Source organism: Cupressus sempervirens, chromosome 7 (assembly GCF_028749045.1).
Source record: "Cupressus sempervirens isolate cs-2001-9-10 chromosome 7, ASM2874904v1, whole genome shotgun sequence".
In the NCBI taxonomy this organism is placed as follows: Eukaryota; Viridiplantae; Streptophyta; class Pinopsida; order Cupressales; family Cupressaceae; genus Cupressus; species Cupressus sempervirens.
Genome location: NC_143124.1, coordinates 656,840,885 through 656,912,973, shown reverse-complemented (window position 1 = coordinate 656,912,973; position 72,089 = coordinate 656,840,885). Strand labels below are relative to the sequence as shown.

The 72,089-nt window shown below is 33.4% G+C and overlaps 1 protein-coding gene and 1 pseudogene across 1 annotated transcript; both read right to left on the bottom strand.

Moving 5' to 3' along the window:
- Positions 1–10,283: 10,283 nt before the first annotated feature.
- LOC149548378 (laccase-3 pseudogene) lies at positions 10,284–11,708 on the bottom strand (annotated as a pseudogene).
- A 4,861-nt stretch (positions 11,709–16,569) lies between these two features.
- LOC149548377 (laccase-3-like) lies at positions 16,570–22,187 on the bottom strand. Its single transcript, XM_089794851.1, has 6 exons — positions 22,059–22,187; positions 21,746–21,897; positions 21,009–21,253; positions 19,482–19,610; positions 17,033–17,974; positions 16,570–16,700 (listed from the first exon to the last, which is right to left on the bottom strand). Exons 1-6 carry the CDS (start codon positions 22,170–22,172, stop codon positions 16,570–16,572), a joined length of 1,713 nt encoding a protein of 570 aa, XP_089650977.1. The 5' UTR covers positions 22,173–22,187.
- Positions 22,188–72,089: the final 49,902 nt, after the last annotated feature.

Genomic DNA, 72,089 nt, shown 5'->3' with positions numbered 1-72,089 from the left:
CAAGACAATGAGACAACCAAATTTTGGCAATGGACTTCTCTTCCTTGATATTCTTATACTACACAAAGGTGGTGGTCACAATAATGCATGGTAAATTTGATCTCCTAAATAACTTGAATTGCAATAAATCAACCATAGCCATTATTTTCTTTCCTCAATCATAATTTTCATTTTGAACATAAAAAGAACTGGAAAAAATTTTCTTACTAAACTATCATCATTTCATCCTAATTTTTGATGTGCATCCATCCAAAATAATGTGTTACAAAATTTAATCACATACCCAACAATTATGCTCAAAACACCAATTTTATTGGCAAACCTGATTCAAGGCTCGGCTGGGAAAGAATCAGGAAGAAAACCCGGCTTCGTTGCCATATACAACAAGGTTTAAAATACAAATTTACAATAGGATCTCAATCCCAAATTTCAACGATTTTATCAAATTTTCTTCATGATCAAATCAAGGAGTTTGTAATATTTTTTGAATCTCATTTCAAGAACCATGGAGGAAACCAATAACTGATCGGGTGACAACCAAGCAGAACCAAAAGAACATCAAGCATGAATAATCATACATGGTTTACACAATAAGATTCACAGTGAATCAAGACTAGGGAGAGGTGGATTCTTCCAACTGGAGAAGTCAAACACAACACCAATTCAGATGCCCAATTGGGGCCAATAACCAAGAACTTCTGTTCTTCCATTTAAACTTGCCATACTCATACCAGGTTTGTGTTGACGGGTAGGGGCCCATAACACCCTACCCTTTATCCCTCTTCTCATCCTGAGAAGAGACTCTACACAGGTTGGAGTCCAACTAAACAGACCTCTCCCAAAATTGGTCACTTCTGCCCTCTCCTAGGGTGAGTAATAGCAAAACACCCATGCAAGGAAAACTCAAAATTTCAAACATAAACAAGAAAGGAAAACAACCAAAAAGACATGGTTTACAAATCTTCCCAACATACCCACAACCATACAACAGTGAAACAACAACAAAGTAACAAGAACATCAAAACAAAACATAAGAACTGAATAAGGGAGATGGGAGTTTCCTACCTTCACAAAGAGGTAATGGCAATGAACCAGTTTGAGTAGAGTATCCCTCCTTCCTTCAAGCTTCAAGAAATCTTCTCTAAATGTAGAGATTGGGTAACCAAACAACTAGTCCAAGGAAGGCCTCTAAATAAGCCTCCAACTCAACCACCCAAAAGGAGCAATAACTATTTCCACCCACTAGCCACTCTAGAAACTCCTAACTCAACCTACACCATGGTTAAACCCCAAATGGAGATGAGGTGAGATAACTCAAGATAACCATGGTCAATTTTCGCACAAAGGCAAAAAGGGACTTTTTGAGTGACCTCAAAAGTCAAAAAAAGGGGCTTAGGGGTTGGAAAAGACCCCTAACCCATACCCATACCCTTTAGTTAGAATAAAAAAATGTTTAAAAGCCTTAGGAAAGAGGTTTAGAGTCAAATAAAATCTAGAGATAAAATAAGTCTATCTAACAACTCTAACTTGCAAATTAAGCACTAATCCGGATTAGGGATGACTAACCCTAATTAAGAACCTAAAAGAAAATTGACACTAACTTGAACCAACTTGAATCCCAAGGTTAAACACTTAACCCTAACTAACATACTGAAGCACATAAACATTTTACGAGTGTCAAGCGACACTGAAAGAACAAAATTACGAACATTAACATTTACTGAACAAAGAAGATACATACATATATCTCACAATACAATACGTGAATTACGAACAACAAGGCTTCCAAAAATTAGTACAAAGAGATTAGTTCTGTTCCTCCGTAGGGTTTCTCGGCTAAAATACCTGCACACTCATTGCACACATCAGTAGTCCCATAAAATCACATGTATATAAGCGTATATGTATCAGAAATTTTCATAATTTAAAACATACATCAATAAAGATTTCTTCATCCTACATAATTCTTAACCATTTAAAATATCTTAAATCAAATCTCAATCCTACATTTACTGATTCGTCAACATACATATACATGAACATTAAATGACAATTATCAAATATATCTGCAAATGACATCACACAACATGAAATAATAAAATATGTTCTAAGCATCAGATACTGTCTCGACATCTCGAGTCGTGAATAACAAAATAAGAGTAATGTATCACTATGCTACGATGGGTTAGGGCGAGGCCTCACAATATATATATATATATATATATATATATATATATATATATATATATATATATATATATAACATTTGTTTGAGATGTATCAATGCATATAATGTATTTGAACTATTCAAAAAATAATTAAATATTTATGTTAACATACTTTTACTATAATTATTCTCAACACTCAACTCTTTTATGCATATAAAAATCTATTTAGGAATACAAAATATATATGTTAAAATGAGAGATGATATAAATAATAATAAAAGATCTTAAGAAAATAAAGGGATATTGAAGTACTATTTTTACATTTTTTCATCAGAATCTATATTGAAGTTATTAATTAGTAACATCATTTTTTGATGAATTCATGATGTATAGAAAGACTTTCCACTCATCAACATGCAATTACCTTCTTATAATTAGGAATTTTGAAAAAACAAAAAATAAATAGAATAACCATTTACATATAAAGTATATTTGGTATTTTATTTTTTATCGATAAATGATCAAGGCCTTGATTATATTTATTAATCCAAATTAATAATTTACAACAATGTTTCTCCATTCAAATGGACAATGGTAGGAAAGAATAGAGAAGAAAACCTCTAGTCTAGCCCGGGACTAACATCCTTTATTATTACATCATAAAAGGGGCATACCCCAGTTAGATTACATCACATTTTATTACATCATTAAGTATATTTGGTATTGTTACCAAAAACTTCTTTTCATTTATCATACTATATTTTGGTAGGTAACAAAATAATAATAGATCTTTGATATCTCAACTATTTAATTTTTCTTATTAAATAAATTATAAAATTTAAAACTACATTGAAATAAAATATCATCAACTCATTTTTCCTGCTACAAAAATATCACACCATCTTGATTATATGGAATAAAAACAAAGAAAATAAAACTTACATGGAGTTTGTCTATGACTTTTATGTCAAAAAATATAATGGGTAGGTTTGAGCAATTTTAAATTGAAACTTCTTATTTCTTAGACAATTTTTTTTTTTTGAAAGAAAATACGAATTAGATGCATCTAAATAAAAGGTCCTTTAAGAGGATGAGACATAATAAAGAAGGATATTTTCAAAAAAATAATTAATATTTTTTGGGGGTTTTTTTGGGTAGATGAGGAAAAGAGAGAAGTGGGTGGGGGGAGAGAGATGATATGACATAGAGATTAAGGTTAAATATAGAGTAAGAGATGGAAATAGGAGGGAGGGAAGATAGTCAAAGAGGAAATAAGGGCAATGTGTGTGTGTGTGTGCATGCGCGCGCACGTGTGCACACGAGAGAGAGAGGGAGGGGGGAATGGTAAAACTTTGTAGTGAGGGGGGATAGCTATATAAGAGAAAGTGAAAGTGAGAAAAGGAGAAGAGGGTGAAATATGACATAGAAATAAATGATAAATAGAGAAAGAGAGACTAATAATAAGTGAGACATCATGATGTAGAGATAAAGGGTAAATAAGAAAGATATGGTGAGACGATAGTAAGAGGAGTAGAGATAAGAGAGAGAGTAAGAATGAGTGAAGGGGAGAGAATAAAAGGAATGACACAGTGATAGATGATAAATAGAGAGAGTAATAATTAGAGGGACATTTGAGAGAGTGGGAGAGATGTTCAGAGAGAGGGAGAGATGGTCAAAGTGAGTGAGTGTGCATGTGTGTGTGTGCATGCACACATGTACACATGGGGAGAGAGAAAGAGAGAGAGAATTGACAACATGACAACTGATAATGTGGGAGAGATGGTGAGAGAGAGGGAAAGAAGGTGAGTGTGTGTGTGTGTGTGTGTGTTTTTGTGTGTGTGTGCATGCACATGCGTGCGTGCAGGCGTGTGCATGTGCATGTGTGCGCACATACACATAGAGTAAAAATTAGAGGGATACTTGAGAGAGAGGGGGAGATGGTGAGAAGTAGAAAGAGAGTGAGTAAGCAAGTGTGTGTGGACATACACATAGACAAAGAGAGATAGAGAGATATTGATAATGGTAGATGGAGAGATAGTGTGAGAGGTGGGGAAGAGAGAGGGTGAGAAGGTAAGAGTGAATGTACAAGTGTGTGTGATAGAGGGGGATGGAGGCATGTGAGAGTAAGTGAGAAGAGATAGTGAAAGAGTTAAATTAGAGTAGAGAGATGTGTGTGTGTGTGTGTGTGTGTGTGTGTGTGAGAGAGAGAGAGAGAGAGAGAGTAATTAAGGAGGACATGTGAGAGAGAGTGAGGGAAAGATATAGAGATTAGGGAGATGTATAAAGAGATAAAGATATTGAGGTAGGGAAATATATGTATAAAAAGAGACAAAGTCAGAAATGACAAGGAGACAAGAAGAGATAAACAGAGATAGAAATATAGACTAGGAGAGATTGATGGAGATATACAAGGGATGGGATATAGATAGAGAGGGAGAAACATAATAAATAAATAGAGAATAGAGAGCGAGAGGGAGGTGGGATTGAAATGATAGGTAATTAGAGAGATATACAAAAAGTGAGTAATAGAGAGAGAGGGAGATAAATACGATAAAAAGTGGTACGAAATATGAAAGAATGATGGAGGATGAAGAGAGAGTGAGAGAGATGTGAATACAAGTAAGGAGATCTATTTTTTTTTGCATTATGATATTTATTAGTTGAATTATTAAATATATTTCTTAAATTAAACTTTTTCAATTTATATTTCATAAAATAGTATAGAAAAATGAACTTTAATTTTTTTTTGAATAATATTGTAAGTAATGTTAAGAATGGAACAATCAAGATGATATAAAATATTTTAATTTAAAAATTGGCATTTATTATAAAATGGTATTGACTAGACCACACATGACTCTCAATGATAACAATGGTCCAACTAGGGTTTAAACAAGTGGTGGGAACAATAATACAACTACCACTTCACTAGCACACTATATGGTAAACCTTGAAATAAATAATTTGGCTTGTAAATTAGTAACAAATAATTATATATAATGTTGGCATGCCATTCCTACAACAATATATATATATATATATATATATATATATATATAGGGGTATGTGAGGATCGTAGTGTGCCAGAAAGTGGCAATCTAAAAATTATGTAGTTATCAAATGTCTCAAAGCATTCCAAAATCTATTCCAACTTTTGTCCCACCCATCATGATACCAAACCAAAAAATTAATACCTTTATAAGGCCTATTATATCTTTGGATACCAACCCTACATGGTCAACTTTAAAATGTCTCGAAAACATTGTTTTTGGAATGTTCTTGTATGTTTTTTACTTCAAACATGTAGTTGATGACTTTTTTTCACCCGAATTTGATGAAATGAAAAGGGTTTCTTAAGAATATTCTTAGCTTTCCATAAATGTAATGTCTATAAAATTACAAGTTCATTAAGTAATTATTAATTATTTTCTAAAGGAGTTATGTATTAAGTGTTAATTGACACATTGATTGAAAAATAACTATAACTTTCAAATGGTACAACATTTTTAAAATCCAAAATATGCATCACATTCTATGCTTCTTCTACTATAAGGAAAAAAAACTTAAATCTTGTAGAGTTTTGAATTAGTCAAGGTGGTCATACACGAGAGTTTTTTTATTCCAAAAATACTCTAGTAGAAAATTAATTATCATTTATTTATTATAAATAAAAATACTCAAAAATATGCATCACATCCATGAATGAGTCTACCTCTTATAATAGTACTTCTTATTTTTGTCATGAAATTTTTGTACTATTGCATTAAAGTTAAAAACTTTGACCAATCAATTCTATTTTTTTTCAAATAAGGCCTAGTAGTTTAAAGACCAAATCCAATTTCCTAGAGATTTTTTTCTTTCAACTTTTTGATAGAAAGTTCATAACAAGTTCATAATTTCACGTCAAGTTGATATAACCTTGATTTGTTGATTTTTCATTGCCACTTAAAAACATCGTTTGGTTGACCATGATCTTACACATACCCATAGAGAATTCAAGTGTTTGAAGCTTTAATAATAATAATAAAAGTATATTCTATAAAAATTAAAGCCCGCGTAATTCTTGGCTTCCCTATATATATATCATACCATACGTAATTGAATTAATATAAATTTTAAATTCTATTTTAATTAATTAGGAGACTAAAATTAACTCAACAATGGTCTAAAATAATATATTAAAATTTTAACAAAAGTAAAATCTATTAAGACTCAATAAGAAGAGAACAAAAAACAAATTTAAACAAATTTAAATGAATCTAATGTCTATTTTACTTTTGAATGATTCAAATTCATGTTTATTCTTTACCTCTATTGATATATAAAAATTCAATATTTAACAAGTGCCACGTAGTGGATTTATTTGCTCTATGTTAAAATAATGTAAAGCTTATAAAATTATTAAATAAATTTAATAAAAGTGATAGAACAAACATAATTTTTATAAAAGAACAAGAAATAGTTGCAATACATGTATTGATTATAAACATATTCTAAAGATTAGATATCTACCTTAATTATTTAAGATCTCTAAGAATTAATATTATAAGTGTGCTTAATGCATTAATACTAATATTAATGTATGCAGAATATCCAAGAGAAAAGAAAATCTTAAAATAAAACATTTTTTCTACACTATTAACCAAAAAAATTGAAATTTAATATATATTTTTACATATGCATTTTAGAACATTGCCTCCGTGTTTCTTACAAATCTGCTCCTATAACATCTAAATATCTTTAGCCAATCAAATTACACAATTTTTAAAAAAAATAATTCAAAATTTTTAAAAACTCATGCTTTAGAAAATTTGAAAAGTGACAATAAAAGATAAGAATAATTAGATTAAAATAAAAAATATTATTTACTTATTAAATACAAAGTAATTCCAATAGTATAATCTAGAAAAAAACAATAAGCATTTATAATATAATAAATTAAAATATTCAAAAATCAAAGAAGACTAATTTAGAAAACTACTTACTGATAGTTTCTTCTTCTAAAACTTAAACTAGAACCATCTTATAACATATATTTCATTAAATACTTTAAAGGGATTTTCAATAATTGTCAAAAGATGTGGACAGATTAACTCTTTGATAACAACATAAGTAGAGAGAAATAGAACAGTAACATATTATTTTATCGTTATGGCCGAAAGGTTTTGAAAGAATTGGAGAATTTACCAAGCTTTGTGATAAGATGTGCTGAAATAAAAGCTAACAAGAAATTAACAGACGTAAAACATTAACGTGACTGATTTAAACCACTGCCGGGCAATACTTTGATTACCCTTTGTCATTGTCATAAATCATTCTTCAGATTCCCTGCAGACCCAGTAATTGTGAAAACAGGCTACTGTTATAAAATCTTCTTAAATGTCGGATGTTATATCAAAAGTTTATATTGTCTAGGTTTACATTTAAACTTGGAAGATCATTATTAATTATAGATTGGATATTATATAGTATAGATTTACATTTAGACTTCGAAGATGATTATTATTAATTATAGGTTTGATTTAAGATCTAATAGAGCACCATTTTTATATGGGATTTAAAACGTTATATTCTTGAAGGTAAAAAATAATCTACAACAATAATCTGTATTCTTTATTAAATAAATTTGAATTATTTTTAGTACTTTCTAATATATATTTATTTTTCTTAACTTAAAATTCGATATTAGAAAACTCTATCTTCAAATATCATTGACTAGTATTAATTAATTAAGATTAATTTATGTTGAGTTATAATCATTTTTGTTAGATTAATCTAGATTAACTTTTAGAATTAGTATAATTTTTAATTGAAAACAAGTCTCTTTTACGACATTGAAGTCAGCGTCCAAATACTTCCATTCTTTGGCACCATATTGTGTGTTGTAGTCAATCCCTGATTTTGAGCCATATATGGTTTCCTCTTTGCTTCTTTTTTATGTCTGGATTTGATTTTGGTTTTTCTTTTAGTAGTGCTTTGAATTTTGCTTCTTGCTATGCTTACATGTTACATGTTGGTTTAATGAGAATGTACTTCCTTGCTTTTGTTTTGGCTTCTCATTTTTCCTCTAATTTTTGCTTCTATTTTGCTTTGCTTTGACTTCCTATTTTGTTTCTAGTTTTCTTTGGACTTCCTTTTATACTTCTAGTTTTGCAACCTTTGCTTCCCATTGTTTTTCTAGTTTTGTTTCTACTTTGGCTTCTAATATTGTTTCTAGTTTTTTTCCATTATAATATCATTTGTTTCTTCTAGTTTATCTTCAAGGCTTACTTCTATTTTTCCTTCTTTTGTTGCTTCTGATTTTGCTTCCATCGTAATATTGTTTGTTACTTCCATTTTTTCTTCCTCCTTTACAACTATTTTAATGTCACTTGATGCTTTTGATTTTTCTCCTATTTAGACCAATTTTAATGCCACTTGTTGCTTCAAATTTTTGTCTAGGTGGTATTGCTTCTAGTTTTGCTCCTATTTTGGTTTCAAATTTTTCTTCTTGTGTTCTTTGCATATTTTCTTCTATTAGCTTCTATTATTAGTAGTACTTATCATAGTACTATTGCATTATTCAATGACTTATTCATACTAACTAGTGATTAAATCTATTTGACTCTACAGAATTAATTATTGTTAAATTTCATTATAACATTGTATAGTATAGATGGAAATGTATTATGTTTATAAATGAATAAAACTAATTTACTACTATTTCATTGGCTAAAAGACTTAGCCTATTATACAAAGATTTATGGAAAACACTATTAAATTACAATTTCATAGGCACTTTTATTTATATGTTTTTCGACCATTATAAAATTGTCTACTATTTTAGCATATTTCCTTGTATAGTTTTGCAAAGCTTTTCCTCTTTATACACAAAACTTTATGTACCTAGCTATTTGAAATTAGTAATATAGGTCTCTTTTCAACATCATCTATGTCATCTTTATTTAAATGTTTGATCTATTCCACTTAAATGATATTTACCATTACTCGTGTATAGTTAGGAGAGCTTAAGCTTAGGAAACCACTTAATGCATTTGTTTTATTTTTATTTTTTAAACTTGTGATGTAATTGCATTTTGTTTTTGAATAATTATTTCTAATTAAAATACATAAATAAATTTATATTTTAAAAAATTAAATTAAATATTAACATGATATTTATTAAGTATATTATAATAGAATACAATTTAAGGCACATACTGGCTACTAAGTAGCACTTGTATCTTTTGTGGCTTCTAAATTTAACTTCCATTAAATTAATTCTTGTTTGCTATTGGAATTGCTTCTATTTTGCTTCCTAAATAATATCAAATTTCTCTTTTGACCATATTATAATATTGCATTTAGTTTGTACATTAGTACAATAATTATACTTTTGCACCAATCACAATTAATAATTTTTCATAAATTCAATATTTCAAAAGTTTTATATTTATTCTTAAATTTCTTTTTGATATGATACAATTTATTTATCTTTAATACTATTGACTTAATTGATTATGTGTTATAGGAGCTTGGGAGGCTCTACCATATTGCACTTTTTATGACTAAATTTTTGCAAACATTTATATATACATTATTAGTACTAATATATTTTTAATATGAAACTATAAATATATTCAATAAAACTATATAATATATAAATGAATCTATAATAATCTAATTTAACTTTTTAATTATACATTATAATAAACCTTACATTATCTAATACAATCTTATCGGATAAATACAAGCCACTATGTGACAGTTGTTCTAATAATGAAATCCATGTCCACACCAAAAAGGTGTGCATCAAAATGTCTATTATTTAATTGAATCTTACAATATCCATTGTAAACAGAAAATTAAAATCGCAATATATAATTACAAAACCAAGCACAAATAAATTAAACATTCATATTAAAAAACATAATAAACATATTTATAAAACATATATGTACACAATTCTAAAAACTAAACTAAAATACAAAAGTACTCTGCTGTCACTGACTCAAAAAAAAAAACAAGCACATTGCTACTGCTAATTCTCTCCCACCAGATAATTTACATACGCCCTTGACACCATCTCCAAATGAAATCTTAAAAAGATAAGTAGATTTTATTATCCAACTTTTTCTAACACTTGGGGAGATCAGGAGGAGGCGGCTCCAAACTTGCCCAAAGACCAGGACCATTCTTCACTATGAATACCGTTTCCAATCCCCATGTTCCATGATCATCAAAGTGGCAATGTACAAACCAAACACCTGCACATATGCTACAATCCTTCAGTCCTCTACAAACTTTCACTTTGATGTCATGTAATCATATATAATTCATCTAAAATCATATTAACTTTTTAAAAACAAAATCTGTTTATTACAGAGATTTAAGATGTTTCAAACAACTTCTCTGAAATCACTCAATTTTCTCGTAGAATCTATGAATTATGGGTGTGATTCAAGATGAATCACCAAAAAAATTAATCTGAAATCATAACCTCTACAATAGATCCCACTTATTTATATGATCTAAAGAAACAACATCTATAATATATTGTTTAAACCAGAATATATAGAATATGAAAGAGAAGCCACATTGTTTAGTACCTGGATTATCAGTTCTGAATCTGATAGCAGCCCATCCTTTGACAGGAGCACCCACTGTATTTCTTTTCGGAGGATCAACCAGATTGAATGTGAGTGGATCTGTTTCATTATCAAAGTTACCAAAACCCTCTCCCACAACATAAAAGTCATAGCCATGGATATGCATTGGATGGTTATCCGCTACGAAGATATTTGTTCCCTGGAACACCACCTGAACGGTGGCATTATAATCAAAAACTCTGACTTTTGTGCCTGCAATAGGTGTCCAAAGATACCTGGGTACATTACCAGTATAATCAAACACAACCGGTGGATAAGAAGGAAAATCAGTGGTAAAGACTCCATTAATGCCGAAGTAATAAGATTGCAGAATGGAAATGTCTGGTAGAACAAAAGATATGTTGTTCATACTGGCAGTCACTCTGGTATTGTTAGGACCAGCACAGGTAGAGCCGGTGGGACAAGGAGCTAAACCGAGTCCAACGGTTGTCATGATACTATCATCTATGGTCTTCGGAACGTCCACCTGATGGTCCGGTGAATTGAGGCTTCTTAAGGCTCCGGTAAATTTAGTAACCGTTGCAGTGTCATTGTATGGTGGAAGGTTCGGAAGGATTGGTTTTGTTGATTGAGGAGAACCCACATACTCTAAAATGGCCGTTGTGGTGGTGTTATCAAAGTTGCCTTGTGATTGGCTGGTGTATATCCTGGCTGCCATATAATATTTGCCTGGTTTTTGATTTGTTGTAAGAAGAACATCTGCTGTCTGACCAGGAGCTATGAACATTACATCTGTTGTGTATGGCTTTGTGTAGGAGGAGTCCACTGCAACCACTGTGATGTTATGTGATGCTATCTTGAAAAAGAGTTCACTGTTCATTGCAGCATTCACTATTCTTAGGAGGTAGCTTTTCCCGGGCTCTACTGAGAATTTTGTTGTCTCTGCATGCATAGAATTTTAGCTCTCTCTCGGTTAGATTTTTCTGGTGATTCTTTTCTAAATTGGGTCAATATAAGTTTCTGTTTTTGATATTAATAGCAGCTAAAACAAGGGGTTGGCCCTCAGTACATAACTAAGGTTAGATCATTAACAACACGTCAACAACAAAACATTATCAACATCTCATCCTGTTTATAACATCAAAAAACATAACAACCCAACCAGTAAACCTGACCCACATACAAGCATACATATTCATATAACCACTAGTAACCACACCAAAACTACCAGTGAAAAGCATCCCAAGCTATAACTAAAATAGTATCTACTAAAGTGCATAAAGTTATTCGAAAATATAAAAACAACTCTTTCTATGCATCTACCAAACATATCTACTCCATAGTTTAAACCAAAAAAAAAAATATAGTCTTCAAAGCTGAATGACCTGATAAAAAAAGAAAATCTTAAAATAAAACATTTTTTCTACACTATTAACCAAAAAAATTGAAATTTAATATATATTTTTACATATGCATTTTAGAACATTGCCTCCGTGTTTCTTACAAATCTGCTCCTATAACATCTAAATATCTTAGCCAATCAAATTGCACAATTTAAAAAAAAAAAAAATTCAAAATTTTTAAAAACTCATGCTTTAGAAAATTTGAAAAGTGACAATAAAAGATAAGAATAATTAGATTAAAATAAAAAATATTATTTACTTATTAAATACAAAGTAATTCCAATAGTATAATCTAGAAAAAAAAACAATAAGCATTTATAATATAATAAATTAAAATATTCAAAAATCAAAGAAGACTAATTTAGAAAACTACTTACATAGTTTCTTCTTCTAAAACTTAAACTAGAACCATCTTATAACACTTATTTCATTAAATACTTTAAAGGGATTTTCAATAATTGTCAAAAGATGTGGACAGATTAACTCTTTGATAACAACATAAGTAGAGAGAAATAGAACAGTAACATATTATTTTATCGTTATGGCCGAAAGGTTTTGAAAGAATTGGAGAATTTACCAAGCTTTGTGATAAGATGTGCTGAAATAAAAGCTACCAAGAAATTGACAGACGTAAAACATTAACGTGACTGATTTAAACCACTGCCGGGCAATACTTTGATTACCCTTTGTCATTGTCATAAATCATTCTTCAGATTCCCTGCAGACCCAGTAATTGTGAAAACAAGCTACTGTTATAAAATCTTCTTAAATGTCGGATGTTATATCAAAAGTTTATATTGTCTAGGTTTACATTTAAACTTGGAAGATCATTATTAATTATAGATTGGATATTATATAGTATAGGTTTACATTTAGACTTCAAAGATAATTATTATTAATTATAGGTTTGATTTAAGATCTAATAGAGCACCATTTTTATATGGGATTTAAAGCGTTATATTCTTGAAGGTAAAAAATAATCTACAACAATAATCTTTATTCTTTATTAAATAATTTTGAATTATTTTTAGTACTTTCTAATATATTTATTTTTCCTAACTTAAAATTTGATATTAGAAAACTCTATTTTCAAATATCATTGACTAGTATTAATTAATTAAGATTAATTTATGTTGAGTTATAATCATTTTTGTTAGATTAATCTAGATTAACTTTTAGAATTAGTATAATTTTTTATTGAAAACAATTCTCTTTTACGACATTGAAGTCATCGTCCAAATACTTCCATTCTTTGGCACCATATTGTGTGTTGTAGTCAATCCCTGGTTTTGAGCCATATATGGTTTCCTCTTTGCTTCTTTTTTATGTTTGGATTTGATTTTGGTTTTTCTTTTAGTAGTGCTTTGAATTTTGCTTCTTGCTATGCTTACATGTTACATGTTGGTTTAATGAGAATGTACTTCCTTGCTTTTGTTTTGGCTTCTCATTTTTCTTCTAATTTTTGCTTCTATTTTGCTTTGCTTTGACTTCCTATTTTGTTTCTAGTTTTCTTTGGACTTCCTTTTATACTTCTAGTTTTGCAACCTTTGCTTCCCATTGTTTTTCTAGTTTTGTTTCTACTTTGGCTTCTAATATTGTTTCTAGTTTTTTTCCATTATAATATCATTTGTTTCTTCTAGTTTATCTTCAAGGCTTGCTTCTATTTTTCCTTCTTTTGTTGCTTCCATCGTAACATTGTTTGTTACTTCCATTTTTTCTTCCTCCTTTACAATTATTTTAATGTCACTTGATGCTTTTGATTTTTCTCCTATTTAGACCAATTTTAATGCCACTTGTTGCTTCAAATTTTTGTCTAGGTGGTATTGCTTCTAGTTTTGCTCCTATTTTGGTTTCAATTTTTTCTTCTTGTGTTCCTTGCATATTTTCTTCTATTAGCTTCTATTATTAGTAGTACTTATCATAGTACTATTGCATTATTCAATGACTTATTCATACTAACTAGTGATTAAATCTATTTGACTCTATAGAATTAACTATTGTTAAATTTCATTATAACATTGTATAGTATAGATGAAAATGTATTATGTTTATAAATGAATAAAACTAATTTACTACTATTTCATTGGCTAAAAGACTTAGCCTATTATACAAAGATTTACGGGAAACACTATTAAATTACAATTTTATAGGCACTTTTATAGGATATGTTGTTCGACCATTATAAAATTGTCTACTATTTTAGCATATTTCCTTGTATAGTTCTACAAAGCTTTTCCTCTTTATACACAAAACTTTATGTACCTAGCTATTTGAAATTAGTAATATAGGTCTCTTCTCAACATCATCTATGTCATCTTTATTTAAATGTTTGATCTATTCCACTTAAATGATATTTACCATTACTCATGTATAGTTAGGAGAGCTTAAGCTTAGGAAACCACTTAATGCATTTGTTTTATTTTTATTTTTTAAACTTGTGATGTAATTGCATTTTGTTTTTAAATGATTATTTCTAATTAAAATACATAACTAAATTTATATTTAAAAAAATTAAATTAAATATTAACATGATAGTTATTAAGTATATTATAATAGAATACAATTTAAGGCACATATTGGCTACTAAGTAGCACTTGTATCTTTTGTGGCTTCTAAATTTAACTTCCATTAAATGAATTCTTGTTTGCTATTGGAATTGCTTCTATTTTGCTTCCTAAATAATACCAAATTTCTCTTTTGGCCATATTATACTATTGCATTTAGTTTGTACAATTAGTACAATAATTATACTTTTGCACCAATCACAATTAATAATTTTTCATAAATTCAATATTTCAGAAGTTTTATATTTATTCTTAAAATTTTTTTGATCTGATACAATTTATTTATCTCTAATACTATTGACTTAATTGATAATGTGTTATAGGAGCTTGGGAGGCTCTATGATATTGCACTTTTTATGACTAAATTTTTGCAAACAATTATATATACATTATTAGTACTAATATATTTTTAATATGAAACTATAAATATGTCATGTCCCATTTTCAAATAATTAAAAAATAATAATCTTTGCTAAGGCAGGCAGGCCCAAGAAAGTGAAGTTTCGGAAAAAGGGGGTTAATCTTTGGAAACCGTTGGATTAATAAATGAAAATTTTTATTAAAATATGTTTCATTAACCTCTCTTGGACGTGAGTTACAGTTATGCCCTCTTTTAAAGGGTTTTGGAGGCATTTTTGGGCACATTCCAGAACTTGATTTTTGCTGATTCTTTGTTATTCTTCAGAGGCTGCCAAACCTGTGGAGAAGGAGACCCAAGAACGGGAGTTTGCAGGTTTCCAGGGAGACCCAAGAACGGGAGTTTGCAGGTTTCCAGGAAGGCTAAGAACGGGAGTTTGAAGCCATTCCATGTGCATACTCATACAGAGTTTGCCTTTGTGCTGAACAGTGCAGATTTGTGAGTTTCCGGGTGTATTTTTGTAAGAGTTTGGTGTTTCCGGTTGAGTATTTCATATCAGTTTTGGTTGCTGCTGTATTTTATACTTTAAGATGTTAAAATAGAGCTGAATATATATATTGGGACGTGATTAAACTTCTGAGATAGATTATTAGTGTTCTTGTGGTGTTTCCGGGCATATTTTGTGCTATTTCGGGAGCCCGATGAGCATAGTTTTGGTCCTACATTTTCGAGCTCTTGTGTAAAGGCTATACGGATCTGGAAATGTCAATTTGTAGGCTGTTATGCTGCTGAAAGTTCTGTAAAAATTTCCATTTTCAGATTCATTAATAATTTGTGAAGTTGTAAAGCTTTTAGCACTATTTTCAACATACCCGATTTGGGGTTTCTTGAGGAATTTGGTGGATCTTTGGGATATTAGCTGTTTGATTTTAAAGATCTGATTAGAGGTTGGAAATATCATGAAAAATCAGAAAAGGGACATTTCAAAATATATTCAATAATACTATATAATATATAAATAAATCTATAATAATCTAATTTAACTTTTTAATTGTACATTATAATAAACCTTACGTTATCTAATACAATCTTATCGGATAAATACAAGCCACTATGTGACAGTTGTTCTAATAATGAGACCCATGTCCACACCAAGGAGGTGTGCATCAAAATGTCTATTATTTAATTGAATCTTACAATATCCATTGTGAACAGAAAATTAAAATCACAATATATAATTACAAAACCAAGCACAAATAAATTAAACATTCATATTAAAAAACATAATAAACATATTTATAAAACATATATGTACACAATTCTAAAAACTAAACTAAAATACAAAAGTACTCTGCTGCCACTGACTCAAAAAAAAACAAGCACATTGCTACTGCTAATTCTCTCCCACCAGATAATTTACATACGCCCTTGACACCATCTCCAAATGAAATCTTAAACAGATAAGTAGATTTTATTATCCAACTTTTTCTAACACTTGGGGAGATCAGGAGGAGGCGGCTCCAAACTTGCCCAAAGACCAGGACCATTCTTCACTATGAAGACCGTTTCCAATCCCCATGTTCCATGATCATCAAAGTGGCAATGTACAAACCAAACACCTGCACATATGCTACAATCCTTCACTCCTCTACAAACTTTCACTTTGATGTCATATAATTCATCTAAAATCATATTAACTTTTTAAAAACAAAATCTGTTTATTACAGAGATTTAAGATGTTTCAAACAACTTCTCTGAAATCACTCAATTTTCTCGTAGAATCTATGAATTATGGGTATGATTCAAGATGAATCACCAAAAGAATTAATCTGAAATCATAACCTCTACAATAGATCCCACTTATTTATATGATCTAAAGAAACAACATCTATAATATATTGTTTAAACCAGAATATATAGAATATGAAAGAGAAGCCACATTGTTTAGTACCTGGATTATCAGTTCTGAATCTGATAGCAGCCCATCCTTTGACAGGAACACCCACTGTATTTCTTTTCGGAGGATCAACCAGATTGAATGTGAGTGGATCTGTTTCATTATCAAAGTTACCAAAACCCTCTCCCACAACATAAAAGTCATAGCCATGGATATGCATTGGATGGTTATCCGCTACGAAGATATTTGTTCCCTGGAACACCACCTGAACGGTGGCATTATAATCAAAAACTCTGACTTTTGTGCCTGCAATAGGTGTCCAAAGATACCTGGGTACATTACCAGTATAATCAAACACAACCGGTGGATAAGAAGGAAAATCAGTGGTAAAGACTCCATTAATGCCGAAGTAATAAGCTTGCAGAATGGAAATGTCTGGCAGAACAAAAGATATGTTGTTCATACTGGCAGTCACTCTGGTATTGTTAGGGCCAGCACAGGTAGAGCCGGTGGGACAAGGAGCTAAACCGAGTCCAACGGTTGTCATGATACTATCATCTATGCTCTTCGGAACGTCCACCTGATGGTCCGGTGAATTGAGGCTTCTTAAGGCTCCGGTAAATTTAGTAACCGTTGCAGTGTCATTGTATGGTGGAAGGTTCGGAAGGATTGGTTTTGCTGATTGAGGAGAACCCACATACTCTAAAATGGCCGTTGTGGTGGTGTTATCAAAGTTGCCTTGTGATTGGCTGGTGTATATCCTGGCTGCCATATAATATTTGACTGGTTTTTGATTTGTTGTAAGAAGAACATCTGCTGTCTGACCAGGAGCTATGAACATTACATCTGTTGTGTATGGCTTTGTGTAGGAGGAGTCCACTGCAGCCACTGTGATGTTATGTGATGCTATCTTGAAAAAGAGTTCACTGTTCATTGCAGCATTCACTATTCTTAGGAGGTAGCTTTTCCCGGGCTCTACTGAGAATTTTGTTGTCTCTGCATGCATAGAATTTTAGCTCTCTCTCGGTTAGATTTTTCTGGTGATTCTTTTCTAAATTGGATCAATATAAGTTTCTGTTTTTGATATTAATAGCAGCTAAAACAAGGGGTTGGCCCTCAGTACATAACTAATGTTAGATCATTAACAACACATCAACAACAAAACATTATCAACATCTCATCCTGTTCATAACATCAAAAAACATAACAACCCAACCAGTAAACCTGATCCACATACAAGCATACATATTCATATAACCACTAGTAACCACACCAAAACTACCAGTGAAAAGCATCCCAAGCTATAACTAAAATAGTATCTACTGAACTGCATAAAGTTATTCGAAAATATAAAAACAACTCTTTCTATGCATCTACCAAATATATCTACTCCATAGTTTAAACCAGAAAAATAAATATAGTCTTCAAAGCTGAATGGCCTGATAATAAAAGTATAAGCTGGAGGTAACCAGTAGAAGAGAGCCATCAAAAATATATATATATATATATATAGGTCTAAACATTGGCCTTCTCCTTCCCTTTTTGGACCAACAAGACTTTAACCCAATTGTTTGCCACCAAGTCATGAAGTTTAAATAGTATATTTTATGGCCAGTATAAGCAACTCTTATTGTTAGGTTTAAAAGTATATTTTATGTCTTATTTGATTTGATATTCTATTAGCTTCTTTAGGGACCCCTCTATTATTATTATTTTTGTAAAAAGAAATTAGGTCTACATAAAATTAGATTTAAATAGAATATTCTAAATCTTGCCTTATTTGGATGGTTTATCTGAAATTATATTAGTTTTCAATAATACCCATTTGTTAATATGATTTTAGATGAATTCTAATATTATCTATATCTGTCTAAACAAGTCGAAGAAGAAATCAGCAAATCTGAAATTCCACTACCTTTCAATAGATTCTATTTTCTAATATGATTTGAGATAGATTCTTATGCTCTTTATCTTAGTGTGATTTAAGATGAACCACCTGAAAAAGTCAAAGAATGAATCAGCAAATCTAAAATTTCACTAACTTTTTAAAAAGGACCTATTTATTCTTGTAATTTCATATGAACAGAATATTTTGTTTATACACAACCTGTTTTGAAAATATATATATATATATATATATATATATATATATATATATATATATATATATATATATATATATATATATATCCCATTGTAATCATCACAAAACTAAACTCACTTTAAACTTTTGGAAATGAACTCTTGTACCCAATGAAGCAAAACCCTACATCATAACCCTATATTTCTTCCATTTGAAAAGAGTCCCGTTCAACCCAAATTCTATATTCTAAATATAGATGTTTAGAGGACTTTTAGATTGGAAGACTTTACTTAACCTTTAATAGTGGACTGATCATTATCATGGAACTCGACTAATTGATCATGCTCAAACATTGATTTAAATAAATAGTTCTACCAACCTGAAGTCAGAAAAAAAATTTGTAAGGAAACAAATTCTTACCTGATTTTGAGCAGGGATAAAGGTCTCCCGGCTGTCCATTTATAGTGAAAGCGTCTGAAACGTTTGGTGCGCCTCCAGTCAGAATTGTTTCATATTCGACCATGATGGGATCAGCGTTCCACCACTCCCCTATTAAATATGTTACATTATTCAGTAATTGGAATCATTACGAAATACAATTACAGAAGAACAAATTCTACCTCTGGTATCAAAGCACATGATTTATAGCACAACATTTCATGTGTCAAGTCTCATACCATCATTATGAAATCAAATTCAGTCTATCAATCACTCTTTACAAATAGGCAATCCTAAAAGTTACAATTAAAAGTATTGTTTGAGAAAATATAAACAATTTGTTAAGATTTCTGGCAAAAAAATTGCTAAGCTAATTCTGTAAAGCAAAACAAAAAGAAATAATACACAAGGTAGCAGTCATGATGGAGTCAAACTCATTTTTCATTTAGCAGGGATTAGGTTAGGTCAACTTTTTTTTTACAGAAAAAGATAGACCATCAGCCCAAGAAGACAACATCAACAGTACAGAACAACAATTACAAAACAACAAATTAAACAAATATAGTGGAAGCATTTATTCGTTCTTTTATGAAAAGTTATGAGATTTAGATTATTTAAATAAAAATATTTTTAAGAAAATGTCTTTAACTTAAATTTAAAATTTTGAATATAATTCTGTAGGCCCTCATGCCAAATTTAAGATTTTGAATATAATCTGTTCTAACAATTATGAGTTATAATTTAAAGTATTATTCATCTTATTTTGCTCTTGAATCATTGTAAGGACTGTCTGATATTAGCTTGTTGAATCTTTAGTACTCATACCTGCATATTCTGAACTTCCTATTTGACTAAGATCTTACATTAATATCCTTAATACTTATAAAGATTATAAAGACCATGAACATTATTTAAACTATTATTCATCTAAAAGAACTGGAAATAAACATTTAAAGACCAATTTCATATAAAGAATGACAAACATATTATTTTCTTTCCTTTTAAAAGAATCACTTCATAAGAAACATATACATAATATAAGGAAGGCTCCATTAAAAAATACAACCCTCAACACGATTACTGATACACCATAAATTGTTGTATATAGACATTACTTTTCCTTTTTTTAACCATTTAACTTGTATTCCCTCTTGTTTTATAGTAAAACCAAAGAACTCAAACTATGTATCATCATATATATCCAAAAAATAACTATTTAAAAAAAATGTACAACCTTTAATAACTTTTACACACAATAAAAATTTAAAAAGAAAAAAACAAAGAATCTAAATTTTAAATGGTCTAGCATTTAATGAATACCATTATTTTCATTTCCATTTTGTAAGGAGTTCTTATCTATTCAAATATTCGGAAGGTTTCTTCCTTCTTTCTTTTTCAAACATCTAATCTTGGGGTTTCTACACCCAGTATATGTATTCAATGAACTATTATAAAATTGCACATTATAATCAAAAGAACATATGTTAAAACTATCCTCCATTTCATTACCTAGCACTATAGGAATCTCGGCATAGGGCCGAGGAAATGGATACAAGTGGTCCTTGTTAGGGTAGATGAGCAATAATCCATGGACTGTTGCACGGAGCCATGAGACATGGGCGTGCCACCACAATGTCCCTTCCTGTTCAACAATGGTGAATCTGTATGTAAACTGTCCCCCTGGTTGAATGGGGCATTGGGTAATGTACCCTGGTCCATCAGCCCACGCTGTACGAATCTGTCTCACTCCATGCCTGAAAATAGTAATGTTTTGCAATTCACAGTCTACAACAATTATACTTGCATTTGCATTTAAATCTAATAATATGCTGTTTAACCCAAAATAGTATGCATCACTTTACTTGCATTAAAATCATAATGTAATTAGCAATTCACAACAATTGTAATTGCATCCAGATCTAGAATATACTGTTAAAATCATTATAGTATGTACTACTATCTTTGGATTCAGATCTACCACTGTTTTTAAATTCAAATCTTAAGCTAAAGTTTTATGCAAGCATTATATTATATTTCTGAATTGGAATGTGTAAGTCTTTTTAACATCAAGGTTAATTTAGATCACATTTCATGATTCATAATTCTTATTATTGCATTCTTATATTCTGATGATAGATCATGAAATGTGATCCAAAATGTTGATGTTAAAAAAACTTACACAATCCAATCCAAAAATGAATCATTCAAAAATCAAAATGTGTTGTTTAAACCAAAATAGTATGTACCAGTGGATCGTGGCATTATATTTGCCTCTGTTATAGACTTTAACCCAAAGTGTGTCCCCTTTTGAAACATACAGAGTTGGACCCGGAAATTGTCCATTTACTGTGGTTATGGTTTGTGTATGACACAACCGAGTAACAGTCTTTGGTTTAATCTGTACAAACCAAAACAAAAAATTCAACCACCTCAACACTTCTTAACAAAAATCTAGCTTCACCATACATTTCTATCCAATATTCTCTATATAATCAACGAATCAGAAACCATTGATCTATACCTTTTCTGGTGGATAATATTTAATATAAATCTACTTACAACGAATTTGTAGTTATGGACGGATGCCCTTGCTAGAGAATCGAACACGACACTGAATTTAAACAGCATAACTATAAATCTAACTAGATAACATTTTTTAATTCTTATTAGCATGTTGCAAACACTAAATGAGCTCTTTCTCAGTCTGCAAAAGAAGCTACAAGAAGATTTCGGCCTGTAAATGATGTCAAAACTGCTGGCTTAGGGTGGTATATATAGCCCAAAATGAGAAAGTGGAAGAAGCAATTGGTAAATTAGAACTCATGGGAAGCATATGGTGGACATGAAATTATTTGTGTTCCTTTTTTGGTTACAGACAATGCAGTAACGTGAGAATACAAACTGCCCATTTGTGGTGTAATGTTTTTTATGTTTGCAAAATGTCTATCTCAAATACAGTCTTTAGCAGTAGAAATCAAATGGTTAGAAATAAAGTTTATTATAATATCTAGTAGTTTGATTGTGTGATGGAGATTGCAATACGGAGAAACCCAAGTGTCTTCTATGGATTGAGGAATCTATGGTGGATGGTGGAATAGTTAGGCAAGTTTTAAGCACGCCAGAGAACTAGTTAGTGCTACGTTAATTATCATTTAATATTTGGTTCCATAATTATTAGATCTCAAAGTATAAATCTACAAATGGAACTTTTCGGTCTGCAGTAAATAGTGGAGCCGTGGTTGTGAGCACCATCTTAGGCAAGTATTCAGCTCGCGAGAGAACAAGTAGCAAGTTCTCCAATAGTTCTTTCCTTATCAACAACCTACCTTGTTTCAATTTTGGTCAGAATTTAATTCCTATCTTAATAGATCTCCATCTCCAGTTGAAGTTTATTATTATTATTTCAATTCTTATCTGAAATCTACATGTTATATTTTCATTGAATTGAGATCTATTATTTTAAAATTGTTTTCTAGATAATAAGGTTCACACTCTTACTAATTCAATTTTGATGCTGAAGTTAGATGTCAAGTTATTATTGAACTTCAGATCCACCAATAGTGTTGTCTCACTTCTGATGTTGGACATGTGATAATATGACCTGTCTGTTTATTCTTTCTTGCTATTTCAATTCAGATTGAGATTTAGATTGAACTTGGATCTATTAGTAACTACAATATATCTAATGGAATTAGATAATGTGGATTTATTTGTTAATTCATCTATGTTATTTCAATTCTTATTCATAATTTAGATGTCAAGTTAAACACGATGTAAATGATATCGATCAAACAAAGGCAAGCAGCACAATATCTCACAATTAATGCTTGAACACAGAAAAATGATCAATAAGGAATTTGTCTCTACATATAAATATCCAAGAAATATACTACAATTTAGTGTTCCCAATATAATTTGCCAGAATTTGTAATATGCAAAAATCTAGCCAAAAGAGAGAACCCCTAAAAAATGAGGTGAAAAGACAAGATATAGGCCACAAAACATAGAAGGATCTGACGCATGAGGAAAATGAGGACAGAAAGGAGTTAGATTGCCAGAAACATGTAGTTCACCACCTCAAAACCCCTTAGATCCAAGTCAAGCTATTGTGAAAATCCAAACTAATATCAACTACCATAAAACTACCCAAAAGTATGTAAAACTTTGCATTTGGGTCACTACTACAAAGAGGGGGTGTTAAAGACAAATTTTTAATAAATTGTCTTTCTCCAAGACAAATAGAAAGTTATGTATTGTCTTGAATAGGTTTTTAATGAGTACATCTTTATATATTGTCTTAACAAATCGTCTTGAGAAGACAATAGTGATGGATGGGAAGAGGCACAAGAAAAAGGGAAACACTAAACACAATGTGTTGTGGCACAATATAAATAGATTGTATTTCATCTATTGTGATTATAAAAATGAATACATAGTACCTCTTTTATAAGTAAGTGTACAATATTATAGACATATCTAACATTAGCCGACAAGACAAAATATCTACATAGTTCTCGAAAGTACTATAGTCGACACAACCAAAATACCTAAACCTAAACATCTAATAAAAAAATTAGTGACAAAATTAATTCTAAGTATAAATTAATATTTCTAACACTCTCCCCTAATTTCTACTATCTATTATTACAAACTTCATTAATATTTACAATTCCCAAAGCTTCCCTCAAAATCTCAAATTGTCCTTGTGCTAAAGCCTTGGTGAAGATATTTGCAAGTTGTTCCTCTGATATGCAATGTTGTAGACTAATGAAGTGACACCTTGTGTCAATGTGCTTTGTCTTCTTCTGAAAGACATGGTTATTTGAAAGTGCAATAGCAGACTTGTTATCACAATAGATTGTAGTAGGCCCATCTTGAGCTTGCATTAAGTCTTTCAAAATTCTTCGCATCCATATTGCTTGACATGTTGTTGTTGTTCTGCTACATACTCTGCTTCAGCTGATGAGATTGTTACTATAGGTTGCTTCTTTGATGCCTAGGCTATAAGACTTGTCCAAGATTAAATACATATCCAGATGTGCTCCTTTTATCCTCAATATTCTTTGCAAATCACTATCTATATATCCAACTAATTGAAAATCATCTAAAGTATAATACAATATGCCATGATTCATAGTATATGTCAACATTCTTTTTCCTGCCGACCAATGTGAGTTCTTAGGTGAGTCCATGAATCTAGAGATTAAACTCACTCCATACATAATACCTAGTCTAGTTATTGTGAGATACATCAAACTACCAACCAATCTTTTGAATATAGTTGAGTCAAAACATTTCTCTGTATCTTCTCTATTTAGTTTGGTACCTACTACCATAGGTGCAAAGTTGGACTGTAATTTATTAATCTAAATATTTTCAAAACATCTTTTGCATATTTACTTTGACAAATGAAAATTCTTTTAGATCATTTTGACTAACTTCAATGCCAAGAAAATATTTCATCAATCCTAGATCTGTCATTTCAAATTATTTTTTGATTGTTGATTTAAACATGTCAATAGATAGATTTCCTATAAAGATCAAATCATCAACATATAAACAAAAAATCAAAATCTAAACTTGTTCATTGATCTTGGTATATAATGTAGGTTCACTGGTGCTTCTCTTGAATCCATTCTCTATCATGTATAAATATATTTTACTATAGCAAACTTGGAGTTTGCTTCAATCCATAAAGTACCTTCTTAAACTTATAAACTTTGTCTTCATATCCTCTTATTCCATATCCTAGTGGTTGTTGTAGATAGATTTCTTCTTCCAAATATCCATTCAAAAATGTTGATTTTACATCCATTTGCGTTGAGCTATAATAACTAATTTTATTCTAATAGTATCAATTCTAGTTATAGGTGCAAATGTCTCATTTTAGTCAACCCCATATTCTTGTGAAAATCCCTTAGCAACTAAACTTTCCCTATATATGTCTACATCTCCATTAGCTTTAAACTTAGTCTTATAAACCCATTTTACACCTATACAATATTTTTCTTAGGCAAATCAACTAATTCCCATGTATCATTTCTCTCAATAGATTCTATTTCATCATTCATTGCATTAATCCAATGTCTTCCTAAATGCATCCTCAAAATATAAAGGATCTTGAGCAAATAAAGAAAAATTTGATTGCAAATTTATTTTACTTCCTTGATCATAAATCTCATTCAAGCTTCTAGTTTTCTTGCTTGTAATCCTTGATCTTAGTTGTTCAAGTATAGGGTTTGAATCACTACTTACTTGTGAACTTGAAGATTCTCCATGTTCAACTTCATTTTCTAAGTGATCTCATTGTGGACTTCCAAGTGGAGTTTCTTCTTGGTCACTTGGTTGATCTTCTTAATATTTACGATCCTTCTCATCCTTCTTATCATATGGTATTGTTGCATCACCTATAACTATTTTATCTATATTTCCATCTCGAGATTCATCCTCTTTAAATGCAACATCCCTACTCACATTGACTTTTTGGGTGATAGGATTAAACAACATATATGCCTTAGATTTCTCATCATAGCAAAAAAAAATGTATTTCTCACTTTTATCATCTAATTTACTTCTAGTTTCTTTAAGAACATGTGCATATACACTACAACCAAATACTTTGAGATGAGAAAGACCATGACTCTTACCACTCCATGCTTTTTGTGGAATCATGTCCTCCACAATCTTTTTTGGACTCCTACTGAATATATAAGCAACACGAGAAATTGTCACATCCCAATACTCATTAGGGAGATTCTTACCTTTCAACATGCTCCTTTCCATGTCCATTAAATTGTTCTATTCTTTCACTTTGCAACATCCTTTTTCTGTGGTGTGTAATTGGTAGTAAATTTCTTTTTGATTCCATGATCCCTAAAATAATCTAAAAACTCACTCAAGACTCATATTCTCCTCCTTTATTAGATCTGAATAGCTTAGTAGCTAAACCACTTTGTTTCTCAACGAAAGTCCCAAATTCTTTAAATTTGCCAAATGTTTTAGATTTTTATTTAAGAAAGTAAACCCATGTCTTTCTACTAAATTCATCAATAAATGTTAAAAAAAAAAGTGCCTCCTCTAGATCCTTTCCACCCCCCCCCCTCCTCTTAATGATGGTTTTGGCATTGGACCGTATATATCTAAATGCACAATTTCTAAAGGTACCCTTTCCCTATATGACATACCTTTTGAAAAACTCTCTATGATGTTTGGCCAAAATACAAATTTCACATAGAGTTAATGATGCTTCAATTGGGGGTAAGCCTCTTACCATTTCCTTTCTTTGCAATAAAAACAATCCTTTGAAATTTAGATGACCATATCTCAAGTGCCATATCCATGTCTGATCTTGACTTATTACCTTGAAACTTGTTGCAACTTCATTAAATATATTGCTTTTTATTTGAAGTGGAAACATTCTGTTATTTGTCATTTCTACCCTTGCAATCACCATGTCACTAGGAGGCATATCAAATATAATGCATGCATTTTTCTCAAAAATAACTCTAAGTTTTTTACTAAGCTGCCCCATACTTATCAGACTATGTTTCAAACTAGGTACAAAGTACACATCAGAAATAGATTTCTTACAATTCTTTGTTATGACATTGATTGTACCTTTTCCACTTACTTCCACTATCTCATTATTTCCTAACTTCACTTCTGATTTCATTGATCTATCCAAGCTTTCAAAAAACAATTTATTGCCTATCATATGATTGTTGCAAGCACTATCTAGAAACCAAAAATCATTTGAACTCTCTTGGGATACATTACAAGTATGAACAATGTCTCATAACTACTCTTAGAAAAAATTGTATTTTTCTTACTTATATCAGCTTGTTTCTTTCTACACTCATTTACAAAATGTCCAAACTTCTTGCAGTAATAACATTGAACATTTGTTTTATCATACTTGAAAATGTCATTTGTGTTTCGAATGCATTCTCAAGTGAATTAACATTTCACTTTTTCAACCTATCTTCATGATTATACAAGGAGCCAAACACCTCATCTATAGATAATGTTGTTAAATCCTTAGATTCTTCAATTGCAACCACAATATTATCAATTTTAAAAGGAAAAATTCTTAAAATATTCTCTACAACCTTATTATCAGTAAGCTCATCACCATTCATCCTTATTTGATTAACCACATTCATAACATGATTTGAGAATTTCTCTACATAATCATAAACCATCATTTGTAAATTCTCAAATTCTCTTCTAAGTACTTGCAGTTTAACAATATTTACCTTACATGTACCTTGATATGCAATCTCAAGAATGTCCCAAGATTTCTTAGCTATAATAGTTGGCTTGATTTTTCCAAGAACTAATTTAGCTAGTACTTGTCCAATAATCTACAAAGCTTTTTTATTCTTCTACCTATTTTCATCAAGCTTTTTCTTTTGATTAGAATTTAAAGTAGAATCATCTATAGGTTTAACATAACCATTTGAGATCATATTGATAACTCATAGGAATAAAATATAAGCTTCATTCTAAAATCCCAATCATCATAATTCTTTCCAGAAAGCATTAGAATTGAAGGCTGAAAACTCTTTGAAGCCATGCTTGATTGAAACTCATTAAAAAATACACACATCTACCGAACCTTAAGTAGGGAAATAAGAAAATTACGGATCTCGCAATGAAATGACTTTCTATCCCCTTCTCTATTGCAATCCTTCTTATGTGAAATCCTTCAAACTCCTCTTTTTAACCTTGCTCTAATACCAATTTGATGCATGGGCAAAGGCACAAGAAAAATGGAAACACTAAACATAATGTGTTGCAACACAACACAAATGGATTGTATTTTGAAAATTTGCCATGATTATACAAATTAATGCACATAGTGCCTCTTTTATAGGCAAGTGTACAATATTCTAGACTTATCTACCATTAGCTGACAAGATAAAATATATACATAGTTCTGGAAAGTACTACAATTGACACAACCAAAATACCTAGACCTAAAAATCTAGAAACATCTAATGATGGACATGAGAAAATCAATTCTAAGTAGAAATTAATATTTTTAACAAATAGGGAAGATAAGGATTTTTTTCTTATCAAGACAAAATTTAAAGTAGTATATTAAGACACTCTATCAAAGACATGTTTGGGATAATAAACAACTTTCTTTTTGTCTTAAATGAAGACAATTTATATAAAACCCATCTCAAAATTTGTTGTTAACCACCCTCTTTCTAGTAGTAGTAGTAAAACAAATAATCTTGAGTGGAAACAAGGTTTTCAGTGATAGCATTAATATTGATTGTGTTACAATAAGATCTAGTTAGGTAGAGTGGAAAACAAGTTTCCTAAATTTTATTTCTCACAAGAAAAAGAATTTTCAAACTAAAATAACATATCAAACAACATTATTATCACACACAAGAAAATGCAGAACACATCAAAAAATAAAATCAAACTCATTAATCAACTAGCTAATAATGGACATATCAACAATGACCAGAGTCAACTAGTCCTTATCATTAAAAAAATTGCCTTAATTTTCTTAAAAATTCAATTGGAGCTTAATTTTTAACATCAAATATTGACTATAGACCAAAACAAATTGATAATACTTGTAAGCTTCATATATACATCAATTGATCTCTTTTTCTTCATTAACATTGTTTTTAAAAAATGCAACATATCTATACCCTCTAGCACAGAGAACATGGACAATTAAATCAATTAAGTGAATCATACCAATAGAAAGTACAAAAGATGTATAGGCCAATGGTTAAGGTTTTAAGGTCTCCAACTAGGATTATTCTCGCTCTTGCTAATGTCCATTATAATCATTGCTGCCAAAATGTTGACATGATATCCAAGTGACATAGAGACCATGCCAAGAGAAATTTCAAAGCTTCTTAACTTACATGAGGTGATTTTCTGTTTTAAAAAATGGTTGACTTGCATACATGAACACTTGTAAAGTTTTTATTGGAGCATACAAGGGAATTTTCAAAAAAACTTTAAGGAAGCTTGTATCATGATATTCATTATTGGATATTGTCAATCTATACAAATAAAATAAACAAGCTCTTACACCTTTGAAGCATGCAAGGGTTGCACCAATAGGTTTATATGTATCAAATGATGTCAACTTTTAGTGCTTACAACATTTTTGTGCATAGTGAATCATTGGTAAGATAATTTTTGAATCTTTATAAATTTCTCTTCCTTGGTACCTATGGAATACACCTTATTAAACTTTTTTTTGTCGAGTTTCATCTTGTCTTTTCAATAATTTATCTTCTTTGCAACTTTTATCATTATCTTTGCACCCTTTTTCGTCTACAAAGAATTTTATAGGCTCTTGGTTATTATGACTTGTACATTCATTATCCTCATTCAAAAGCATGAGTGCTACAAGGGAATTGACATTTTTATTAATGAAGAATAAACTATTATAGTGGTTTCCTGTTAGGATAAACCACGGACAGAAATAAAAACTACATGCAAATATAACCAATAACAGAAAATAATAGAACACACAGAAATGAACACAAGGCACCAAGATTTAACGTGGTTCACCCAATCCCTGGGCTACGTCCACCAAACAGCAAGTCCGATCTTATTACAATCCAGTGATTACAACCTGATTACAATCCGTAATCCCTTACAGCTCAATACCGCCGCAAGAACCAATTTCGTATCACCACATATCAAAAAATACCCAACCCTAAGCCCTTTTTATACAAGTATTAAACTGCTTTAGGGTTATAAAATGTCGGCCATATGTCGGCCATAATATGTCGGCTACCATGTCGATGTCGGCTACTTCCAAAAAAAAAAATTTTCGACCCCACTATTTATGAAGTATGTACAGTACTTTCCTGATCAGTCACCACAATCTAACAATCTCCCACTTGGGGACTGATCAGGCTCCACACTAAACAACAATCTCCCACTTGGAGACTGATCCTGTAGCAATACAACTACCGCATGGGGCTCCCACTGGATCAAACCACCTTGGACTCTGCTGTTCTTTTATTCACATTTAGTCTAAAAGACCAACTGAAGCTGAAGAGGAGTTCAACTTCTCCCTTGTGACAACCTTTGTCAACATATCTGCTGGATTTTCATTGGTATGTATCTTCTCCAGCTTTAACTGTCCATCCTCCAAAACTGACCGAATGAAATGGTACCGCAACTGTATGTGTTTGGTCTTAGAATGCAGAGCTGAATTCTTAGCAAGATGAATGGCACTCTGACTATCTGTGAACAAAAAATTATCCTTCTGAGGATGTCCCAATTCTTCCAAGAAGAACTGAAGCCATATCATCTCTTTGGCGGCCTCTGTAGCAGCAACATACTCTGCCTCTGTAGTGGAGAGAGCATTAATCTTCTGTAGCCTAGAAACCCAGCTCACGGCTGCCCCACCAACAGTAAAGACATAACCTGTAGTACTCCGCCTGGTATCAATATCCCCAGCCAAATCTGAGTCAACATAGCCCAGTAAATCAGTAGTAGAGCCCCCAAAGTGTAAACACTTATTGGATGTTCCTCTCAAATATCTAAGAATCCACTTGACAGCATTCCAATGCTCAAAACCTGGATGACTCATATACCTGCTAACGACTCCCACTGCATGTGCAATATCTGGCCTAGTGCATACCATAGCATACATCAAACTTCCTACAGCTGAAGCATAGGGTACCTTGGACATCTTATCCTCCTCTTCCTGTGTCTTGGGACACATCTCCTTAGTCAATTTCAAATGACCAGGTAAAGGTGTGCTGACAGCTTTAGCATTCTCCATAGAGAAACGTTGCAACACCTTCTCAACATAATCAGCTTGAGATAGCGTCAATGTTCTGTTCTTCCTATCTCTGCAAATCTTCATACCAAGGATTTGTTTTGCTGCCCCCAAATCCTTCATAGCAAAAGCATGTGCTAATTGGCGTTTCAGCCCCTTAATATGATCCATGTTAGACCCAGCTATAAGCATATCATCAACATATAAACATAAAATAATGTAGCTATCATCATCCAACCTCTTAAAATAAACACAGTAATCTGAATGACACCTATTATATCCATGCTCATGCATAAAACCGTCAAATTTTAGATACCATTGCCGAGGTGCTTGCTTCAGGCCATATAAACTTTTCTTCAATTTGCACACTAAGTTCTCCTTACCTTTGACCTCAAAACCCTGTGGCTGAGCCATATATATTTCTTCATCCAAATCACCATGAAGAAAGGCTGTTTTAACATCCATCTTCTCTAAATGCAAATCTTCAGTAGCCACAAGACTTAAAACAGTACGAATAGAAGTCATTTTAACAACAGGAGAAAATATTTCATCAAAATCAATTCCTTTTTTCTGTGCAAATCCTTTTACAACTAACCTGGCCTTAAATCTTTTCTTACCTCCTTCCTCTTCTTTCAACCTGTAAACCCATTTATTCTGTAAAACCTTTTTACCTGCAGGCAACTTGCACAAATCCCATGTCTTATTTTTCAGCAAAGAGTCCATTTCATCTTTCATTGCAGACTCCCACTGAATCTTAGCATCCACCTGCACAGCTTCATCATAACTTTCAGGTTCACCAGCATCAGTAAGTAAAACAGAATACAAAGAGGGAGAAAACCTTTGTGGAGGTCTAATTGGCCTTGTTGACCGTCTAACATTCACTGGTGTATGTGGTATTTGTTGTTGCGGTTGTTGCACATCATGAGGAATGGCTGGAACATCAGCTTTTGGAGTATCATCCAGCACTACATAATCATCTTCTTTCTGCTCATGTTGCTGCAACAGATCTTTGTACAACACTTTTTCATTGAATATGACATCCCGGCTTCTTATAATTTTATGATTTTCAAAATCCCAAAGCCTATAACCAAATTCATTAATGCCATATCCAACAAAGACACATTTCTTTGATTTAGCTTCTAGCTTGGTTCTATTTTCAGAGTCTATATGAGCAAAAGCTTCACAACCGAAGGTCTTGAGAAAAGAATAACTCACCTTCTTACCAGTCCATGCTTCCTCTGGAATACCACAGCCCAAAGGAGTAGAGGGACCTCTATTAATCAAATATACTGCAGTATTGACAGCCTCTGCCCACATGTGTAAGGGCAACCCAGCATGCAACCTCATGCTCCTTGCGCGCTCCATTATAGTCCTGTTCATGCGTTCAGCCACTCCATTTTCCTGAGGAGTCCTTGGAACAGTTTTTTGTCTACGAATACCATTAGTGTAGCAATAATCTTCAAATTCATGACTGCAATACTCACCACCATTATCAGATCTGAGACATTTTAATTTCTTACCAGTCTCATTTTCAACCAAGCATTTCCATTTCTTAAAAGTTTGAAATACATCAGATTTCTGTTTAAGGAAATAAACCCATACTTTTCTAGTTGCGTCATCAATAAATGTAACATAATAATGAGAGCCACCAAGGGAAGATACCTGAGCCGGTCCCCATACATCTGTATGCACAAGTTCTAATTTCTCCTTTTTGTTTTCCTTCCCTGTCTTTACAAAACTCACTCTCTTTTGTTTTCCATACACACAACTTTCACAGAAATCCATATTCACACATTTTAGACCTGGTAAAACTTTCCTTGAATGAAGTACTTTCATACCTTTCTCACTCATGTGCCCAAGTCTATTGTGCCACAGCGCTGTATCAGAATCCACAGCAGCTATTTGTTCTCCCTGCTCATCTGCAGTAATTGTTCCTGAATATTCATTTTTCTCTGAAACAATCAAAGTAGAAGGAACAATATGACCTGTACAAAGATATAAGGTGCCTACTTTCACACCTTTTGCTACTACAAGGGAACCTTTTGAAACCTTCCAATTTTTATCATTAAAAGTAATTACACAACCCTCATCACCGAGTTGCCCTACTGAAATTAAATTTCTACTTAGTTTTGGAACATGTCTTACCTCATGTAGTAGCCAATGATTCCCATTCTGCAACTTAATCTTAATTTTTCCCTTTCCAACAATCTGACAGGGTTCATTATCCCCCAAATAAACAAGCCCAAAATCCCCTTGGACATAATCAATGAAATAACCTCTATGAGGTGTAGCATGAAAAGAAGCACCAGAATCTAAAACCCATGAATCATCAACACTCTCTAAAGACAGAAGCAAAGCATCCTCTTCGGATTTGTTACTTACCACATTTGCCTCTTTGTCTCCATCTGATTTATCTCCTTCATTTTTCTTTCGAGTCCAGCAATCTTTCTTTTTGTGCCCTGGTTTCCCACAGTACCAGCAATCATTTGGTCCTCTCGATTGAGACCTCCTCCCCTTTGACTTTCCTCTTGATTTCCCACGATTTCCAGAGTTACTTCCTCTTTCAGTCGTTCTGCCCCTGCTTTGTGCATTTAAAGCACTTCCTGATGTAGATCCACCTGAGGATTTTCTACGAGTTTCCTCACTTAAAATAACACCAATCACATCATCATATTTTAGGGTACTAGATCCAGGAACAGAATTACTCACCGCCATTACCAAGCCATTCCAGCTTTCAGGCAAAGAACACAAAATCAAGAGAGCCCTAATTTCTTCATCAAAATTGATACCCACAGAAGATAATTGACTAGTAATAGTATTAAAGTCATTTAAATGATCTGCAACAGATCCACCTTCTGCCATTTTCATATTAAATAAACGCTTCATGAGAAATACCTTATTTGAAGCAGAGGGCTTTTCATACAGTGTCGCTAGGGTTTTCATCAAATCTTCTGTCGTCTTTGCTTTTGTAATATTAAATGCCACCGATGGTGCCAAGCATAACCGAATGCTTCCAAGTGCCTTTCTGTCCAAAAGATCCCATTCAGCCTCTGACATAGTTCCCTGATTCTTGGCTTTTCCTTCCAACGGCTTCCACAAATCCTTCTGATATAAATAGTCTTCCATTTGCATCTTCCATAATTGGAAGTTCTGCCCATTAAACCTATCAACCCTCAGCTTACCATCATCTGCCATTGCTCCCACTCAACCGTGAGACTCCCACTTAACCGTGAGACTTTCCTGCAGAGGATAACTGAGAAACAACTAGGCTCTGATACCACTTGTTAGGATAAACCACGGATAGAAATAAAAACTACATGCAAATATAACCAATAACAGAAAATAATAGAACACACAGAAATGAACACAAGGCACCAAGATTTAACGTGGTTCACCCAATCCCTGGGCTACGTCCACCAAACAGCAAGTCCGATCTTATTACAATCCAGTGATTACAACCTGATTACAATCCGTAATCCCTTACAGCTCAATACCGCCGCAAGAACCAATTTCGTATCACCACATATCAAAAAATACCCAACCCTAAGCCCTTTTTATACAAGTATTAAACCACTTTAGGGTTATAAAATGTCGGCCATATGTCGGCCATAATATGTCGGCTACCATGTCGATGTCGGCTACTTCCAAAAAAAAAAATTTTCGACCCCACTATTTATGAAGTATGTACAGTACTTTCCTGATCAGTCACCACAATCTAACATTTCCATCATGATATAAGACATGGAGTGTGGGAGTATCTGAGCTATCAAAATTGTTGATTTGGGATCCTTGGCCCTTTAAATTGTGCATATGAATGTTAGCTCGAGTCACCATGGAGGCTACATAAATCTCACAATGATCTATGGTCCAATTTCCATATTTTGTCATTTTTTCATAGTATTCTTCAAAATTCATATCATCTTTCTTAGTTAAAAAAGGCTCAAAGTATGAATGATGCTACATAACTTGGTAATCCACTACCATGCTACAATACTTTAAGTGTTTCTCTTGGTCACCTTCAATTTGATATGCACCATTCTTACCTACAATCATTATGTTGAGTGTTTATTTCTTCTTGTCTCTCTTCCTCATTTTTTGCTTCATCCAACAAAATGCTTAATTGAGATTGTTTGTCTTCTTCTTTGATGGGCATTTCTGACCAAGAAATGGGTAGGTCTAGTAAAAGAATTATTTAACATATATTTTAGATAGATAATGAAATTCATAATTTGGCCTTACATAGAAACCATAATCATTTTATTGTAAAAGAACATAATGTTATGTTTAACTATTTTGTAATGGTCTCAAACTTTGCATAAATTATCAAATTCATTCATGTGTGATCCTAGAAAGTTTGAAGATGAGCAATTGTAAATTTCATTTATATTCAATCTTGCATAATGAAAATTAGATGAATCCAAGTTTATGAACATGTACACAAGAAATTCCCTCTTACAGTGTAGGAGATGAATAGTTATAGTCAAAAGTGATGGGAGACCTAAAGTCGATGCTAATACATCTTTGGTAAGATGTGATAATCAAGCACTAATGTGTCTTTTTTATATAGAAACCACTTATATGTCCTTGGTATAGTGTGAGGAGACTGTAATTGCATGTCTACAATATATCAACATGATTCTACTTGAGGTGGTGACACATATAGTTTATGAGCTATATCGTGTTCACACACATGTTTGGCTCAACTAAGACATTGCCAAATTCATTTCCTTATCATGAGATGTTACCATATGTAGTGCCTATATTTTCCTTTTAGAATCCCCCTTATATTATATTTTAACAAATAAATTATAAAACTAATTTATTTAGATTTCAAGTAGTTGATTATTGGGATTGTTTGTCTTCTTCTTTGATGGGCATTTATGACCAAGGAATGGGTAGATTTGGTAAAAGAGTTATTTAACATATATTTTAGATAGATAATGAAATTCATAATTCAACCTTACATAGATACCATAAGCATTTTATTGTAAAAGAACATAATGTTATGTTCAACTATTCTGTAATGGTCTCAAACTTTGTCTAAATTATCAAATTCATTCATATGTGATCCTAGAAAGTTTGAAGATGACCAGTTGTAAATTTAATTTATATTCAACCTTGCATAATGCAAATTAGATGAATCCAAGTTTATGAACATGTACACAAGAAATGACATCTTACAGTGTAGGAGACGAATAGTTATAATCAGAAGTGATGGGAGACCTAAAGTCGAGGCTAATACATCTTTGGTAAGATTTGATCTAGTCAAGTACTAATGTGTCTTTTATATATAGAAACCACTTATATATCCTTTTCATAGTGTGAGGAGAATGTAATTGCATGTCTATGATAAATTGACTTGATTCTACTTGAGGTGGTGACATATATAATTTATGAGCTATATCATGTTCACACGCATGTTCGACTGAACTAAGACATTGCCAAATTCATTCCCTTATCACGAGATGTTATCATATGCAGTGCCTATACTTGCATTTTAGAATTCCCCTTACATTATATTTTATTGTATTTAAAAATAAATGATAATATTAATTTATTTAGATTTCAAGTAGTTGATGGTTATTAATGTTTAAAAAAAAAAAAAAAAAGTCATCTAATTTTCTTATTTATTAAATTATATCAAAATTTTAATTAAAAGTAGATATTGCATCATTAAATTTGCTAAGTTGTAAAAGTATTAGTTTCAATTTTCTTTTCAAATTTAGCTATAGATAATTAATTTTATTGATATAAAAGATAATCAAATAAGAGAAATTATTGAAATATTTTAATTACTTAATTTTCTCTACTATGCCTTTTCATTAAAGATAATGGTGAAACATATCCTTGGGTATGCATTTACAATGATATTTGAAAATATAAAATTTTATATAAGAATTTAACACACTCCTTAATAATCATCACTTAATCTCAAATTAACATAACTTAAGATAATTTGTATATAATAAAAATAAATTCACACTTATACATAAATAATGTCATACCATGTGAAAACTCAATCTATATATATTAATTACAATTGAAAGCTTAGAAAATAATTTGAAAAAAAAAAATATATATATATATATATAGAAGTTATCACATGAAAATTGTACATATAATTTATTAATATCCTTACAAGATAATAAGAATTATCAAAGCTTTTCTAAATGAACTTACTCTCTAGATAATATCAATTATCAAAGCTTTTCTAAATGAATATACTAAAGAGAGTATTATAAATTCGCCGAAGTAACACACTTCCGTATCCCTTCCATCCTCTTATAAAACTATTTTATGTGATTTCTTTTCAATCTAATGCATAAGTCCAAATAAAACAATTCAAAAAAGGGTGGGCATACATGGATGGTTGAAGCCATTGAAATATTTTTATGTACAACTAAGATCTAGTTAATATGTGGTCAGTGACTATGTGTTTATGTGTCCCTATTAAAATCCACACCCCAAAAGTATATTCCAAAAGATATTTTCATGAATGCACACTTCTATATAACCAAGAAGAAGCAACCAAAATAGCCAAAATGTTGTACATTTTTTGTTCATGAGCATCTGAAGTTTTAGTTTTATCTAGAGGGCATTCATGGCTTGGCAAAAGTTATGCACAATCTAAAACTTTGTGAAGAAAATTGACAATAGTGTATCTAATTTGGTGAGTGGTTGGAATGAAAATCATGAATAATTTCTATTGAGATTTGATCTAATTGATTTGGGTATATAGTTTTGTATTCATAATTTGATGTCAAATATTTTTTATCAAATTTAAAATACATAATTCTGATTTTTTTAATTTTTTCTTATTTTGTAAAGAAACAAAATATAAGATGTAATGTTTTTTTGAGGTAGATTGTGGTGAGAGCCTTTTGCAATAATGTTTATGTGATGATAAAAGAATACATATAACATGAAAAATAAAATATTTTTTATATCTTTTAAAAATATTCTTCCTACAAACAAAAGGAATAACTAATAATTAGGAGATATTATAGTTTGTTTCCTTATTGGATCTCTTCTTCCTCTTAAGCCTCTATGGGACCTTACCCTTATAATATTTTTAAAGTCTGATTTGAATCAAGAGAGAGAATTTGATAAACATTTTTCTCCATAGAAAGACTAACTAGACATATATATATATAGTGAGTGACTTTCTTGTGTTGACATGTTAATCAATTTTTTTAAATTTATTTATAATATAGTTTTTCTTTATGATCCTTTTTTGATCTATAATGGATTGAAACCTAGATTGAACTCTGGGTAGGAGTGTAAGAACCATGTCCTAATCAATGATGTCATGTCACATGAGAATGAAGAATGTGGAAAAGAAACCAATCACATCTAATGTTGAAAAAGTCAAATCCCAATCGTAATCCATTAACTAAATTCAGCATAACACTAAGTTGTTGATTACCATATGAAAGAAAATTACATCATATGAAGTATGGTTTTGAAATACAATGTATATACATCACATGCCTATCATATACATGAACAATAGTATATTATCAAATTTTAAGTTACATTATATGTTAATCAAGATTACATCAAATGAATGTTACTGCTCATCATCAAAAAGATGAAGATACATGACTATATGATGGGTATTGATACTTGAAAGGTGTCCTGAAAGTGTATCCAATCTCCAAAGCCATCAGACATCATTCATCTGCTATCTAAGATGAGAGTGTGGCCCAAAATTTTTTACCTCACCAACCATAGAATATTTACTCCCTGGGGATTCTTCCTAACAATGAAGAATGCCCCGACCTTGGCACGAGAAGCCTAACTTCACAAAATAAGATGGATCTGGTGGATCTGGTGCAGCAGTGAAACATACTACATGCATCCATGTGCCTAGCAGCCTAATCACAAACTATGGTAGGGAAAAGAAAATAACACCACACATCTACCCATATGTAGTGAAAGAAAAACTATAACATATCTATCCACATGTACATTTATTCTATCTAAGAATATCTACACATATGCAAAATGAATATAAGCATAGACATACACATATGCTAAATGTGTAACACCCACCAAGGAACCCAAAAGAAGTTAACCTAAAGTTTTACTAATTTTTCCAAACATTTTTTTTAAAGATAACATACGACAACATTAATAGAATAGTAGAATCAATTAACATACACTCATACTTCAACAACATATAAATAGATTATAGCTCTTAAGGGTCCCATGATGATGAATCACATTTAATTTAATTAACACTAAATCCAATATCTAATAACTCCACATCAAAGAATAATGTGCAATTATGATTTCATTTAAATAATATACAGTCATCTCAAACGCCACTTGGTAATAAATAGAATGCACAGTCATTCACTATACAAGTCATAGGGTATGAGGGGCTAAAATAATATACATCATAAAATATATTACGTCATCTCATAAGATCTATGAAATCAAATGCAATACACTTAGAGTATAACCATCCATCATAGAAATACAAGAGCAGATTAAAAAGAACATCTGCACAAACACATCTAGCAATGACATCCAATAGTCAGATCTCAATGGTATAAGAAAAAGCACTACCACCCAACCTTGTGGAACCTAAATGGCCCACTCCCACAGTTTTGAGGAGATAAACTCAAGTCCCAAATGGATAACAAACTTAAAATTCAAAACCAACATCTAGGTTCAAGGAATCACCTAAAAGTAAACTATCCCAAAAGGTACCAAGACACAAGTATCAACTAATCCTAGAGGCAACACATACATGTAGGAAATATACTATGGAAGTGGGCAAGTTTCATCACATGATCCAACTCTAAGGTTACCCTAGCAACCTCTCTGGACTCCTACCCCCTAGTGTCTCTATGCGGCATCAGTATCCTTTCATACAAATAAGGCATACTAACGAGTCAACTCTAAGGTTACCCTAGCAATCTCTCACATTTATGGCCCCCCGGTGACTTTATGTGGTACCATATCTTATTAATTTATTTTAAACCCATTTAATGAAATGTTATCACTTATTAAAAAAACCTACAATGGGTTACCTAGGCAACCTCTTTAGGGCTCCAACCTCCATTGCAAGCCACTTCCCAAAATGACATATAGATGACCTACCCTAAGCTTAGCAAAAGAAAAAGATCTCAAATGACTATAAACCACAAATCAATTCTTAAACAAGAAACTAGAAAGCAGCAAAAACACTGGTCAAAATACAAGCATCACTAAAATGATCATCCTAACTGGACCGGTCCAAGAAAGTACACATAAACCAATCCATGCCATAACATGACATCACCAAGAATAAATCATACAAACACCTCAGTCCTATACAAGTGACTAGAAAATAATCTAAATATAACTGATCAAAGACTCAAAGGTTATATCAAAAAGGTCACACCATTCACCTCAATTCACACAAGAACACTAGAAAGCAATAACAATTGATAGATCAAAATGCCTCTTAAAGCATACAAAACACATTACCATGGTTGAGTATAAAAGATCATGATCAAAACATCATCATGACATCACAAAATAGAACTCATGAGCTTCTCGTAAACATCTTGATTTGGTCAAAGTACTAAGTCAACCCTAAACGCGACATACAAGAAAGCATACAACTAATAATGTAATTCATAATCAGTTTGGTTTTGATAAACATATAGTTTGAGTTTACTAGTAGGGTTTCACGTTTAGATTTCATTGTAAGATTTTGTTTTGATAAAGTTTACAAAATTCAAAAATAAATGAAATTATATTCACTTTTGAATATGAATGCATCATTACCATTAACTCACAAAACCAACATCTCTATAAGGATCATCAATTTAAAATAATAGTTAATAAATAATTAACTAGTAATTATTTAACAATATTACAAGATATGTAATGCCCCGCCAAGGGATCCAAAGAATTTCACTAAGTTTACCAAACAATTTTTTTTTTTAAAACATGAAAGTAAAGCCATTCATAACATTCGAGGAAGCAATAGTAAAATCCAACTGAAAGTAAACATAACATAACATAAAAAATTACATTATTTAAAGATCCCTTAACTTTGAATCACATCTAATCATAACTTATTCATCTAACATTACATCCTTATGAAATAAAAATGATACATCCAATGTTCTTAAACAATATACAAGTGTCCTTTTTGCAATTACATTTTAGATTGCTCAGTCATCCTCTGTACATGTTACAAGGTATGAAAAGCTTAAAAGAATATACATTTGTGAAAATAAACTACATCATCGTCTAAAATTAATCCATGATGCAATAACATAAATGAAACCACATATCATACATGATACATCATCACAAAAGATTTAAACATCCATCATAAGAGATAACCATAAATCACAAACATAATAAACTAAGTGCATGGTTCCTCCCAACCGTAAATAGCATCATTAGACCATCGTGGATCCTAGCCATCCCTCTGTGCGTAACATTCCAAAGCACCGAAGAGATCATCAGTATTATCATAGTAGGAATGTCACTCCTAAAACATCCTACTAACATGAAAAGTAAAGCATAAGATATCATCATCTAACATATACAAATCATCAGTATAAGAAACATACCAGTAAATGGGCATATGCACCGAGTTGTGGTGCCAAAAAGGTGACAAGGAAATTTTTTTTTCCTATTTTAAAAAGCGCGTACATGCTTTTAAAAAATAAAAAGTATATATGATGGGCTGCAAACCCACAACCCATCATTTTCATCAGCATTTTCTTCTACTCCTACAGCGAGCAGCGCGTACGGGAGTTGAAGACTCAACATTTGCACCACCATTTGCCAAAATGCCTCCTCGTCGACGAAATCCAAGACCACAAGCACACCCATGATGACGTCGTAAGTGATATAAACCTAACTTTGCATTGTTTGATATATTTTTCATATTGTTTTGTAAGTTTTTTATATTCTTTTGTAGGGTTTTTACAAATTTCATTTAGATTTGTTTATTTATTTGAATTTCAATTGATTTTTTATCAGGAAATGTTCATAATCAACCAGAAAATCCACAAGAACATCAAAACCCTCAAGAATCCCAAAATAGAACCCTCCTCAAGAAGAAGAACAAATTCCACAACCCGAACCAATTGCAAGACCTCCACCAGGCACACAAGAAAATATAAGAAATGAAATAGAGAGAGGCAAAACTGAATTAGAAGGAATCATTTCTCGGTTGAAAGAATCCGGACAAACCAATCCAATGAGGGCTCAATTGGCATCATCCCTCAAATCCATTAACACTCAGATAGCCTCATTTAATGGTCAGTTAGATATTTGGCGGGCTAAGAGGGATGAACAAAAAAGATTTTATGCAAATAAATTGTCATATGAAGATGTTAGAAAAAAGGAAATACCAAAAGGTAGTATATGTGCATTATTTAGAAAACCCGGTGAGAAAAATACTATTAGAGAGGGTACTGAACGATTCCCCATCCATTGGTGCATACATGATGCTATTAGAAATAATTTTTGGGATAGATGGTGGATGGTTTTTGATGCCCCTCCTTGCAACAATCACGAGGTCCCCATGTATTTTTTGAAGAAATTATATTGTGAGTTTGTCCTTGGGGAGATCCCCAATTATTTTCATATGTTAGACTCCCAGGGTAGAGGTGGGGGGTCATCATTTGAGAGGCCAAGAGAACGTTGTGACCCTAATGTAGTTAGGGCAGCCGTGGTCCATCCACAGTGTGAGCATGTGATTATTCCTTTAGTTGTGAAGGAACATGTAGAGGCCAACACTCTAGGGACCATTAATGCTTTGACGCAGACCCTCATCCATTCCATGAGCCCATTAGTTGAGCGGGAGCCTTCTATACATCGTGGTCACATGTGCACTTCATGCAGATCCCTATGCACATTTGGCACTCATGTCGGAGATGGTGCAGATGATGGGCTTGTCACCAATCAGTTCCTGGATGAGACATTTCGCATTGAAACATAGGTAAATTACTAATTTGATCACATTTCATACATATAGTGAATGATTAATTAATTAGGATTTATTGACATTGTTCAAAATTTAGGGTCAAAGTGTTCCTGGGCCTAGCAACGATCCTCCAGGCCCATTTTTTGTCCCTTCGATGAGTCCTGATGTATGTATCAATTTAATCATTTTAATTAATACATATATTTATTACATAATCATATTAAGGATTGACCAAAAAAATATGCATGTGCATCAGTTCTCCATAGGACCCTCAACCTTTACCACAGATGCAGAGTAGAGACATCATACGAGCTTCACACATGTACAGTTGTTTCATGTTAATTTAATTCATTTGATTATATTTATTCCATGTTTCATGTTAGATATAACGTTTATTTTATGACATGCAGCTCATGATGTCAGACACACCTCCTCATCTACGACAGTCTGTTGATAGTGGAGTGGCCGCAGCTGTGGCTAGCTCACAGCCACTAACAGAGGTATGAAAGAATTTTTTTCATTTTAGTTGTTGTTTATAATAGTTAATCTCAAAATTTCTAATGTTATTTATAAGTGATTATATTTATTGAATTGTTGTAGGGTCTTGTCACACCTGATCGTCCACGAGAATTTGAGGTGGACTTACAGAGTGACTATTTGTTGGCGGTAAGAAAATAATTGATTTTGTGAGTACATATATTTGATTTCAACATATAATAAATATTGATTCATATCTACTTTCTTTGTATCATTTGGACCTGGAGAAGAGCCTCAACAAGAGGTCAAGTGAGTGTGTCAGGAGGGCCCCGTCATCTCCACTGTCTCCCTCCACACGACGGCAGAGGACGTCGAGAGACTTGTTTCCTTCCCCTCGTGGGAAGGAAAAGATGTACTTGAGATATTTGATACATATATATAGAGACTTGTTTCCTTCCCCATGTATATATATAGGCATCTGAGAGACATATTCGATACACATTTGATGTACATATGACATTCTATATTTGATGTATGACATTATTGGTTAATATATGATATGTTTGTTCATATACGACATTATTGGTTATCATAATATATTATGTGTTTGTTAATGTATATGACATTATTAGTTATCATTTTATATTATATGTTTGTTCATGTATGACGTTAAATTAGATATGTTCATGTATGACATTAAATTACATATGTGCATGTATGAAATTAAATTCAATTGCTAGAGAGTTGCCATTATGTCTACCAACTAGTAGATGTTCTTTTTTGTTTTATTAGTATTTCTCAAAAATTGCAAAGAAGCTTTTTCTGATGAATAGTTGTAAACAATTGTGATCATCGACTTCATGTGCTCATGGCTTTGGCTGCAAACACTTGTAACTTTGGCTATAAGCATCCATGGCTTTGGCTATGTGCACTAGTGGCTTTGGCAATGAGCATTTATGGCTTTGGTTGTGGGTACAATATAGCCTTGGCTGTAGGTTGTCTTTCTTGCTGCATGTCGAAGTTACCTTCAAGAATATCATTAGTCTAAGATCATTACAATTAAAATACTATGACATAATACCTTGGAAATAATAGTCTTAACCCATTACTTTATTTGTTAAAACATTATGTAGCATCTACTGTAGTCCTTCTACTCAAATATGTTTTCAAAAATACTTAGTATGGCAAAGAAATGTCTATGGATTGCTTGTCAAATAGGATATTGAAGAACTAAATGTGGATAGTCATTAGTACCCATCAATAAGAACACGGACATCTTTCTCAAGCAAGCCATATGAAATTAGCAAGTAATTTATAAATTTCCTTTGCAAATAACTAGAAGATGCTATGAATCTTAATACAGAGTTAATCACGAACTCATTATTCCATCCAAGAAGCATATATCACCCTAAGCCAATTAACCAACAGGATAAAAATTAATTCAATTTCAACAAAATTTTGAGTATAACAAGCATCTTAGGGATTCTTACAAGAATTAATATGATGTTCACAAGAGCATTACAAGTTCTTGTAATGCTATTTCACATATTGTAATCATATTCAGTTTTGAATGGCCATTTGTGTTACAAGCATAAATGTTCTTTAAGGTCTTTTAATTCTAGACATGAATTTTATTATGAAGTTTTTTTATGACAACCCACTAAATGCATATATTGTTGTTCCACATTATGCTAATTTGACTTTCATTGGTTGATTTGGGTCTAGACATGACATTATTCACTACCTTTTTATATATTATTTTCTTGTAGTGAGGTTTTGGCCTGAATGAATGTATTAATCATCGAAGTTGTGAACCTTGGTCGAGATCCTTACAAATATATTTTCAAATTGGACCTCAAATAGTTTTCTCAGTCACCCCTGTACACAGATGCTGAAATTGTAGTTAATTACAAAATTAATATTGAATTAACACAAGTTTAATTGAGAAGTATTATGTACCTCAATAGGCTAGATTATTATTGAACGGGAAGCTTTATCTTAGAGCAGTTGGTTTCCTAAATCTTTAGCGCAATGATAGTCTTATGGAATGTGGAATTAGGTCTGCTAGCTAAGGAATGTTCTTTAAAAGGTAGAGGAAACTCAAGACTCACGTGTTTCCAGTCAATTTAAATGTTTAAATTGCTTCTCTAATTTTTTCTATTTATGATCTTCTTAAAACTTAACTTTCTAAATGCATTGATGGGGAAATAAAGATCTTCTAGGAACTAAAGGCTAATCATGTTTAATACTTACAATTCTCTATTTTTATCTAATAATTTAAAAAATATTGTACAAGTGTTTTCAAAGAGCAACACTTGTCACTAACATCATAAGAAGGAATATCCAAGGAGACTTACCACTTATCCCCCACCACCAAATTCAAGAGAAAACAAAATTCCACTACTAAAGAGATAGTAACAATGATCATCCCTAGTCTCTCCCTTATCACAAAATGATTACCATCAAAATTTGCATTTCCAATTGCGTCATGTGCGTTGAAGCAATAGTAACATTTTCACTCTCTTACCTAATGTCTCCCATTTTTGAAACTCCTGGGGAAGGGCAAGGCCATCTTCTCAGTACTTCAAAATACAATGAGTTCCATTTTTTCACATATTGATAATCGTTGACTTAAAGTATATTCAAAGTATTGACAGCCCATAGATATGCCCCGTCAAAGATCACAGCCCTGTGGCATTTAGTGACCCTTAGGGACATTCTGGTTCAACGTGTCTGAGAATGTTTGAGCACTGAAGGGGACAAAAAGAGGTTGGGGATAGGGTTTACCTGGCCACCCAGAGCTAATGGAGCAGACAGTTTGATCCCACGACAAAAGATGAGAGAGATTTGGCAATTGGCAACTTTGTACTGGTCAACACTACAAGTTTTAGCATCACCCGAGATGGCATTGTAGAATGAAAACAGAATGTGATCTCCAAAAAGTGAGAGAGGTTATTGTAGGTCTTTGCAACATAGTCCTGTAGGAATTGGAATCTCATCCATATCTTGTATGAGCTCCGAGATATGCCCCATCAAAGATTGCAGCCCTGTGGCATTTAGTGACCCTTAGGGACATTCTGGTTCGGCGTTCCTGAGAACGTTCGAGCACCGAAGGGGACAAGACAAGGTTGGGGATATGGTTTACCCGACCACCCAGAGCTAATGGAGTAGACAGTTTGATCCCACGATGAAAGATGAGAGAGATTTGGCAGTTGGCAACTTTGTACTGGCCAACACTACAAGTTTTAGCATCACCCGAGATGGCATTGTAAAATGAAAACGGAATGTGATCTCCAAAAAGTGAGAGAGGTTATTGTAGGTATCTGCAACACAGTCTTGTAGGAACTATAATTGCATCCATACCTCACACGAGCTCCGAGATATGCCCCATCAAAGATCACAGCCCTATGGCATTTAGTGACCCTTAGGGAGATTCTGGTTCAGCATGCCTGAGAACGTTCGAGCACTGAAGGGGAGAAGAAGAGGTTGGGGATAGGGTTTACCTAGCCACTCGAAGCTAATGGAGCAGACAGTTTGATCCCATGACGAAAGATGAGAGAGATTTGGCAGTTGGCAACTTTGTACTAGCCAACACTACAAGTTTCAGCATCACCCAAGATGGCATTGTAGAATGAAAATGGAATGTGATCTCCAAAAAGTGAGAGAGGTTATTGTAGGTCTCTACAACATAGTCCTGTAGAAATTGGAATCTCATCCATATCTCCCAAGAGCTCTGAGATATGCCCCGTCAAAGATTGCAGCCCTGTGGCATTTAGTGACCCTTAGGGACATTTGAGTTCGGCGTGCCTGAGAACGTTCAAGCATTGAAGGGGACAAGAAAAGGTTGGGGATAGGGTTTACCCGGCCAGCCGAAGCTAATGGAGTAGACAATTTGATTCCATGACGAAAGATGAGAGAGATTTGGCAGTTGGCAACTTTATACTAGGCAACACTACAAGTTTCAGCATCACTCGAGATGGCATTGTAAAATGAAAATAGAATGTGATCTCAAAAAAGAGAGAGAGGTTATTGTAGGTCTCTGCAACATGGTCCTATAGGGACTAGAATCGCATCCATACCTTGCACGAGCTCCGAGATATGCCCCATCAAAGATCGCAGCCCTATGGCATTTAGTGACCCTTGGGGACATTCCGGATTAGCATGCCTGAGAACATTTGAGCACTGAAGGGGATAGGATAAGGTTTGGGATAGGGTTTACTTGGCCACCTAGAGCTAACGGAGCAGACAGTTCGATCTCACGACAAAAGGTGAGAGAGATTTGGCAGTTGGCAACTTTGTACTGGCCCACACTGCAAGTTTTAGCATCACTCGAGATGACATTGTAAAACAAAAATGGAGTGTGATCTCCAAAAAGTGAGAGAGGTTATTGTAGATCTCCACAACATGGTCCTGTAGGAACTAGAATCACATCCATACCTCATACGAGCTCTGAGATATGCCCTGTCAAAGATTGCAGCCCTATGGCATTTAGTGACCCTTGGGGACATTCTGGATTGGCGTTCCTGAGAACGTTCGAGCACTGAAGGGGATAGGATGAGGTTGGGGATAGGGTTTACCCGACCACACAGAGCTAACAAAGTAGATAGTTCGATCCCACAAGGAAAGGTGAGAGAGATTTGGCAGTTGGCAACTTTGTACTAGCCGACATTGCAAGTTTCAGCATCACCCGAGATGGCGTCGTAAAATGAAAACGGAGTGTGATCTCCAAAAAGTGAGAGATATTATTGTAGGTCTCCAAAAAGAGTGTTTAAAAATGCAAAAATAGCCAGGGGTCCTTTGTATGGTTTGGGAGTTTGACCGTTAAAACTAGAAATTGTCCTAGTAGTAAGTGCTGGTAACAGTTTTGAAATTTGATTTTTGAGTGTTGAGAAACCTCAAGTTTGGGATTTTTCTTGTTGGTTTGAGTCTATAATAACCATTTCCATCTGAAAAGTCAAGTTTTGAAACCATTTAAGAAGTATTTGCATAGTTTTCCCTAAAATTTGAGTGCATAAAAAGGGGTATGTGATTGCTCCCAAGGTGGATTTAGTGTTTTTTCCAAACAAGAGTTGCATTTTATGTTTGAAGTCATATAATATAACCAAATTGAAGGTGTTTGAACCATTTTTGGATTCTAGAGACGTTGCAAAGTAAGAGTTCTAGAAAGCCCTAGGGTAAAGGGGCTAGAAAGGAGGGTTTTGTAAAAACCATTGTAAAGTTGATCATGAGACCAAAAAAATAGAAGAATCCTTGAATTTGAGTCATTTCTTAAGACTTTTTTGGGTCATGGGAGTTCAAAAAGTCAAGGGATTGTGAGTTGCTTTGTAAATGGCCTCAAACTAGGCCTAGTTGGCAGACTGAAATAGCCAGTTTTGAGTGATATTTTACAAAACAAGTGTAGTTGGTTTTGGAGTATATTTTAGAGTGAGGAAAAGGGTATTTTAATCACCCAATAGTTTAGGAAGTTCTGTGGAAAATTTTGGAGAAAACAACAAATTAGTGACTGGCAAGGGCTAGTTGGAACAAGCCTAGAAGAGGCAAAATTGAGAAAGTGTAAGAGATGAGTTGCTGAGAGTGTGCAAGGAGTTGGAACATGTTAGATGAGATTTTTTGAGATTATCCAAGTTGTTGAGGCCATGATATGATGCCAAGGATGAGTTTTGGTACTTGCATAGGGTGTTCCAACCAAGCTACAAATGCATAGGATAGGACCTTGTAAGGTACTTGCAAATTATGGTTCTAATGCCGACAAAATAGAACTCCCACCAAACTTGGAAATTTACCTTATCTTTAATGTCAAGGACTAAGTTCAATATAAAGGGCCTACATTCATAGAAGGACAAACAAAATCAAAGGTTGAAGAAGTCACTATCCCATTATAATCTTAGCCAAAAGCTGAAAAGGTTATGGATTCAAGAATCAGGAAAAAGACTTGTCATGGCACCTATATGGAGCATCTTATCAAATGGAAGGATCAACCAAAATCTGAAGTAACATGGATAGATGAGAGTGATTTCGGAAAGAAAGGTATTCCTACGAAATTCCTTTAGATTTATCCACCATGAGTTCTTTGTCACATGGGGAGAATGGTGCAAGAGCACCTAGTGAGCTTGAAAATTTTGGCCTAATTGGGGCTCTAGACCTAGTAGGTCAAGTAAGAAAGAAAAGGACATCTATGATTTGGGTTGGTGATTGGAGTCTTGTGATGATTAGCAGAGTTTGGAAATATCAAGTTGAGGACCATATAATAACCCTAGATATTGCATTGGGATTTGTGCCCAATTTTTCCTAGTAGAGAGAAAATTCCTTCATTTGAATATTGGGCTGATTGAAGTTGACATAGTGAATTGGTGTGCATAGATCCTAGGGAAGGGGATAGTTGGGAGATATCCTCTTGGGAATAGGGTCAGGAAGAAACCCTATAGAATCACAAGAAGTCATTGGTTAGTTTGGGCATAATGGCCTAAACTAGCAGTGTGGGTCTCCTTACATTACTGTTGGTTAGAGAATTCCAATTTTTATTTGTTCAAGGCTAAGAGACATATAAAAAACTACCCTCAAATCAATATTGGTCGTGAGGAGTTAGGAATGTTATCCAGCAAAGCCTCCAATTTGGCACTTACACTTGATAATATAATGAGTGGTTTCCATAGGATAGGGATATGGTCTTTGAATAGGGAGGTTTTAGTGAATGATATAGGCCCAAGAAAGTGCTTCATTGTTGATGAGGATGGAAAATAGGGATCTAAACCACAACCCACAAGTAGTGGATCAGAAGAAACAACTACTGTAGATGATGCAAATATTGATGAGTTTTAAAGCAAGGGGGAGGAAATCACTATTGAATCCTTCCTAAAAATCAATGGCTTATTAGATGAACCAATTAACACTTTGTTGAGGAGTTATGGACAAAATATGAAGGGACTAGGTACAATTGCACCTAAAAATACCCAACTAGAAAACCTGAACTAGCTAGTGGACTATTATAGGAGATAAAACGTTGAGCATACAATAAACATTGATATTAGATTAAGCTTGCTAATGTAAGATTCACAACCAGATTGGTTGTAGGGGGTTGTCAGAAACCTTGGGTAACCAAATACTTGTGGGGATGAAAATGTTTCCCTTTTAATTCCATCCCCACCACATGTTGACCCCAAGGACGTCATCTAATGCTTTGCAAATGGTGGCAACCATAATGAAATAAATAGTTAACAATTTTTTGATACCCAATCCCAAAATGACTATGATGGAGATGTTGATTTTATACGTTACATGCCACTAGACAGAAAACAACATAGTGGTTTACCCAGTAGATTCCTATAGCCACCAAAGAAAAGGATACAAAATTCTAAGGAACAAGAGAGAATAAGAAGTTATTTGAGGCTAATGCACTTTACATGAAGGAGAAGATCAGGGATAGGAAAGATGGGAGAGAGGAAAAGATTGCAAGAAATGAGATCTTAGATGCTATAGAGAGGGGAAAATGAGTTGCGGAGAAGGTTGCACTAAAGGAATAGAAGAGGAAAGAAAGAGAGGATAATCTAAATGTTTGAAAGAGATATAGACCAAATATTGGAGGTGCACCTTCAACAACTATAGAAATTATATTTACAACACTAGTGGAAGGAGATGTAATTGCACTAGCCCTAGAATCAATTAGTATGCCCAACATACCTCTTCTCCCATATCATAAATCACATTCTAATATGTTCAATGCTCTAATCCCTAGATTAGGAAATATTCTTACTTAATAAGTGTAACCCCAAGCATTGTCACCATAGTTGGCAACAAATGGTGAGAGTCCCAATCAACTAGTGAAAAAAATGACTAAGTTGATGGAGTTGAATCCTACATTACACACATCTCCTAGTAGTGGACAGGAGGATGTTGGGATTGGGAGCATAGCACCTATTCCCTTTCCCAGTTTTATGGACAATTGATGGGAACTCAAGTAGATGGGAGAAATTCCAATTTTTTTTGAAGCGATAAAGTTTTGTGATGTATTTAGAATATCTAAGATAGACTTATTTTTTATGTGAACTAAACCATTCTTACATTACTATTTAAATGTATTTGTATTGTTATAATAGTTTGATTGTTGGTCATGGTGTACTACTAGCATACCTAAAATTTTAATTAAATTTTTTGGTAAATTAAGTCGAGAGATATCTAATTTAAAATATGTAAAGTTTAGAAATATAAATAGTTCATCATAGAGATATTATAGAATTAATTTATTTTAAATAATAGAAATAATCATAACAAATAGATAGAAATAAATAATAATAATTTTATACAAAAAGTTTTAATTTATTTTAAATAATTAAATAATAGAAACATCATAGAATTAATAATTCAGTATAATCATAACAAATAGACACTAAACAATCTCAAATTCAAACATACGAAGGTCCAACTAGAATAATGCCTTTAAATAACCAAATACCAAAGCCAAACAAAGGAAATGGGACTTTTACCCTAAATGAATAAATTACATGAAGAAGGGTGGCTGGCTATTTGGAAATCTACTTATTTTTCTTCTCTCCCTCCTGTCATCCAAGAGAACATGCAATGAAAGAAAAATATCGTCACAATAAGAAAATATGAAAAATATTGTTCTAGCTTTAAAAAAATTGGAGACATCAAAACATAAAATCTAGATTCTAAACAAATCAAAACATAAAATCTATGATTTAAACTAAATCTCATCACTTACGCATCATAACAATACGGTCCACCTTAGTCATGTGGATAGTCTTGGGGAAGAGGTTGCAACAATGTATTTGGATCCAGTTGATCACTCTTTCTCTCTCTCCCTCTCTCTATATTCAATCTAATGAGCCAACTGGATCTGCTCGACATTTTAATGTCTCAAGTATTGCCTTGTGGTCTGACTCGCGAATTTTCCAAAGATTCTTATTATGTAGTTTTTCACCATATTTTATCAAGTGGACATTTGATGTGACAACAAGATTTGAATAATGAAGAATCTTCCTCTCTGTTTGCCAATCCTCGAATAACCACAAGTTAGGGTTCTTCATAAAATATTGTCTAAGCCATGTGCCGGTTACAACCACCGCATCGACATGGTACTCTAAACCTTCACCATCTATAACTGAGTGATCCAATTTTTGTTTGGCTTGAACACAACGACACAAATAATAATTTGTCCCTTCTTCATTGTCTTCAGGTGCAATAACAGCAAAAACATGGCCTCCAATGACAAATGTACAAAATGTGGTCATTAATTCATAAAATACTTGCGTAAAAGTTATAAATTTACATATTGAAATTACAAAGATATATAAATATATATATTACCAGGTTGCACTAGATCAGACAAGCGGTCAAAGTCAATAGACGATTCCATCTGTACCATTTCCAGTGCTTGTGGGGGACGATAGGTGTCAATTGGGTCCAAAACTCATATATCCCATTTGTCCACCCATTCAGTCGACTCACAGTCATCCCAATTTTCCTCTGCACATGATGGACAATAGCATGCCATTTTTCATATGTGGATACTCCATGAACCTGCATCAGAGCTTCTAAAAGAGTGCAACTCACTGGATCCTATTAGTGTGCAACAATCCTGATATGGTGCAATGTTAGTATTATCTATCATCCAAAAAAATCTATGAACTGTAGACTCAACTTCCTTACCTAGAACCATTGTAGCGTTACACCACTGGATGATAAATTTTGCATCTGTCAATATTGCTCCATCTTTGTACTTTAGTTCTTCACGAGCTAAGGCTCTTTTGATGCATACGCCTGCACCATCGTGCTCTCCCTTTCCATGATCAGCCTCTGTGAAATTTCACATGTATTGAATTCTACACAACTTGTGCATCCTTCTTAACCAATAGAACATCCATGCATTCTTGAATTGAGATGCACAATTGTCTGACCAAATAATGTGCTTACGATATGTGATGCCCCTGTTAACCAAATCTCCATAAAATAGTTGAAAACAACCATGTACTGACTCCGTAGAATGTGATCGATCATCGGTGATGTAAAAATGGTACTCCCTCAAAATCTTCCTGTCATCCTCTATACTTGTAGGTGAATGCATGAATGTTATGTGAACAAATATGGAAACCTGTTGAGAAGTATAATACTTTGCTTGCACCTCATTTTGTGGTTGTAATGTGTAGTTCTCTGTGAAATCTATAACCAAAACAATGGTATCCAGTGGAAACATATCCTTGCACAACTTGAATTGCAAATCCAGCCATCGAGCTCTATGGGTATGCCTTGCATACTCGTAAATAATGTTTTCACGAAAAATCTTCATGAAATCATACACCGGAATCTTTTCAATGACTAAATCACATCTTTTACCATGTTTCCCATCTTTTAGAGCATATGTCACTATCTTAAATTTTCTGTAATCTACTATTTCATTTCCAATTGCATGTGTACTATCCATATGTTGACAAGTTGATAAAAGTTGCAAAGAACCACAAAATAAGCACATACCATCCAAGCATGATGTCTTGTAAAATTGTTGGCCATCCCTTATTTCACATAAAACGTTGGATATGAATTCCCTTGAAGATCTTGGTGGCTCATTTATGTCACAATCCTGCAAAACAAACTAAGAATGCAAAATTACGCATATATGCCTAAAAACATCAAAATGGTTAAAAAATTCAATATGTATCCTACAACAACAAGTTGTGCGTGTGTGATTTATCTTCACATAAAAAGGTTTACCCATCTCAAAAAATCTTTGACTTATTCAAATTTGAGGATACATACCAATAAATTTTGCAAAAAATTGTGTCTGAGTTGTGTCCAAAAAATGTTTCGCATGTGGCTCATGATTTTGGCTACCAATCCTCCTTCTTACAACATCTCTTTGATTAGGGAAAACACGTGTGTTATTTTTCCTAAAATCTTCGATCAATAATTTCAAGGCTTCACTAATTTCTTTATCCTTTCACAGTAGTCTACCGCTAAATGTCCATAACTCATTTTTTGTTGGATCTTCCAATCTCTCACGCCTTAGCATGGCTCTCCTTAGAGTACCTCTACCAATTTTTAATGTTTTGCTTGTCTTTCTCATGAGTCGAGCTTTTTTAATTTGGCTACTTACTATTGTCGATGTAAGTACTCATCTTGCGATATTACTATCTTTGGTGTGTGATTTAGAACCCACTTTGTCATAAGCATTCATTAGATTCTTTACAATGTTTTTTTCATTTGAATCATCCATCGTTCTTAGCCCAAGAATCTTCATGATAGGCCTAAATTTTAAATTCTTCATCATTTTAATAAATAATTGGCATTGACCTGTAATATTTAATTCATCAAAAAATAATCTCCACATACGATTAACTTTTTTTTGACAAGTACGCTTGCTAATCTTGTCAGGCATTGATTTCAAAATGTTACTATCAATATCAATCAAATATTTTGGTCTTCTAAAATGAATACTAGAAGGTGTTATAATCTCTTCAATTCTCTCAACATTTTGAACATCAACATAAGGTTGAGTGTATTGCGTACCTTGAACCGGAGATTATGTGCCTTGACAATAAGATGCAAAAGATGGAATATCACCTACTTGATGTGTTGATGTTGTGCCTTCAACATGACATGATGGAGTGTGTATATCATCGGATCTACAAATCGATGTCTCTTCAACATGAGAGGATGATATGACTTCAACATTGGAAGATGGTGTAGTGGACGATATGACTCCAACATTAGAAGATGGTGTAGGTTCACAATTCAATTGTCTTCTTGAGCGTAATAGTCTCATTCGTTCTCTTTGTCTTTCCAATTCTTCCTTTTTGTTTCTTGGTACCGGTGGTTCTTGATCCTCTTCAAAATTCAATTCTTCATTATTGCTTTGCAATTTTCTTTTCTCATGTAGTAATTTCATTTTATCTCTTTTAATTGCCAAATCTCTCTCCCTATCTTCATTTGTTTGATTTTTTGGTTTCTTCCTTGGCATGATGATGATTTCTACATGTCAAATTATTCAAACATTTGAATTACTTAAAATGTGTAAATTACAAATTATTCAAATACATATCAAAATTATAATTATTTGAATGAATACACAATATATATATATATATATATATATATATATATATATATATATATATATATATATATATATATAAAATGACTTGTCAAATTTCTAACCATTTCGAAATAACATTTCATTGAAACATACAAATTTCAATGAATTCACTATATATTAAACAACATGTCAAATTATAATCAAATTTGTATCTATATATCAACAAACAATATTTAAAATAGATTGCACTAACCTTTTCTATACAAGGAATATTCAAAAAGTCTTCAAATCGTGTATCCAATGATTGAATTTGGTGTTTGCTAGCTTCCAAAAGTGTTTGCCACCTTGAAATAGTGTTTGTTAGCTTGAAATAGTGTTTGCCACCTTGAAAGAGTGTTTGCTGTGTTGAAACCCCCGATTTCTGTCGGGATAATAGAGTGCAAAATAGAACAAAAGCAGAGAATGAATGAAAGGGGCCCCAAAGTTTCTTTTTGATCATTTTTAGGTGATTTCACATAGGGCATATGCGCTATAGCATGTACGCACTATGTGAGAACACATCACTCTCCACCCTCCCTACTCTCTCTCTCTCTCCCTACTCTCTCTCTCTTCCTACTCTCTCTCCCCTCTCCCATCCCCTACACTCTCTCTCTCTCCCCTCTCCCATCCTTTAATCTCTCTCGCTCTCCCTCTCCCATCACCTACTCTCTCTATCTCTCTCACCCTCTCTCCTCTCCCATCCCCTACTCTTTAGATCTCTCACACACACTCCCATCCTCCCTCTCCCACTTCTTACTGTCTCTCTCTCTCTCTCTCCCCCCCATCTCCCTACTCTCTCTCACACTCTCACATCTGCTACTCTCTCTCTCCCATCCCCCTCTCTCTCTCCTCTCCCATCCCCTACTCTCTCTCACACACTCTCTCCCATCCCGTACTCTCACTCTCTCTCTCCCATCCCATTCTCTCTCTCTGCCACCTCCTACTCTCTCTCACACTCTCTCCCATCCCCTACTCTCTCTTACACACACTCCCATCCACCCCTCTCTCCCATCCGCTAATTTCTCTCTCTCTTGGGCTGCTCTCTCTCTCTCTCCCTCTCTACTCTCTCTCTCCCATCCCCTACTCTTACTCTCTCTCTCTCTCTCCAATCCCCAACTCTCTCTCACACTCTCTCCCATCCCCAACTCTCTCTCACTCTCTCTCATCCTTTCACTCTATCTCTCTCATCTCGTACTCTCTCTCTCTCTCTGCCACCTCCTACTCTCTCTCTCACTCTTTCCCATCCTTTCACTCTGTCTCTCCCATCTCGTACTCTCTCTTTGCCACCCCCTACTCTCTCTCACACTCTCACACTCTCTCCCATCCCCTACTCTCTCTCTTTCATAGACACACAAACACACACTCCCATCCCCCCTCTCTCTTCTCTCCCATCCCCTACTCTCTAGATTTGTCACATGCACTCCTATCCCCCTCTCTCTATCTCCCTCTCCCTACTCTCTCACACTCTCTCCCATCCCCTACTCTCTCTCTCACACTCTCTCCCATCCCCTACTCTCACTCTCTCTCTCTCTCATCCCATTCTCTCTCTCTACCACCTCCTACTCTCTCTCACACTCTCTCTCATCCCCTACTCTCTCTTACACACACTCCCATCCACCCCTCTCTCCCATCCGCTACTCTCTCTCTCTCTCTCTCTCTCTCTCTCTCTCTCTCTCGGGCTACTCTCTCCCATCCCCTAAACTCTCTCTTTTGCAGATACACACTCCCATCCCCCTCTCTCTCTCCCCTCTCCCATCCCTTACTCTCTAGATCCCTCACACGCACTCCCATCCTTCTCTCTCCTCCTCTCCCACTCCCTCTCCCACCACCTACTCTCTCTCTCTCTCAAGTTCTATCTCCCTCTCTACTCTCTCTCTCCCATCCCCTACTCTTACTCTCTCTCTCTCTCCAATCCCCAACTCTCTCTCACACTCTCTCCCATCCCCTACTCTCTCTGACACTCTCTCTCATCCTTTCACTCTGTCTCTCTCATCTCATACTCTCTCTCTCTCTGCCACCTCATACTCTCTCTCACACTCTTTCCCATCCTTTCACTCTATCTCTCCCATCTCGTACTCTCTCTTTGCCACCCCCTACTCTCTCACACACTCTCACACTCTCTCCTATCCCCTACTCTCTCTCTTTCACATACACACACACACACACACACACACACACACACACTCCCATCCCCCCTCTCTCTTCTCTCCCATCCCCTACTCTCTAGATTTGTCACACGCACTCCCATCCCTCTCTCTCCTCCTCTCCCAGTCCCTCTCCCAGGTCACCTATTATCTCTCTCTCTCTCAAGTTCTCTCTCTCCCTCTCTACTCTCTCTCTCCCATCCCCTACTCTTACTCTCTCTCTCCCATTCCCAACTCTCTCTCACACTCTCTCCCATCCTTTCACTCTGTCTCTCCCATCCCGTACTCTCTCTCTCTCTGTCGCCCCTTACTCTCTCTCTCACTCTCTCCCATCCTTTCACTCTATCTCTCCCATCCTTTCAATTTGTCTCTCCCATCCCGTACTCTCTCTCTGCCACCCCCTACTCTCTCTCACACTCTCACACTCTCTCCCATCACCTACTCTCTCTCTTTCACAGACACACACACTCTTATCCCCCCACTCTCTTCTCTCCCATCTCCTACTCTCTACATCTATCACGCACACTCCCATCCCCCCTATCTCTCTCCCTCCCCCTCTCCTACCGCCTACTAGATCTCTCTCTCTCAAGTTCTCTCTCTCCCTCTCTACTCTCTCTCTCTCTCCCATCCCATCCCTTACTCTCACTCTCTCTCTCTCCCATCCCCTACTCTCTCTCACACTCCCATCCCCTAATCTCACTCTCTCTCCCATCCTGTATGACCTCTCTCCACCACCACCTACTCTCTCTCACACTCTCACACTCTCTCCCATCCCCTACTCTGTCTCTCTTACACACATTCCAATTCCCCCTCTCTCTCTCCCTCTCCCACTGCCTACTTTCTCTCCCCCATCCCCTACTCTCTCTCTCCCCTCTCCCATCCCCTACTCTCTCTCTTTCATAGACACACACTCCCATCCCCCCCTCTCTCTCTCCTCTCCCATCCCCTACTCTCTAGATTTGTCACACACACTCCCATCCCCCCTCTCTCTCCCTCTCCCACTCCCTCTTGCACCACCTACTATCTCTCTCTCTCAAGTACTCTCTTTCCCTCTTTACTTTCTCTCTCCCATCCCCTACTCTCACTCTCTCTCTTCCATCCCCTACTCTCTCTCACACTCTCTCCCATCCCCTACTCTCTCTCTCTCTCTCTCTCTCTCTCTCTCTCTCTCACCCCCATCCTATACAAGCTCTCTCTAACACCCCCTACTCTCTCTCAAACTCTCACACTCTCTCCCATCCCCTACTCTATCTCTCTTATACACATTCCCATTCCCCCCCCCCCTCTCTCTCTCTCACACTCCCTCTCCCATTGCCTACTCTCTCCCATCCCCAACTCTACCTCTCTTACACATTTCCATTCCCCCTCTCTCTCCCTCCCACTCCCTCTCCCATCACCTACTATCTCTCTCTCTCTCTCTCTCTCCCTCTCTCTCTCCCATTCCCTACTCTCACTCTCTCTTTGCCACCCCTACTCTCTCTCACACTCTCACACTCTCTCCCATCCCCTACTTTCTCTCTTACACACACTTCCATCCCCCCTCTCTCTTCCTCTCCCACTCCCTCTACCATTGCCTAATCTCTTTCTCTTCCATCCACCCTCTCTCTCCCTTTCCCACTCCCTCTACCATTGCCTACTCTCTTCCTATCCCATCCCCTACTCTCTCTATCTCTCTCTCCCCTCTCTCATTCCCTACTCTCTCTCTTTCACACACACCCATCCCCCCTCTCTCCTCTCCCATCCTCTACTTTTTCTCTCACTCGCTCTCCCTCTCCCACTACCTACTCTCACTCTCTCTCCCCCTCTCTCTCTCTCTCTCTCTCCCTCCCTCTCTACTCTCTCTCTGCTACCCCCTACCCTCTCTCACATTTTCACTCTCTCTCTTTCTCTCTTACAAACATTTCCATCCCCCCTCTCTCTCTCCCTCTCCCACTCCCTCTCCCATCGCCTACTCTCTCTTCCATCCCCTACTCTCTCTCAAGCTACTCTATCTTCCCCCTCTCTCATTCCCTACTCTCTCTCTTTCACACACATGCACTCCCATCCTCCTCTCTCGCTCTTCCTCTCCCACTCCGTCTCCCACCACCTACTCTCTCTCTCCCCCATCCCCTACTCTCAATCTCTCTCTCCCAACTTGTACTCTCTCTCACACTTCCTATCTCTCCCATCCCCTACTTTCAATCTCTCTCCCCCATCCCGTACTCTCTCTTTGCCACTTCTACTCTCTCTCACACTTCCTCTCTCTTGCATCTTGTACTCTCTTTGCCACCCCTACTCTCTCACATTTCCTCTATCTCCCATTCTATACTCTCTCTGCCACCCCTACTCTTTCTCACTTCCTCTCTCCCCTCTCCCATCCCCTACTTTCTCTCTATCTCTCTCACACACACAAATAGCCACTCCCTCGCCCCACCCCCCCTAGCTCTCTCTTGGTTTTGGTTTGCAATTTAGGTCTCAATAGTGTGTGCGCACTACCTCGAATTCAATAGAATTTTAATAGCACGTGCGCGCTATAGGGTGCACGTGCTATTCAAAGCTTTGCATTAAAACCAAGCCTAAGGCTTGGTTTTGCCTTGGAGATCCAACCCAAAGGTTTGGAGTTTATAAACAGATTTCAAACCTGATTTCCAACAAACATACAAAAAATGATTGATTTTTCTTGTGTGCTCCCCTTCAAGATTCCTCGTGGTTGGGTATCGATAAGATCAGGTTACATAACATTATAGGTCTCTGTGTTAGCTATCTAACCATATAATTTATTTTTAATTTGAACTATTTTAAGTCTTTCATCTATAATTTCTTTTGAATGTATGTTCATTTTTTTGTCAAAAACCACCATGTACTAATTGGGCTGTAGATTTTAGCTCATTCATCGAATTTTGTAACAACTTAGTTTTTTAGAAACTAGACTCCATTCTACACACTTTGAAAAAAAGAAGTTTTGATTTTAGATTAGTTTTCAATATTTCTAGGGGGAGCAGACAGATATTTCACAGTTTTGGGATGGATCTAATTAAAAAATTCATTAAAAAAAATACACATTATAAAATTACCCAAAAAATCTGGGATAAACTACATAGTGTTAGGTAACTTTTGACCGGAGCGATTAAAGAATTTCAAAAAAAAAGTTAAAATTTTAGGGGGGCCACACTTTGTACTATGTTATGTTTTTTTGGAATAAACAGTACCACTTTCTGTGGCCCTCTTTTTTGAGGACCTAAAACTAAACCATTTTGAAAAAAAATTAGTAGTTTAGAAACTAGATTCAAAGGACTACGATTTTTGTTTTTGTCATATCTTAAAATTTTGAGCATAACTATCTTCAAATTCTTGTTGAAGTCCAGAATTTTCTAATTTCAGGAAAAAGGTATCCACTTATACCCTCCTTTTGGCACCACAACTTTGTGCACTTACCCAAATACATCCATCATAAGGTATATCATCTATCATAATGATGAAGATAAATACCAACCAAGAATACTCTAGCCACGATGTCTCAGACGGATCTCAAATGATAAGAGTGGAAAAACACTACCACCCGACCGGGTGGAACCTAAGTGGTCCACTCCCACCGTGCTGTGGAGATAATCTCAAGTCTCAAACAGGCTATCAAATCACATAACATGAAAAAACTCTCTAAGTCCAGGAATCCTAAAACTATACTACTCAAAGGTTCCAACACACACAAAATTGACATCTAATTTTCAGAGGCACAACAATGACATGTAGGAAACTTACTATGCAAGTAGAAAAGTGTCATCGCATTTATAACGTACAAGTTACCCTAGCAGTTAGCTAAACTTCATGGGTCCATACTAATCTCATGCGGCCACTAGTATCCTCTCATACTGACGAAGAATACTACGGAATGCATGGTCGCAACCATGTATTCTCACTATTCCCATCTTAGCCTGTACAAGCGCTCAAGGCATGGACGAGAACCAAAACAATTATCTTTTTAGGTTCATTTAATCCCCATTTAGTGTGTAAATGTTATCACTTATTAACCAAACTTACAATGAGTTACCCTGGCAGCCACTTACGGCCTCGACCCCCATTGCAAGCCACTTCCCGAAACTACAAGTAGATAACCTACCCTAAGCTCATAGAATCATAAATCTCAAAATCACAAAAGATAATCTATAATAAAATCATCAAATATGCATAAAAGCATCAAATATCCAAGATAAGCATCATCAAATCTCCATGAGCATCTGGAAAAGCATCCATAGAAAATTATGACCACAAAAATTCTCTATTGGCAACTGAAGGCATCACTAATAATCATAAGTATCAATTGGTTCTCAATAACCAAAATAAATCACCATATCCATTGGTTCTCAACAAGCAACCAAGAATATCTCAAAATCATACTAATCGAAGACTCCAAATTAGTTCAGTCAAACATGTCACAACATGACATCATCAAAAAATAAATTCACATTTCAGTCCTATCATGGTGACTAGAAAATAATCCAAAGATAACTGATCGACGACTCAAAAATGATTAGCTCAAGTGTCTCATACACATACATCACAGCTTCACACATGAAGACTGGTGAACAAATACAAACAGTAAATACAAAAATTTCATAGAGCATACAATCACATTACCATGGTTGGGCTTATAAAGATTGAGACCAAATCAAATCAACATGCCATCACATCTCATAACCCCCGAGCCTCTGGTAACAACCTAAGATTGGTCAACACTAGTCAACCCAAAAACTCAAAACAAGAAGCATTTTTAAAACACGATGCAAACACATGTTTTGGTTTACTAAATTCACATAGTTGAATAATGTGTAGGGGTTTCCAATTTTTTGTTTGCAAGTATACTTTCAAATGTCTTAAGTTTCATCATTTGACCTACAAGTCAACCCAATTGTTCCCCGATAGCATTATCCTAAGAATAGCTTAAGGATAAATATTCACTAAACTGATCATCATTGACCTTTAATTAAATTGCCCTCTATATTTAATCATGATCCATATTCTAATTGATTAACTCTTCTTTAATGTTACTTCAAATTTTCAATATAATCAAGGATCATTATTCGTTTAGGTTATAAGAAAGCTAGTTACTAGTCTTCAAATAAGAAGATTATAACTTTATTAAAATGATCAATTAAATCAATCAATTAACTTACGTACACAATCCATGACCTTTTTAACATTCTAATAGCTCTCAAATAAACATTACTAAGTCTCATCATTAAAATATCTAAAGTCGTTATTCAAGTCATCGGAATAAGACCTATCAACTTGATATCAATGTTTCTACAATCTCATTAAAAGAATTATATCAATTAAATCTGCATTACATAACTTAATTATTGATTAAATTCAATTAACTCTAGTTAATTGATTTAATTAATAATTTCACAACCAAACCATCAACCCAATGAATATTAGTTGACTAATAACTAAAAGTCAGCCATACACAAATATTCATGTTCATAGTTCAATAATAATAACTTGCTAATATTTAATGACAAGCTATATTGGAGATTTTATTAATAGATCACATTCATTATTCTTTATGAATACTAATGTTTCCTTAATTAATTCATACTAATGATAGTCATTTCAAGATAAATCTCAATCGCATAATTATATTGACAACTCAATGAATATTATTAAAAATCAATCATACTTCAAACCAAAAACTAATATCTTTTACAAAAATTTTAATCATTAAATAATCTTCTCTAGATTAACTCTAATCATATTTATTAATAACTATTCAAACCATTATTTATTAATAGTTTGCTAGTCCTTACAGACATTAATAAATAATGAACTCATCAAACTATAAATACTTGATCTATAGAACCTTTACATAAAATTTCATTGGCTAACTCTAATCACCATTAAGATAAAGGTATATTGATAAGTTATCTAATAATACATAATGTATTAATAATAACAATTCTACTTATAGTAATGTTATAATAATGACTCCATGTCAATTAAATCTTAATATATTATCATTAAAGTCTCTTTATTTAAAAAACGTAATATAAAATTACCATCTCTAAATTATTTAATATATATTAAATAGTATTTAATATACATTATAAAAAGTCCACTATATAAACTATATTAAAATCTCTTTTCTTTTAATTTTTTCTCATTTAAAAATTTATTTACTTAGATTGACTAATAATTAATTACACTTCTTCTACTATTAATTAATCTTAATTAAATTTGATTTAATTAGACTAGATAATAAACCATATAAAACAAATGCATATTAATAAGATTCTAATAAGGGAAGATTGCAATAATATCTTTAATTCATTCCATACTTTGATATATTATTTTTGTGAAGTTTAAGCATAAAGAACTCTTGGTAATGGGAAATAGAGAAATATCTATCCTTGAATAAAATAGTTCTAGTACGAGGGCCATATCTCCCTAATGAACTGTTGGATCGGGCTGAGATTGAAATATGTTGGAGAGGGCCAAGTTCTGCCAATTCTGACTAGAGCGATTGAATAAATTTGATCACGATAAAAAATTATGAATGACTGAGTTTGGATCTATCCAAGGGGCAGCGACAGGACAATTTGTGATGAATTAAGAATTTTCTCTTAAAATGATTGTTCTCTAAATTTAGCCATAAAAGGGTTTGTTCATACGCATCTAAAAATATAATTGATAGAAAGATTACATCTAATCATTCAAATTTTCACCATAAAATTTTTATTTTAATTCCAAATCTTGTCTTTCTAATTTAATATAAATTCGAACCCAAACCCAATTCATATCTAATTATTTCTCCTTAATTGGATCTAGGGTTTTTCTATTATTTTCTTCTCAACCAAATAGCATATCTAGATTCTAATTTCAAAATTGCAGATCCAATCACAGAGAATATTCAGACACATATAACAGACACGAGGAAGACAGGAAGAGAAATAATGCAAATAAATTATGTGATTATTACGAGTGCACCTGGACACTGATGCTAATTTTTCATGCCTCAGAAGTCCATAGACAATCCCTTCTTTCTCCAACATTCGCAATTCTTCCAAGATCCAAGCCAACTGAATTCTCCAAGTGACTAGAAGTGCTAGAAGAAGCATGGAAGCATATAGAAGCATATGAGCATGTAAAAATATATGAGCATGTAGAAACATATGAGCAATAAGGAGCATTTGAGCATGAAGAAGAATATGAGCATGTAAGCTTGAAGCTTCCATTTTTAGCTTGAAGCTTGTAGCTTATAACTTCCATTAAGCTTGTCCGAACACACTAGGAGAGCCTCTATTTAAAAGCCTCTAAGATGCATCTAGAGCGTCTCTAAAAATAACTAAAAGATAAGCATGACAACCAAGCATGAGTCTCTTCTAACCTTCTAGATGAGTCTTAAGGTTGTAGACACCATGTGCTCAAATAAAATGCTAACTTCTAAATGTAGACAACTAGTACGTTCTTAGAGTGCAAACTCCAGTGTTGTCTACATGACAACTCTCAAGAATTTGCCAACTCTTATGTGAGAAAATATTAAAATAATGCACATTAATTAATTTAATATTTACTTTTACTCTTTCCAATTTAATTTATTTATTTATTAAATCTCATGCACTAACTTTAATAATTTCACTTTTCAATCTTAATATATTTATATTTTAATCACATGAGATTTAGAATCTTTTATTAATTTTAATATATTTTTCACTTTTAAATTTCATTTTCCAAAACTTAATTGCTAAAATATTTATTAGCTTTAATAATATTATTATTTAGTCATTATTTAAAAATGAACTCCAATATATTATTATTAAAATAAATATTGCCACATTCCAAATTTAAACTTTTAACTTTTATTTTTAAATTTAATTATTTTATTTAATTAATTTTTTAATTAATTAAATAAAATAAATATTAAAATACCATATTAATTTTTCATTAAATTAAACCATTAATTAAATCTTTTTAAATAGGCTTAATTAATAGAAAATATTCCAAAGACTCACAAAGGTAAAAATATGAAAAACTCATCATTGCCAAAATACATACAAAATCAAACCAAGGGTTAATATCACGAATTACGTCATCTGACGCATTCGAAGAGTACTCAACTTAGATACTTGTCCTAATTTTTCAATTAGAACAAATGGCTTAAAGGGTTGAGATTTGGACTTGAGAATTTATCTCCCCTCTCTTATCATTGAGATAGTGTGATAGGGTACGTTCATCCTAGCAATTCAAGAAAGTCCATACCCAGTACTTGCAACCTGCATAAAAACTATGCATGTACAAGCATAATATATACTAAACTAAACAGGCAATGGCAGGAAGTGGTGCATCGTGTAGATCTCGACTAGCAGGTGACCACGACTCCCTTCCTTAACCACATCAGACATGCCATACAAAAACAAACACACAAAGCAAACATGCACACCATACACATGCAAGTATGAGGTAAGTATTCATAAGAAAACATATATGATAATAAATCATCTTACTAATCATCATTAATAACTGAAAGCAATGTAATGATCATCATGCATACATGAAATATAAAGTCTAAGTGATCTCATCACATAATAAACTGAATCCATAGCACAATATCTAATAATCTCAAAAGAATGTTGCTAACCAATAACATAAAACTAGCTCTAAAAGAGTTCAACAATGATAACAAAAGTGTGAACTAAGGGTGGGCACTACATCCACCCCCCCTAGAAATTAGGCTTACTCCTAGAAGCCTACAAGAATGAAAAAACTAAGATACTCACTATGCGGATCTCATTGAACCCTTTCCCTCCTATAGGAAAATATGATTCCACTAAGAACACTACAACACACATAGAGAATTATGATTCTGGTTTAATGATAAACCGAAAACTATATTGATCCAATATTCACTCTTTTAACAACTACTAAAATAGATTCCCTAATACATTCTAAACAAGAGCAACTTAATGCTCACAAAGACAATCAAAGACATACTACCTCAAATCATAGATGAAAGATACATGTTTTTGCAACTAGAATGAGTTTCAATTTTCCAGTTTTACCCATGTTTAGGTTTAAGTAGAATTTTTAGTTTTGGAAGCTAAGTATTGAAGCAAGAAAAATATGCAAGTAACAATTTTAAGTTCTATTTCAATACACCTAGTTTCAAGTTTTCAGTTTGAAAGAAATATACATGATAGTTAAAAGTTTTCATTTTATTCAACTAGTTGACACTAATGGCATTCCAATATACCCAAAGCTCCCAATGTTGAAACTCGGGCTCTGATACCAAATGTAATGCCCCGCCAAGGGATCTAAAAAATTTCACTAAGTTTACCAAACAATTTTTTTTTTTAAACATGAAATTAAAACCATTCATAACATTCGCGGAAGCAATAGTAAAATCCAACTAAAAGTAAACATAACGTAACATAACAGATTACATTCTTTAAAGATCCCTTAACGTTGAATCACATCTAATCATAACTTATTCATCTAACATTACATCCTTATGAAATAACAATGATACATCCAATGTTCTTAAACAATATACAAGTGTCCTTTTTGCAATTACATTTCAAATTGCTCAGTCATCCTCTGTACATGTTACAAGGTATGAAAAGCTTAAAAGAATATATATCCATGAAAATAAACTACATCATCATCCAATATTAATCTATGATGCAATAACATAAATGAATCCACATATCATACATGATACATCACCACAAAAGATTTAAACATCCATCATAAAATATAACCATAAATCACAAACATAATAAACTAAGTGCATGGTTCCTCCCAACCGTAAATAGCATCATTAGACCATCGTAGATCCTAGCTATCCCTCCGTGCGTAACATTCCAAAGCACCGAAGAGATCATCAGTATTATCATAGTAGGAATGTCACTCCTAAAACATCCTACTAACATGAAAAATAAAGCATAAGATATCATCATCTAACATATACAAATCATCAGTATAAGAAACATACCAGTCAATACATCCATCATAATGTATATCATCTATCATAATGATGAAGATAAATACCAACCAAGAATACTCCAGCCACGGTGTCTCAGACGGATCTCAAATGATAAGAGTGGAAAAACACTACCACCTGACCGCGTGGAACCTAAGTGGTCCACTCCCACCGTGCTGAGGAGATAATCTCAAGTCCAAATAGGCTATCAAATCACATAACATGAAAAAACTCTCTAAGTCTGAGAATCCTAAAAGTATACTACTCAAAGGTTCCAACACACACAAAATTGACATCTAATTCTCAGAGGCACAACAATGACATGTAGGAACCCTACTATGCAAGTAGGAAAGTGTCATCACATTTATCATGTACAAGTTACCCTAGCAGTTATCTAAACTCTAGGGGTCTATACTAATCTCATGTAGCCATTAGTATCCTCTCATACTGATGAGGCATACTACGGAATGCACGGTCGCAACCATGCGTTCTCACTACTCCCATCCTAGCCTGTACAAGCGCTCAAGGCATGGGCGAGAACCAAAACAATTATCTTTTTAAGTTCATTTAATCCCCATTTAGTGTGTAAATGTTATCACTTATTAACCAAACTTACAATGAGTTATCTTGGCAGCCACTTAGGGCCTTGGCCCCCATTGCAAGCCACTTCTCAACACTACAAGTAGATAACCTACCCTAAGCTCATAGAATCATAAATCTCAAAATCACAAAAGATAATCCATAATAAAATCATCAAATATGCATAAAAGCATCAAATATCCAAAATAAGAATCATCAAATCTCCATGAGCATCTGAAAAAGCATCCATAGAAAATCATGACCACAACAGTTCTCTATTGGCAACTGAAGGCATCACTGATAATCATAAGTATCAATTGGTTCTCAATAACCAAAATAAATCACCATATCCATTGGTTCTCAACAAGAAACCAAGAATATATCAAAATCATACTGATCGAAGATTCCAAAATGGTTCAGTCAAACATGTCACAACATGAAATCATCAAAAAATAAATTCACAATTCAGTCTTATCATGGTGACTAGAAAATAATTCAAGAATAACTGATTGATGACTCAAAAATGATTAGCTCAAATGTCTCATACACATACATCATAGCTTCAGACATGAAGACTGATGAACAAATACAAACATTTCATAGAGCATACAATCACATTACCATGGTTGGGCTTATAAAGATCGAGACCAAATAAAATCAGTATGCCATCACATCTCATAACCTCCGAGCCTCTGGTAACAACCTAAGACTAGTCAACACTAGTCAACCAAAAAACCCAAAACAAGAAGCATATAGAAAACATGATGCAAACACATGTTTTTGTTTACTAAATTCACATAATTGAATAATGTCTAGGGGTTTCAAATTTTCTGTTTGCAAGTATACTTTCAAGTGTTTTAAGTTTCATCATTTGACCTACAAGTCAACCCAATTGTTCCCCGATAGCATTATCCTAAGAATAACTTAAGGATAAATATTCACTAAACTGATCATCATTGACCTTTAATTAAATTGCCCTTTATATTTAACCATGATCCATATTCTAATTGATTAACTCTTCTTTAATGTTACTTCAACTTTTCAATATAATCAAGGATCATTATTCGTTTAGGTTATAAGAAAGCTAGTTACTATTCTTCAAATAAGAAGATTATAACTTTATTAAAATGATCAATTAAATCAATCAATTAACTTAGGTACACAATCTATGACATTTTTAACATTCTAATAGTTCTCAAATAAACATTACTAAGTCTCGTCATTAAAATATCTAAAGTCGTTATTCAAGTCATCGGAATAAGACCTATCAACTTGATATCAATGTTTCTACAATCTCATTAAAAGAATTATATCAATTAAATCTCCATTACATAACTTAATTATTGATTAAATTCAATTAACTCTAGTTAATTGATTTAATTAATAATTTCACAACCAAATCATCAACCCAATGAATATTAGTTGACTAATAACTAAAAGTCAGTCATACACAAATATTCATGTTCATGGTTCAATCATAATAACTTGCTAATATTTAATAACAAGCTATATTGGAAATCTTATTAATAGATCACATCCATTATTCTTTATGAATACTAATGTTTCCTTAATTAATTCATACTAATGATAGTCATTTCAAGATAAATCTCAATCGCATAATTATATTGACAACTCAATGAATATTATTAAAAATCAATCATACTTCAAACCAAAAACTAATATCTTTTACAAAACTTTTAATCATTAAATAATCTTCTCTAGATTAACTCTAATCGTATTTATTAATAACTATTCAAACTATTATTTATTAATAGTTTGCTAGTCCTTACAGACATTAATAAATAATGAACTTATCAAACTATAAATACTTGATCTATAGAACCTTTACATAAAACTTCATTGGCTAACTCTAATCACCATTAAGGTATATCGACAAGTTATCTAATAATAGATAATGTATTAATAATAACAATTCTACTTATAGTAATGTTATAATAATGACTCTATGTCAATTAAATCTTAATCCATTATCATTAAAGTCTCTTCATTTAAAAAACGTAATATAAAATTACCATCTCTAAATTATTTAATATATATTAAATAGTATTTGATATACATTATAAAAAGTCCACTATATAAACTATATTAAAATTTCTTTTCTTTTAATTTTCTCTCATTTAAAAATTTATTTACTTAGATTGACTAATAATTAATTACACTTCTTCTACTATTAACTAATCTTAATTAAATTTGATTTAATTAGATTAGATAATAAATCATATAAAACTAATGCATATTAATAAGATTCTAATAATTGAAGATTGCAATAATATCTTTAATTCATTCCATACTTTGATATATTATTTTTGTGAAGTTTAAGCATAAAGAACTCTTGGTTATGGAAAATGGAGAAATATCTGTCTTTGACTAAAACAGTCTTAGTACGAGGGCGATATCTCTCTAATGAACCGTTGGATCGGGCTGAAATTGAAATATGTTGGAGAGGGCCAAGTTGCGCGAATTTTGACTGGAGCGATCGAATAAATTCTATCACGATAAAAAGTTATGAATGACTGAGTTCGGGTCTATCCAAAGATTAGCGACAGGACAATTTGTGATGAATTAAGAATTTTCTCTTAAAATAATTGTTTTCTAAATTTAACCATAAAAGGGTTTGTTCATACGTATCTAAAAATATAATTGATAGAAAGATTACATCTAATCATTCGAATTTTCACCATAAAATTTTTATTTTAATTCTAAATCTTGTCTTTCTAATTTAATATAAATTTGAACCCAAACCCAATTCATATCTAATTATTTCTCCTTAGTTGGATTTAGGATTTTTCTATTGTTTTCTTCTCAACCAAATAGCATATCTAGATTCTAATTTCAAAATTGCAGATCCAATCACAGAGAATATTTAGACACATATAACAGACACGAGGAAGACAGGAAGAGAAAGAGTGCAAATAAATTATGTGATTATCACGTGTGCCCCTGGACACTGATACTAATTTGCCATGCTTCAAAAGTCCATAGAGAATCCCTTCCTTCTCCAACATTCGCAATTCTTCCAAGATCCAAGCCAATCGAATCCTCCAAATAACTAGAAGTGCTAGAAGAAGCATGGAAGCATATAGAAGCATATGAGCATTTAAAAATATATGAGCATGTAGAAACATATGAGCATGAAGGAGCATATGAGCATGAAGAAGAATATGAGCATGTAAGCTTGAAGCTTCCATTTTTAGCTTGTAGCTTGTAGCTTCCATTAAGCTTGTCCAAACACACTAGGAGAGCCTCTATTTAAAGGCCTCTAAGATGCATCTAGAGTGTCTCTAGAAACAACTAGAAGATAAGCATGACAACCAAGCATGAGTCTCCTCTAACTTTCTAGATGAGTCTTAAGGTTGTAGATACCATGTGCTCAAATAAAATGCTAACTTCTAAATGTAGACAACTAGTGCATTCTTAGAGTGCAAACTCTAGTGTTGTCTACATGACAACTCTCAAGAATTTGCCAACTCCTATGTGAGCAAATATTAAAATAATGCACATTAATTAATTTAATATTTACTTTTACTCTTTTCAATTTAATTAATTTTTTTATTAAATTTTATGCACTAACTTTAATAATTTCACTTTTCAATCTTAATATATTTA

What these genes read in the sequence shown, in the direction of transcription:
- LOC149548377 (XM_089794851.1), bottom strand. Translation starts at nt 22,172, where the DNA reads ATGCTAATAAGAATTAAAAAATGTTATCTAGTTAGATTTATAGTTATG. An exon ending in TCCATAACTACAAATTCGTT is followed by an intron (nt 21,898 to 22,058) that starts GTAAGTAGATTT and finishes TGGTTTGTACAG; the next exon opens with ATTAAACCAAAGACTGTTAC. An exon ending in CGAGATTCCTATAGTGCTAG is followed by an intron (nt 19,611 to 21,008) that starts GTAATGAAATGG and finishes CATATTTAATAG; the next exon opens with GGGAGTGGTGGAACGCTGAT.